A 72,089-nucleotide genomic window follows, 5' to 3' on the forward strand; every position below is an offset into this window, starting at 1 on the left:
CCCTTGTCATGGAATATGTTGGTATTAAGAAACTTGTCGGTCTACATCTGGTCTCCAGCTGAGGTGTTAGGAAATCTTTCTAAGGTTCTCCTCCTCTTCTTCTGATCTATCTTCTATCTGGAGAACATAGCTCAACACCCAGTGAGGACTGCTTAATGAGGACTGCTACCTGCTAAGTCTGCCAGATGTGGACTGGTCTCTGAGATTTCCTTTCTGAAAACTACTTGATGAGAACTGCTCGATGAGGACACTACACACCCCACCACCTTGGTCACCCAACTACATATTGTTATATCAGATATCTAAGGGCTGGTGTCAAGTAACTGTCTGACCCTTTTGACTGATGGCCATGGGATAGCTACTCAAATTACACCAACTTATAGTCCAACAGGTTTATTTGGAATTGCTTTCGGAGCTCCACTCCTTCCTCAGGTGTAGTATGATAGGGAGGTATAAGTTAATCCTCCCTATGGAAGAGTGGAGCTCCGAAAACTTGTAATTCCAAATAAACCTATTGGACTATAACCTGGTGCTGTTTGGTTGTTGACCTTGTCCACCCCAGTCCATAGCATCTCCATGTCACAGCTACATGACCTTGGACAACCGTGGTCCCCCTTGTCCACCTCCATTTAAAGGTTAGTTTTCATGATGGAGTACATTGAGAACTAAATAAATTATTGACACTTGTCAAATGTGCATGATGATTTAAAGTATGGCAAAATTCAATTAAAAATATACTATCCAAATCCTCCAGAACCCACTTTACACCTTCCTTTACACATTCCCAGTTTGTATCACTAGCAAATTTTGAAATATTACATTTAGCTGACATTCTAAGAGATTATTCAGCCACTTCAGGGACTTGTCATGCTTTCCTTGTAGTTCTTATCTTCAGAGTAAATTACATTCAACGATAAATTGTAACACCTATCTTTTAGGATGAGAAATTGACTGTGTCCAGTCTCATCCTTTACAAGTAACCCCTTCTGAATGTCACTCAAGTAGGCAGTCAGTATGTGCTATTGGCAGAGTTACCTGGATTGAACACTGAACTCAACCTTTCTGACTCAAGAACAGAAATGCTATCAATAAACCTTCAAAGTGGATATGTCATGCAAATTAATGCATTATCACGAAAGTGATAAATCGCTTTTTGATTAATTGTTAGAAAACCTCAGCACTTCTGACATTTTGCATCTTAACATTATGCTCTGTAAATTTCCATTTCTTTTTGCATTACCAGCACTATATTCTGTGAAACAGAAATCAGTCCATGTTTGCCACCTGAGGAAGGAAGAAGTGGCAGCAACCCTAAAAGTTAAACAAAATTAAGATCATGCTTAAGGGTAGAAAATGCTGAATGCGTGGGAACAGTTACAGACAATAATGCAATCTCCCTTTTCAGGTAAATAACAAACTATTCAGTCTCATGATTTATAACAGTAATGCTTGATTATCATTGCTTTTTACCAGCGAATGCATTACTGACTATTCATAACCATGAAAGAAAGTAGTGGCATCAACGAAAAAGAATTCAGTAATTTAATCTTGATAAATCATAAAGCTCTATGAAGCAATAATTTTCTATTCAGCTTCTGGCTTATAAAAAAAATTAGCTTACCTCCTAATGAATCTCAAATCAGGTAAAACAAGAAATCCACTACTTATTGATCGCTTTAGAAAAGATGTTTCAATAAAGGACATTTAATTCCAACTGGGAGCAAATGGTTTGGAATGCCTGATAACTAACTGGAAAAAGAGACACTGCTGGGACATTTTCATTTTTCCTCAGTTCAGGAAATGTGTAACCAAAACATTTCTCTCTTAACTGTAAAAGTGCTACAACTGGAATCCTCCTTTTGTTTCGCTTTCCAAAAACATACTATGGGTGGGGGTGGTCTGAGCAACATGGGCTATGACAAACATGGGGCAGAATCACGTGCAAGATCTGGTGAGGCACATCCTGATGTTCAGATGATCTCGCTCCATCCTTTAAGTTTGTCACAAGTGGCAGGGTTAGGTTGTCATCAGTCAATGGTGAATTGACAATTGATAATTGACGACAATCTTTGTTCATGTCCCGACTTGCTTTGTTAATATTCTGGTTATGATCTTACCAGAAATACCCAGCAAACCCAATGAAGTAAAAACACGATACGGAAACCATAGCTTGGCAATTTGATCTCATCACTTATTCAAAATGACCTCCTTATTGGTTACTAGACAACAGCCACACAAACTCCATATCCACAGATATTGGTATCTGGTATGTGCCAGCCTCTAAGAGCACCCTTATCACATTGCCAATCAACTTACAGCATGTTATCGTATTTCAATACTGCATGACAACTATAATTGTCATGCTACTGTGAGAGCACTATGCACTCAGGAATACACACCCAGTTCATGGACTGGACCAAGTCACACCTCTGGACTCTTCTGTCACTGTCACAACATCTACTTGCTCTGACCCTACCCGGATAGTCACAAATGCCTGCCTCGCTTTGCCTTTTTACACTTTACCCTAACAGCCAGAGATACCAGGCTACTATTGTCTAGCTGTGCATTTTGGTATATTCAGAAAGCCAGGAAGCCGGTCACATTTGTGAGCAGGCATCATCACTCCAGTTAAGGGACATAGCTTTCACTCAGGGGATCCCAGCACAGTAAGTCAAAGGCTGCTTCTGATACCGGTCCAAATCCTGTTCAGGGCAGTCAGAGTCAGGATCTTCTCCTCATAAGTGGTGAGGATATCAATCTTGTGAAGCACACCACCCGTCTTGACCTTTTCTGACCTATTGTGTGTTGTTTTAATCTTGGAATGAGAATGAGAGAGAGAGAGAGAGAGATTGCGGATGATTAAAGTGTACAGTACACCAATACTGTTGGTGCAGGTTGGGAGGTGGCCTGAGTGAATTAGACGGCAGTGCAGTAGGCATGCAGGGTTAGCAGTAGATATCACAGTTGAGTGGGGTGAGGGCAAGTGGAGAAGATGTTACAAGCAATGAGTGTGAGGGATTGGAGAGAAGATGGTGATATTTAGACTGTCAGAATGGAGAAGGTCATTACTGTCTTCTTATGATGCTGGGAATTCCTCCAAATGGCTGAGACAGCTTTAACTGGGTGATAACTTTGAATCTAACCTCTGCTATCTTGACTTCCACAACAGGTCCTGAGGAAAGATGAAGTCCCACTTGTACACCGCCCTGGACAGTGGGAATTCCAGAAGCCTGCCAGCAAAGTAAGTCACCTATTTCCCCTGTCTGCCATGTCTATGTCAAATGTGAGACACCATGCAAGACAGTTGTGGACTAACAATGAGGCACGATGTCCTTTTAAATTGAGCACTGGCATCAGGGATGTTGGTCAATCCCAGGAAAACCAGTAATTGGTGTGTTGTTCTCAGAATGACGCAGTTTAAAATGAGGCAGAGATTGAGCATGATTCAAACAATTGTGGCTTGCAGTGAGTTTGGAAAGATAGGACATTAAAAAACATTCACATGGCCTCACGGTGAGAATCCCCCCAATAATCTCGATAAGACTTGCATTTAATCAAAAACCTCAAGATTCAACCCCATAATTTAGATAGTTCCCCAATTTGGAGGAAAATAGTCTCATCCATGAAACATTTCTTTTACAGCTAAAAAAGACATTGCTAACCATCATATTGTGTATATAATTATATTTTTGAGAATTTTATTTCTGCTCACGTTATGAAAAATACATGACTAATATGTAATTTTGCAATTGCTATGATTCATGTTTTATTTCTAGTATAAAATCTACTTAATATTGCATCTTAATTTATTCAATTTCACAACCACACTGGAATGCACCAGATTTTTTCACCAGTTCATTTAGACCTAATATTTGTTCCTGCATTTTGATGCTAAATTCACATCAGGATAAACATCAAATTTATTGGTGGATCCTAATAGACCAAAGGATAATAAAACAGGGCACAAGAATTGTTTTCCACAGAAATAGAAAAGATCATTCACATAAAGCCCAGTCTGATTTCCCTGTAGTCCTCACTGTGATACTTCTGCTGTTCTACTGGAGCTTCAATTGATGAGCACAAACTGCACAAGAGACAAAAGGCATCTGCACAACAAAATTCAATTTAAGTGTAAAATATGAGCTATCTGACATTGATTGTTTCCCAGGCTGTACAATATAAATTACATACTTTTCACAAACAATGGATGTCCTTTCTTTCATCGGCAGTCCCTTGGAATTCAGGATTTTTTTTTTGTCATTCTTCTGTTCTGAATGGTGAGGTGACTAAATAGACCAATATGTGATCTATCAACTCTACCACAGGTGAGGCAGGTTGCATTTGCTAAAGCAAGTCGTTTGGATGTTCATGTTTTCACATGCTCCTTCCACTATTTGCCCTTAACCTCTGCCTTGACTTGCCTAAAATGGTTGAAATGGTTGGCACCTTCTCAGATGCATCGTTTCCAGTTTGGTAGCATTGGGCATGAGATTCCTACGAGTCACAAGATATCGCATGCATTTCTTCAAAGAAACCTTAAGGTAGTCAATGAAGTGCCTTCATAGTAAGTATTTCATGAACCAACTAAAAACTGAGAGTTTATTTTGGAAGAATTGTGTCCTGCATGGGGACAATATAGCCTGGCTAACGTCATAACAAGTGCCTCAGCGGTGGGGATGTTGTCCCGAAGAAGTATTATGTTATTGGATTTTCCATCATGCCAGTTAAATTGCAAGGTTTTGTGGAGGCATCTTGCTAACATTTTTCAATGGGTTTGAGGTGTCTGCTGCATACTGTTTGTGTCTCTAACGCACACTAAAGGAATGGTTTTTGTGTTCTGTCTTGTGGCAGGACTATGATATACCTTTAAGGAGCATACTCATAATATACTCATCATATCAGGGCTTGTGATGTAATGTCATAAAAGTTTCAGTCTCCATTTTACTTGCAACATGAAGAAAGCACATTATATTATCTCTACATTGCATGCTTTTAGGCCATATATCTACGTACCTGTGGGTGCAGTGTATATATATATATATATATATATATATGCCTGGTACCGCAATAAAATGTAATTGAGTTCTTCAGCACTACATGACTCATGTCTCATTTGCATTGTTTAGATTTTGTCATAAAATGAGATGTTCACAAGGTCATGGTGGCAGTGCAGAGTTAAGCACAGTAACTGTTCTGAGATGGGAGGTAGAACCAATTTCTTTTTACCAAAAGTTCAAGAGTATCACGCTAGAAGCACTTTATCTCTCTTACATCTTTTAAAAACATTTCAGCCTGTTTCCTGACATAAAAATTAATATTAGGCAGTTGCACAACTTCTAAAGGTTTGAAAGTAAAATCGGTAGCTAAAAGGCTTTCTACAAGCATAAAACGACCATCAAGAAAGAAAAAGACATTTTAAGCACTTTTGAAAAAAAAGATTTTTCTAACCTAAAGCATCTTACCTCTATGTTGTGGTCAGTTAATTCTGCCATTTTGTTTCCTTCAATTTGACTACAAATCTGGTGTGTTATGCCTCTATTTTTGGCAAACTTGCATTAGTGGCTGAAACTTACTACTGCAGGACTTTACTTCTTAAAGGCACATGCCACAATCACCAAAATCTCTTCAAGGTACTGCAATGTGACAAAAAGTTCATTGTTGACTATGTTGCTAGATTCTGCTAAAAAGATATGAGAATGATTTCTCTGAAGAATACTATGTGCAGAGGAATGGTAATGTGAAATAGAAACCAAAAAAGGAAAATAGAAGGACAGAACAGCGCAAAAGGTAAAGGGAAATAACATGCCTTGTACTCCAGTTCCCTTAAATAAAAACCACAGGCCTTCAACAAAGAACAGAAAGCAAACATTTGATTATAGGATGGGCAGCCAGTCACATAATGCTGTGGTTCTGTTCGCCAAGCTGGAAGTTTTTGTTGCAAACGTTTCGTCCCCTGTCTAGGTGACATCCTCAGTGCTTGGGAGCCTCCTGTGAAGCGCTTCTGTGGTGTTTCCTCCGGCATTTATAGTGGCCTGTCCCCGCCGCTTCCGGTTGTCAGTTTCAGCTGTCCGCTGTAGTGGCCAGTATATTGGGTCCAGGTCTATGTGTTTGTTGATGGAGTTTGTGGATGAGTGCCATGCTTCTAGGAATTCCCTGGCTGTTCTTTGTTTCGCTTGCCCTATAATGGTAGTGATGTTCCAGTCAAATTCATGTTGCTTGTCGTCTGCGTGTGTGGCTACTAGGGATAGCTGGTCGTTTCGTTTCGTGGCTAGTTGTGGACAGCTTCACAGGAGGCTCCCAAGCACTGAGGATGTCACCTAGACAGGGGACGAAACGTTTGCAACAAAAACTTCCAACTCGGCGAACAGAACCACAGCAACGAGCACCCGAGCTACAAATCTTCTCACAAACTTTGAACAGTCACATAATCACTGAATTACCATTGTTCAAGCAACATAATCAAGTCATAAATGATCCCAAGAGATCTCTGAATATCTTATCTACCATCAACAAATAGGGGCTATGCAGAATAAGTAAACCTAATCTTCCTGAGGGCAATCATAAAAACTGAGAGAAGGTCTGGAGAGTACTAGAGTACCAGTTCAAGGTGCAAGTCAACGTCCAGATTAACAAACTCCAGGTTATGTCATACAGGCAGAAAACACAAGAGTTTATTGTTGACTTTATTGCTAAATTCTGCCAAAAAAAAAACATGAGAATGATTTTTCAGAAGGAGAACATGTGGAGAGGATTAATAATCACCTCTACTTGGATAAAATCATTTGGAAAAAATCTCATTCACAAGATAAAGATCCACATATTTGACGCCTTGCCAAAAGATGGTGCGAGCATGAAGCCATCGTGACAGTCCAACGTCAATGACAGGTTTTAGGGACAGGAATGTGCACCAAACCAGTAAGGTCTGTCATAGATATAGTTTGTTGCAGCTACCTGGACATTGTCTAGCTTTTCTTCATATCTGCAAAGCATAGGGCACCAACGGACATAGGATATGCGTGTGAAGAAGATCTTGTTTTAAAAACCAAACCAGAATCTGATGATCTTCCATAGGGGTATGTATTTGTGAGTCTTCAGATGGCTGGGATCCATAGATTCTATTCTAATGTGGGAATTGATGGGTGGTATTGGAGGTGGATGGACCTTCCTGATGTTCTGTCTCTCCTTGCGCAACAGTTGCTTCTGTTCAGTGGCACAGTTGACATCATTTTCATGGCATTTAGTGCCCTAGAAATGATATTGTTTCAGTGATTCTGTGTTGTAGCCATGTCCTCCCAGTTGTTTATGTTGATGTGGAATTTCTTGAGGTTGGTCTGGATGTTATCTTTGAAGTGCTTCTTTTGGCACGCTGATCTTCCTTCACCTGGGATTCCATGATCTGTGTTGGGAAGCATGAGTTGGGCATTCATGAACCATGTCTGGATCATCGGAGTTGCTGTAGAATTATTGTGGTGGTGATGCTAGCTATCTTGGCCTCCTCTAAGATGCTGGTGTTATTATGTCTTCCCAAGTGATCTTCAGGACTTAGGTGGTATTATTCCAGTGCATTAGGTTGCCTACTGTAGGTGGTCCATGTTTCTGCTGCAGAGAGCAGTGGGAAGGACAATGGCTTTGTAGACCAAAAGATTAGTCTGGAATGGTCATAGTCTTCAAACACCCTTCTTCTGAGTTGGCCATAAGTTCCACTGGCACAGTTTCAGAAGGTGTTGTATTTCTGCATCGATGTTGGCCTTGAAGGAGAGAAGCTTAGTGAGATATGAGAATAGATCCACATTTTCAAGGGTGTGGTTGTTGACCCTTATTGTTGAAGGCATGGAGGGACTGTTGGGTGGTGGTTGATGGGGTACTAGTCTTTTTATGTTAAGAGTAAGACTGAGAAGGTTATATGCCTTGGCAACGCCATCCAAAATACACTGCAGACCATCTGCAGAGTGTGTTGCGATGACTTTATTGTCAGCAAATTGAAGCTCCAAGATTGTGATGGTGGAGACCTTGCCCTTGGCCTTGAACCTATTAAAGTTGAACAGTCTGCTGTCTATATTGTAAATGATTTGAATGGCCTTGGGCAAGTTTTTGGCCAGTCAGATGGAGGATGGCAGTGATGAAGATGGTGAACAGGATGGAACAATGATGCAGTCCTGCTTGACCACTGTCTCCATGGTGTAAGGCTTAGACTCCAATCCACTGATGCTAAGCACCGCTGTAGACATGTCATCATGCAGCAGCCTCAGTATCCTGATAAACCTAGCAGAGCAGCAGCATTGTGACAGTTTCAGCCAGAAACCCTGGTAGTTAATTGTGTCAAACGCTTAGTTAGGTCGATGAAAGCCATGGAAACCATGTTTCTGTTTCTGACATCTTTTTGTAATTGATGTGCTGTGAAGATCATGTCGATTGTTCCTCTGGATGGGAAGAAGCCACACAGTGACTCAAGGAGTAATTCCTTAGATAATAGCAAACGTCTATAGGCAAGGACATGTGTAAGTACTTTGCCCATGGTTGACAGGAGATGCCTCTCTAAATCCCCTAGTCAGCCTTTTTCTCTTTTGAAGAAGGTCACAATTAGAACATACCTGAGCTCAAAGAAGAGCTCTTCTTCAAGCCAAATCTTCAATTATGAACCATGTATGTGTTCATGGGACTGTGGGCTACTGTCCTTGAGGATATCTGCAGGAATCCCATCAGGACCAGCAGCCTTGTTGTTTCTTAGACTCCTATGGCATCTTGTACTTTGGTCCCACTGGGAGGTTCTCCCATGTCACCTTGCATGGATCTCTGGGGGAATTAACATTGGTATTATGGTTGAGGCGTTCTTGGAAATGCTCCTTCCAGTGGGTATTTGATGCCTCATTGTCCTTGAGTAGTTTTTGTCCATCTTTGGAGCACAGGGGATTTAGACCATGGTAGCTTGGATTGTTTACTGCCTTGGTGACATTGAAGCCGCCTTTGGTGTCACCAACTTCTGCCAGCTGCTGGATTTCCAAGGCCTTATTAGCCCACCATTTGTTTTTGAACTCCCTTATCATCTTCTGGACATCAGCCTGAGATTTGCGATATGTCCTTCTGCCTTTCAGTTGATGTCATTCTGCCAGTCACAGAAGGCTGTCCTTTTCTTGGAACTGAGCTGTTCAATTTTTGCATCATTCTCATCAAACTAATTCTGACAGTTTAGATTAGATTAGATTAGATTAGATTACAGTGTGGAAACAGGCCCTTCGGCCCAACAAGTCCACACCGACCCGCCGAAGCGAAACCCACCCATACCCCTACATTTACCCCTTACCTAACACTACGGGCAATTTAGGATGGCCAATTCACCTAACCTGCACATCTTTGGACTGTGGGAGGAAACCGGAGCACCCGGAGGAAACCCACGCAGACACGGGGAGAACGTGCAAACTCCACACAGTCAGTCGCCTGAGTCGGGAATTGAACCCGGGTCTCTGGCGCTGCGAGGCAGCAGTGCTAACCACTGTGCCACCGTGCCACCCACACGGTGTTCTGGACTTGTACCCAAGGGTATTACTGCAGATACTGAGAATTGTTGATTTAAACAGACTGCAGTGTTCTCCTATGTCCTCTGACTATTCTCGAGGTAGCAAAGTAGCCTTGAATTTGTTTTTTTTTGACAAAAGAATGTGTTTGTGATGGTGAGGTTGAACTCAGTGCATTTTGTGAGAAGGACTCCACTGGAGTTAATATTGCCAATACCTTCCCTTCCTATGGTGCATTTGCAAAGGTTGTGGTCTCAACCAACCTTGGCATTGAAGTCTCCAAGAAGAATTATTTTGTCCTTCTTGGGGATGCTTGACATTAGTGTGTTAAGGTTGACATACAGAGTCTCCTTTACTTTCTCCTCTGTGTCAAAGGTTGGGGCATAAGTACTCACAAGTGTAACCAGTCATTGACAGAACTGGATGGAGAAGTCTCTGCCATTAAATGATTTAGACATTTGAGGAAAATAGTGTCAAGTGTCTTTAGGACAAGCAAACAAAATGCAAAGCACTTTGCATCTATCCCTTCAAGACTAAATTCACAAGCAGTATTTACATTGAGAAATCAAGACATGACCCTTCGTCACACATGATGCAACAGGAACCTAGACTATAAACCAGTCGTTTTTCTTGTTGAAAACTCACACATCATAGTGACAGGTAAATCCATCACTAGGTAGTGATGTTTTGAAAAAATGTGTATGCTGACAAAATACAATTAGAAACAGAAATAGTAGGTGTAAAGTATAGGTTGAAAATTCAGATCTATTTTGGACTGAAAAAGTTATTTATGCTTAAAATTGATAAGTCACCATATTTGTACAGCTTGCACCTCAGATTCACAGTATCACTACAGTGTGGAAAAAGGCCATTTGGCCCATCAAGTCTAAACTGACCATCTGAACAGCATCCCACCCAGACCCACCCTATCTTTTTAACCCCACATTTCCCGAGGTAAATCTACTTAGCCTGCACATCATGGACAATTTTGCTTGGCCAATCCACCTCACCTGTACACCTTTCGACTCTGGGAGGAAACCGAAGGAAACCCACGCAGACACGAGGAGAACGTGCAAACTCCAAACATTTAAAAATCACACAACCCCAAGTTATAGTCCAATAGGTTTATTTGGAAGCACTGGCTTTTGGAGCGCTACTCCTTCATCACGTAACTAGTGGGGGAAGGATCATAAGACACAGAATTAATCGCACAAGATCACAGTGTCATGCAACTGATGCAATATATTGAGCAAACCTAGATTACTATTAAATCTTTTATCTTTTAGAATGAATTGCAGGTTTCGATTTATTAATATGTATCGCTCAGAACCTTTCGAGTCACATTCCTGAGTTAACTTAAGTGTTATAACAAAGCGTGACATCTCAACCTTAAATGTGTTAAGGTTAGAGTCTGTCTGTCTGTATTCCAATCTTTGATGCATTGTCTGAACTGAGATGTCACCGTTTTTTTACAAAACCTTAAGTTATCTCAGGAATGTGACTTGAAAGCAATTCTGGGAGTTACATATTAATGAATCGAAACCTGCAATCCATTCTAAAAGATGAAAGACTAAACATCAATCCAGGTTTATTCAATACATTGTATCAGTTGCATGACATTATGATCTTGTGCAATAAATTCTGTGTCTTATGACCCTGCCCCACTGTCTACCTGATGAATAGAAGTGCTCTGAAAGCTCGTACTTCCAAATAAACCTGTTGGACTATAACTTGGTGTTGTGTGATCTTTAACTTTGTCCACCCCTGTCCGACACTGGCACCTCCTCATCAAACCTTCACACAGACAGTCACCCAAGTATGGAATTAAACACAGGTCCCTGGTACTGTGAAGCAACAGTGCTAACCGCTGAGCCACCTTGCCACCACAGTTAAAGGGCAGAGGAGTGGAAATGGAGGAAAGGCTTGCCAAATTCTTACAGTCTTCTGTAGATATGAAGGAGATGTCAAAGGATTAGGAAGAAGCAATTATGACATCCTTGTTTAAGAAATGGTATCAGGACAATGTCAGCAGCTGCGGGTTGATCAGGTCAACTTTGGCGATCAACATAATTTTCAAAGTGGTAATGGGTCTTATTGTTGGGGGGGGGGGGGGGGCGGGGAGGTGGTCTTAGTCTTGGTATTTAGTTGTAAATAAGCAGTTAGAATTGTTTAAATTAATGAATGAGAACCAGCATGGATTTGTTAAAGCTACATCACTCCTGACTAAACTAATTTGAAGGGAATGTGTTGGATATTCCCAATATGGATTTTAAGAAAGCATTTGACAAAGTATTAAATATAAGATTGATTATTAAAAGTGAGGTTCATGGAATGGGAAGATTAATGTCAGTTTGGTTAACATATTGGCTTATAGAAAACATTGAAAGATGCTAAAGTATTGTTTTCAAATTAGAGGATGGTCACTGTAATGTTCCCCAATGGTCAGTGCTAAGCCCATTGTTGTTTTGGTCGATACATGTATATCAATCAACTACATATTAGAATATTATTTCAAACTGTATTGCTGAAATCAAACGTGGAGGGATGGTAACCAATAAGAAAGATGCAAAGCATCTGCAACAGGGCATGGTTACCTAAAAGATCGGGTAGTTAAGTGACAGATAGATTTGAATCCAGTGAAGTTTAAGGTGAGACATTTAACAGAATAGGTTGTTTCAGGCAAAGTAGATTCTATCACATGGATCAGGGGCACATGTGAGACAGAGAGATTTGGGGCAAATGTGCACGAATCTTCAAAGTCGGCAAAACACATTCATAGGATATTTAGCAAAGAACAGGGAAACTTGGCCTTTGTGTATACAGGTATAGAGAAAAAATGCAAGGAAGTTACACTGAACTTTATAAAGCTTTGGTTAGAACACAACTGGAGTATTATGCTCTGTTCTGGTGTGCACAGTTTAGGAAGGATCTTTAATAGATGGGAGAAGTTAACTCTAAAGTTTGGATGCTAAAGCTGGACTGTTCTCCCTGGGAAAAAAAAAATTGATGGAAGATTTGATCGATTTATGAGATTATGATTGATTATAGGGTTTTTGTTGGGACAGTGTTATTGTTGCAACATTTGAGCCAGGAGGCCTGGGCTAAAAGCAGATCAATAATTAAAAAGAAACATGAATAATCATATGATGGAAATAAAGTTGCAGGACTACATGGATAGTTTGAAGAATGGGACTGATTGGATATCTCTATAAGGGTCTGACATATACCCAATCAGTCAAATATCCTTCTGTTGCCATAGGGTTTGCTTCTCAGAAGCACAAAATTGGATATTTCTTGACTCTTGCAAAACTGACCTGGGAGAACTGGCCAAGGGGTGTTATGGTTCTCTGGGAGTCAGGTTGGTCAAGTGGAGATTGGCAGCAGCAATAAGGGCTTGTACAGTACCTGCATAAGCCCTATGGGGAAAATTAATTTAAAATAAATCAAATCAAAAACAACCTTCCAGCAAATAGGCCCCCTTCTCTTTTTTTTCATTCCACACACACACACTTCCCATCCCATGACACCCTGTGACATGCAAAGCTATTTACACATGGCTTCTACATACTTCATGCTAACCTGTGCTCAGTAACTATCTCCCATAGCTTCTCATATACTCCATGCCAGTCTATGCCCCTATACTCACCCTGTAACCCCTCAGTATGCCTATGCCAACTTATGCCCACACATCCCATTGACACCTTAACTCTGTGTAGATCCAATGTCATGTTATTTCCATCTATTTAACGCACATAACCCTTCAGACCTGCATTCTAAGTTATGAATAAGAATCATACCATACTCAAAACATCAACTCAGCTTCACTTTTCAAAGGATTCTTCCTGATCCTCTGAATTTCTCCAGCATTATCTGTGTTTGTCCCATAATCCATCAAATTCCGTACATCAGGCTCTGCCACCCATTCATTCCCTTGGATGTTTATGGATAATTTTACCCATTCATGCCAACCCATGTCCTTACCCAGCACAGCTGGTTTTTAAATATGGTGCTGACACTGGAAATCCCCAAAGATACCAGTAGTGGTAAGTACTTCCACCACTAGTCAGCGCAAAAAGTTTACATAACCTCCCAAATAGTACCGGACGACTCCCACACAAAGGACAATTGGCCTTTCCCTAATTGCAGCTGACCCCATCGTGCCCAATCACAAAGGTTATCATGGGATCATATCCAAAGGGGTAGCTTTAGTTTTTAAACAGTTATCCTGGTCTTTGGGTAAATCAATTAAGTTTAGACCAGCTCTTAATAAGTATAAAGTGCACTCTCTGGCTTCTGTGTTACAAGGATGCCAAAATCTTACTCCAAGTGGAGGCAGCCAATGACTTAAATGGCCAGTAGCTTCTTAAAATGCACAGGAACAAATGTAAACCTGTGCTGACTCCACTCTGAGCTCTTTCAAATGGGAAGTGCTCTTTTTGGGCTGGGGCTCCGGATTTCTGGCCACTTATGCATTTTCAATGGACATGTTTGATGTTGAGGTGAAATTCAGGGCCTGTGACACATTAACTCCTTGACACTTGATTATCACACGTAAAGTGGATTACATGACCTTGTTCACCCAAGAGTTGATATTAGTGAACCTTCCAGCATTATGCGAGTAATTTTATTTTGCAATAAATCTGAACTGATTACAATTAATTTGCCTATTAAACAAAATCTTGGCAAAACAAGTGAAGTCTGAGTTTAGCAGATATTTAATCTTTTATTTAAAAGATACGTATGTTAGATTATCACAGAATTTCTGTGTTACTAAGTCAGTTAATAATGAATTACTTTGTGTTACAAGCTCCCAATTGTGCTATCTCCTTTAAATATTCAATAGGATGTCTGAGTGATACTATTCCTTTCCTCGTCCCTCAACCTCTTCCTAATTTACCTTTGTGATTATAATGTGCCCTCTAAATTATCCTGCAACCGACGAGTCTTCTACTTTGTTATTTGCCCTCTGAATTTGAATTCTGAGTTTCTTCATTCTCTGCGAGCTGTATTGCTAGTTGTGTCTCCAACTAATCACATTTGTTTATGAACTTCGGAACATTTTTCTACAACAGAAGTGAAAATTACCATTTGGAGAAATAAGAAACAGATTACAGTAGAACCTCGGTGATCCGAGCGAGATGGTGGGGAGCATTTTGTTTGGATAATTGATGGTTTGAATAATCAGAACCTAATGGTAATTTATGAGTGCCGGTTATCCAAACATTTCTCGGTTATCTGGCAATACACGCCATAATGCCGTCTAACTGATAACTGATCTATCGTAAACAAGTGATACTTTGAGTGCCAGTTATCAAAAATGTCTTGGTTATCTGGCAATGCACGCTATAATGCTGTTTAACTGATAACTGAATGCTGAGTTGCCTAATGCCGTTTTTTCCGGGAACTTGAGATCTTGTTCGGATAATCTAAAATTCGGATAATTGATGTTCGGATAATTGAGGTTCAACTGTAAATGGTTCCACAGTACAAAATATTGTCAATAGTGTTACCTTCACCTTCAACAAAATAGAGCAAAAATAATTGTGAAATTTAATCATTATGACTTCTGAGAGATAATCTATTAATTTTATTCTGGCATGGTGAATGTTTGTATAGTCTGTAGCCATAAATCATATTCACATACAATTTGTCAGATATAAATCATAAGACCATAAGACTATAATACATAGGAGAAAAGAAATAAGTCATGTAGCCCATTGAGAGTGTGGTGCTGGAACAACACTGGTCAGACAACATCCAAGGAGCAGGAGAATCAACTTTACAGGCATAAGCCCTTCATTAGGAATGTCGATTCTCCTGCTCCTCAGATGCTGCCTAACCTACTGTGCTTTTCCAGCATCACACTCCCCACTCTGATCTACAGCATCTGTAGTCCTCACTTTCACTTAGCCCATTGAGTCGACCCTGCCATTTTGAGTTGGTGATCTGATAAACTTCAAGTTCACTTTCACACCTTTTCCCTATGATCTTTGATTCCCTTAACCGATTGAAAATCCATCTGTCTTAACTTTGGATATTCGTGATAACTCAGCCTCTGCAGGACTCTGCAGTAATGAATTCCACAGATTCATTATGGTTGAAGAGAAGAAATTCCTCCTCTTCTGTCTTAAGTGGTTTGATTGATTGAGTGATTGATCAATTGTTGTCATGTACTGAAATACAGTAAAAATGTCATTTTGCATGCACACAGACAGGTTGTAAAATACAAAGTACATTACAGAATGCAGAATCCAGTGTTATAGCCACAGAGAAGGTGCAGAGAGAGAGAGATCAGAAATAAATATTTCAGAGATCTGTTCAATAGCCTGATAACAACAGGGAAGAAGCTGTTTTTGAATCTATTCATATATGTATTCAAACACTTATATCTCCTGCTCAATGAAAGAGGATGGAAGGGAGTATAACTGGGCTGGGGTGAGGGGGTCTTTGTTTTTATTGGTTGCTTTCCTGAGACAGTGGAAAGTATAAATGGAGTGAATAAATAGAAGGCTGGTTGACGCGATGGACTGGGCTGTGTTCACAACTCTGTAGTTTCTTCCTTCCGGTCTCACGAAGAATAGTGGCCAAATCATGCTGTAATGCATCAAGGTAGGATCCTTTCTATGGTGCATCTATAAAAATTTGTTAAGAGCCCTTGTCAACACGCCAAATTTCCTTCTTGTCCTCAGCAAGTAGAGACATTGTTGTGCTTTCTTGACCACCAAATCAACATCGTGGACAAGGACAAAATGTTGGTGATCATCATTCTCAGGACCCTGAAATTTACATCATGTCACTAAGCACTCAATCTCTTTGTTGAGTTCCATGAAGGACCAGGAGACTAAAGCATTCCAAACAGCAGGAGCTTTTTAAAGTAGGTATTCACTCAACAAGCAGTAAGGTTAGAGAGAGCTATTTGTGCACCAAAACAGCCAATGACATCATCATTATGGCACATGATCGGATTCTCAAAGTGACAAGCTACTGTTTAGCACATATGCACAATCTCCTTATGCTGAGATTATGCCCACAAGGGGAAACAATCTCTCCTTATCAACCCCCTAAGAAACTTACATATTTCAGTAAGGTTGCCTCTTGTTTTTTTTTATGTTCCAACAAGTACAGGATCAATCCACTCAACATCTCATCTTCAGAAAGTCCCCCAATACCCAGAATCAAACATGAACCTTCTCTGGATAGCTTCCAAAGCCACAGCATCTTTCTTTAGATAAGGAGATGAAAACTGTGTTCTATCTGTGCAAGCTTCACTGTATTGAGGTTTAATGCATTGATAGCCTCAAGTGATATGAGCAACTGGGAGAATATTCCTCTCTTAAATTGGAAACTGAAATCAATTCATCTCAAAAACAGCAAAATGCTATGGTAGTTAGAAAGTATCTGCTTAAAAACAAGATTCTAGATTTAGTTATAAAGGATTAAATATCCTTTAAAGCTGTTCCTTGTTCCAGAGTCAATGCAAGCATTAACAAGAATATTAGTTATACCAATGGTACTGCTGGATAACATAAAATTAGGATGATACACGTTCATTCACTTGATGTGGGTGCCACTGGCTGGACCCAGCATTTATTGCTAATTGTTAATTGCTCTTGAGAAAGTGGGTGATGATGTTTTGATACCCATGTGTTATTAGACAGGGAGTTCAGGATTTGGACCTAGTAACATTGAGGGAACAGTGATATATTTCAGTTCAGGATGGTACATAATTTGGAAGGGAAATTACATGGGGTGGCTCTTCCACCATCATGCATGGTCGTGATGTCAGGCTTCTTGGGTGTTGTTGGATCTGCACATATACCAGCAAGTGGAAAGTTTGAAGAAGAGTCATACCAGACGCAAAACATTAAATCTGTTTCTCTCTCTCCACAGGTACTACTAAACCTACTGAGTTTTTCCAACATTCTCTGCACTTGTTTCAGATCCCCAGCATTTGTAGCATTTTAAATTTATTGAAATGGAAAGTATCATTGGTTCAGCTACATCACATGTTAGATCCCATAGTTTCCAATGAGAGTCCAAGTCGTGAGGCCAATTCAGGTAATCTTTATTGTGATTTACAGCTTTAGTTACAGCATAGCAAAAAGGTACCCAAAAAGCTTCAGAATACCTTAACTTCCACAGTTTAAACTTAGAGCACACTCCCCCCTCATCTCCTCGATTACTATTGATCAGTTGTGCTGAGGTATCCCTTTGTAATTGGCTGTCTGGTATAGCATCTTATACTGTTCAAGCTTGCCTCAGTAATTTCAGTGTATTTCTAATTAAGCTAATCATATCACTGAACAACAAAGAGATGGACAGGCTTGTGGTCCACCCCGGTCCTTCATGATGTTTCCCAAACACTTTTATCTCCCTTCTTGAGTGGCTACTGTATTGAAGTAACATTTGTCAGCAGCACTGTGTTAACTGCCAATTAATTGGATACTTACCTATCACTTCATGACCTTTTAAATTCTGTATTACAGGAAATACAAAAGAATATTAATGTTTTGATCAGTCTCAATGAAGTTATGGGGTTACACTTAATGTTGGAATTGTTTAGCTAATAAGTTGTGCCTTAATGTGTTCATTCACTCCACATTCCAATGTCTGCTAATTTCTGTACCTATAATTCATTTCTCTTTGTAATCACTTGGGGGTCTGCTTTTACTGTCTGAAACTGATTTGAATCTTTTCTTCTCATGTTTTTACTGCATATAGGTGGATCTATAACTACTTCAGAATCTATATTGATGATTATTTGAAGGATCTGAACTAAAACCTATGCTTAATATTGTAACAGGCTAATTAAATAATTCAAGAGAGACAACTAATTAATGGAAATGTTCTTATCTATGTAAGCAACTGCAGCTGCACATTTTCTCAATCTGGTAACTTTGAGTCTATAGAGCTACTATTGTTTGATTTGTGAAGACTACATTCAGCAAATATTTTCCCAAGGTCTCTAACTACTATCAGCCATATTCTGCTGCATGGGCAGCTGTTGGCCATTTTGTGCTGCTCAGTTATGAGTAGCTGTAACATCACAGGTGAGTGGTAACCCCCAGGATATTGACCACAGGGAAGTCTGTGATAGTAATACCATTGAACACCAAGGAATTATAGTTAGATTACCTCTTGTTGGTGATGATCATTGCCTAGCAGCTTGTGTGGTGCAAATGATACCTGTCAATTATCAACCCAGGCCAAGATATTCTTGCTGCATGTTGAAAGAGACTGCTTCAGGATTCACAAATGGTGCTGAACATTGCGCAAACAGCAGCAAGCATCCCCACTTCTGAACTTATGGTGTGGATAAGTCATTAATGAAGTAACAGAAGATGGTTTGGACCCTGAGACAGCCCTGAGGAACTCTGTAGTGAGGAGGAAGGGCAGAAGGAGAGAAGACAGATTTAGATGGTGGGAAAATGTGAGATGCAATCCCAGAAAGTCACTGAACACTGTCAGGAATGATAGTAAGAAAACAAAGGAGTTTTGTAGACCCTGAGGAGAAGGATAGTTTCCAGAAAGGATTGCAACATGGAATACTTTCCACTTACGCATCAGAAGTTTACATTGCTGATATTGGGGAATAGAAAGTTAATATTCGTCAATAAGAATGTGTGTCAGTAAATGTGTTTTTTTGTCAGACAATATATTTTCAGCATTGCTTTGGGCAAAAAATAGTTTGAGAATTGTCAAAAAAAAGAGAACTTTAGCTTAATTAGGTTTAAAAAAACAAGTGCAAGTTTCAGGGAATCAATGATGAAAAGCAACATTTAATGCTGAGGAGATGGAATTAAACAGTATTCCTAATGGAGAACTTGGGAAGTTTGAGATCTTGTTTATGAAGCTTCATAAAGCTCATTATTGTTATGTTAGGGATTTAAGAGGCACTACCAGAACAAGAAGGGCTTAGACTTCCCCTGTCCCTGAGAATGGTTGTAGCCTTATAGATTGTGTAATATTCTTGACAAATAATGCAACTCAGAGTTAAATGTTACTTTTAATGATAAATGGAGTTTCCAGTGCTTGCACGCAAAAACTTCTATCCTGAATATTTTAGTTCTGAGTTTTCCCAAGGATGTTGAGGCATTGTAATTTATTGTCTTGAAGTTACTATGCAATATCCTAATGATGTGAAATGTGCAATGTAAATAAAAGTTCATTTTCTTTTCTGGATGAAAAGGTAGGTCTTTCCTGATGATAGGTCTTTCCAATAGTATTCTTATTTTGGAAGACATTGATACCTTTAACTGCATTGAAACAATATTCAGTCAACCAAATGGACTATCTGATGACACATTTGGAGAAAAGAAAGTATTTGAGCATTACATAGTGGATGTATAGATTCCTTTCGTCAAAAGTAACAGATAAAAATATCATAAGATCATAAGAATATGAGTAGAAGGACTCCATTCAACTCCTTGAGACAACCCTGCCATTCATTCATCTCATGGCTGATCTATTTATAACTTGAATCCTGCTTTCTTGTCTGTCCCCATAATGCTTGACTCCCTAATTGATCAAAAATCTGTCTAACTCAGACTGGAATGTATTTAATGACCTGTACCTCCACTGGTATCTATAGTGAAAAATTTCAAAGGTCACTCACTGGATAAGAAAAGAATTTCCAACTTATCTCCATTTTAATTGAGAACCCCCATATTTTTAAACTGCATTCTCATATTTTAGATTCGCACAAGAGGAGAAGTATCATCATTTCATCATCTAGCCTTCCAAACTCATCTGGAATCTGATATGTTTAAATAATATCATCTTTCTTTCTTCAAAATTTAATGAATGTTCATGATTACCTTTTGAAATATAACCATTTATTTCTAAATAATCAACAACCCATGCAACCTTTTCCAATCAGGTTATGATATTACATTAATGTATGGTCAAGAGAGTTAGGTGGTCATGAATGCGCCATCAACCCTGTCAAGCAGCTTGAGCACAGACTGAACCAATGTCTCTGATTGAGATATAATTTGTTTAGTTGCTCTGTGAATAAATCTTCTGACAAACATCCTCAATAAGAACTCAATCTCAGAATTCATTATTCCAAATGCAACATAATAACTCAAGAGAACACAGATCTATTCAACAATGGAACTTGTTACCACGTAAAATGGTTGAGACAAATGCTATTGATATATTCTTGGCAATTTGGGTAAGTCCAGAAGGATGAAATGTATAGATGGATTGTGATCGGATGATTTAAAGTAGAAAATGAGATGAGGCTCATGCAAACTATATACACTGGCATTCAAGCTTAGACAAAATGGTCTGCTTCTTTTCTGTAAATGTTTTGCAATGTTGAAAATCTGAAATGCAGTACATTAATCATAAAACATGAAATGTGAAAAGGTTTAAATAAGCTAAATCTTTTGTCAATAGAAAGAATGATAGAAGAAAAAGCTTGCTGCGATACAATATCTTTCACAGACCAAAGCACTTTGGAATCAATGGATTTGTTTTTTGATGTATAAACATCTCTTTTCCAAACAACATACATCCTTAAATACTTACATTGCTGAAGCTAAGCTTCAATTTTAATATTATCAATGTTATTCTGTTATACCTCTAGAACTGTATTATACCCTCTACCTTATTTGTCAGAAATGTGATGCATTGTTATCATTTTTGTTTAGGAAATGATAACTGTAGGTAGTCAGAGGATTATGTTTGAAATAAATATTCATAAATAAAGTAATGTCTACTCCTGCATTAGACATCATACTTTGACAAGAATAGCGCATTTGCCAACACAGACATATGTTCTCAAACATTATAATTATCATGCTAAAGACTTGAATATGTTGAACTTAATTGCTACACCAAAATAATCAGGGACCATTGTCAGCAATATATAGCTTTAAGATTCTGAGAAGCTTAGCTCATAGAATCACTTGTAGTACGTATTATATAGACGAATGGCAATAAGTGCAAAAGTTCATAGTTCTAAGACCTCATAAAAGACTGAATCTTTCTGCAGTAGGATATCATACGATAAATACACCATTAGTTAGATTTTTCTAAAACTCTTGAGTTGAAATTATTTGGTCCTGTAACTTGCTGGAAGCATAGGTGCAGGCAACATGTACTCTGGGAGCTCATTAGAGAGCATACGCAGCAACCAATCTTCTTAATTCATTGAATTAATGTTTCACAATTGAGAAAAAAAAACTCAGAGAAGTGGCATAAGGCCAAAGAGAATTGAAGTCAAATCAGCTACAGACACAGAAATATTGGGAGGAATTTTAACCTGTACCTAGAAAGATAGAGACTATCTGCCATTTTATCCCTTGCATTAACACCAAAAATATAAGTGATAGAAACCTGAGATAATATGGATCCCATTCATTTTTTAATTTCATTGCTGTGTCATTATATGTCTGTGTAAACTCCTGTGGAACTGTCGGCTCTGGGAGTAGCACGAGTGAAAGATGAAAAGTTCACCATATATTTTTGTTAACCCTTTAGTTGCCAGTCCATTGGTTTGCCCACCTTGTCTGAAACTTACCAGGATTCACTAGATAACAGCACAATGAAGACTAATGGGGTGTGAAATTGGCAGACTGGAAAGCCTTTAGATTGTGAGTCAGGACAGCTGCTTCCTTACCAAAGTAAAAATTTTAATATGAAAATTTTCACTAGAGGTGATTTCTAACACTTGGAGGTCATTCCTGCTATCTCAGATTGGGTTTGACCTGGATTTGCAGTTTCCTCATAAAGGGCTTATGCCTGAAATGTCAATTCTCCTGCTCATCAGATGCTGCCTGACCTGCTGTTTTTCCAGCACCACATTCTTGTACCCCCACTTTCCTGCATCAGCCTTCTTGGCAGCATGAGAGTTAACTTATTCAGTTCTACTTTAAAGCTGTGATGAGTAATGAGAAGACACGCACTGGAAACACCACTCACACAGGCCTTCTCCTCAGGCTCCTGCCACTCCTGAGTATAAGGGAGATGATTACAAAGTAGAGGGTAAAGACATATAGGGCTGATTCTTACTTTTTTGGGGCTAAGTGTCAGTTGTGTTGAGTTTAGAGAGGGATTTGTTTGATTCCCAGGTGAGACACAATGAATTTTCTTGCGCTATTCTTGTCAAAGTATGATGTCTAATGCAGGAGTAGACATTGGATAAGATATCTGACCAAAAGCATCTCATTAATTACCCCTTGACATTCAATTCTAGCTCCATTTTAACACACACCATTCTGAGATCAACTCATCATTCAGCAGACATGTGACAAAAGACCAGTTTCCTTTGGGTCCACACCATCTTTAAAACATAAGTTCAATGTCCTTATCCTCATCCTCAAACAAATGTCCCCATTCCCCAGCTTCCCAGCAACTATCACATCACAACATCGCTTGCTCCAATTATGGAGAGTAAAAGTAGAACAACATGGCACATCTGTCTGATCTACACTGGTGGTCCTCTCCAGATTGCTCCAAACTGTGGAACTGGACCTTTAGCACCCCTATTAATTGCTCAACCACGTAATCTGTAGCAAATTGGTGAAGGTGCTGCACCAGCTGAGGGACCAACACATGAATGGGGGAGTAAAATGCAGGGAATGGGGTCAATCGAAATGTGGATCTGGTTTAAGGAACAGATATTGCATGTTCTTAATAGGCATGTCCCTGTCAGGCAGAGAGGAAGTGATAAGATAAGGAAGCCGTGGTTTACTACAAAAATTGTATATCTTGTTAAGTGGAAGAAGGAGGCTTATGTGACGTCGAGACAAGATCATTCAGATGAGGTGACGGAGAGTTACAGATTAGCTAGGAAGGATTTAAAGAGATAGTTAAGAAGAGCAAGGAGAGGTCATGGGCAGTCTTTAACAGGCAGAAGAAAGGAGAACCCTAAAGCTTTTTCTAGGGATGTGAGGAATAAAAGGATGATGACGGTAGGAATAGGGCCAGTCAAACACAGAAGTGGAAGTTGTGAGTGGACCCTGTGGAGATTGGAGAGGTGCTAAACAACTATTTCTCATCTGTGTTTACTCAGGAAAAGGAGAATATTGTAGAGGAGAAAACAGGGGTATGCGATATTAGACTTGAAAGGATTGAGGTCAATAAGGAGGAGGTGTTATCAATTTTCGAAGATGTGAAAGTAGATAAGTCCCCGAGACCAGATGGGATTTATCTGAGGATTCTCTAGGAAGCTAGGAAGGAGATGGCGGAGACTTTGGCCTTGATCTTTGAGTTGTCATTGTCTACAGGTTTAGTATCAGAGGAGTGGAGGATTGCAAATGTTGTGCCCTTGTTCAAGAGTGGCAGTAGAGATGACCCAAGCAATTATAGACCAATGAGCCTTATGTCCGTTGTAGGGAAAGTTTTGGAAAAGGTTATAGAGATAGAATTTATAATTATCTAGCAAGCAACAATTTGATTGGAGATAGTCAACATGGTTTCATCAAGGGCAGGTCATGTCTCACTAACCTCATTGAGTTTTTTTGAGAAAGTGATCAAGTGTGTGGATGAGGCTAGGGCAGTTGACATGGTGTACATGGACGACAGTGAAACTTTGATAAGGTTCCACATGGTAGGCTATTGGAAAAAATGCAAAAGCATGGAAATGAGAGTGATTTAGCAGTTTGGATTAGAATTTGGCTTTGTGTAAGAAGGCAACAAGTGGTGGTTGATGGAAAATATTCAGCCTGGTGGCACAAATGCTGTTTGTCATTTTTATAAATGACTTGGATGCAGGCATCAGTGGATGGGTTAGTAAGTTTGCAGATGACACCAAAATTGGAGATGTCGTGGACAGCGAAGAGGGTTAGCTCAGATTACAACAGGATCTTTACCAGATGGGCCAATGGGCTGAGAAGTGGCAGATGGAGTTTAATTCAGATATAAACAAGGCGCTGTATTTTGGGAAAGCAAATCTTAGCAAGACTTATACACTTAATGTTAAGTTCCTAGGGTGTGTTACTGAACAAAGAGACCTTGAAGTGCAGGTTCATAGCTCCTTAAAAGTGGAGTCGCAGGTTGATAGGACAATGAAGAAGGGGTTTGGTATGCTTTGTTTTATTGGTCAGAGTATTGAGTACAGGAGTTGGGAGGTCATGTTGTGGCTGTATAGGACATTGGTTAGACCACTGTTGGAATATTGCATGCAATTCTGGTCTCCTTTCTATCGGAAAGATGTTGTGAAACTTGAAAGGGTTCAGAAAAGATTTACAAGGATGTTGCCAGGGTTGGAGAATTTGAGCTATAGGGAGAGGCTGAACAGGCTGGGGCTGTTTTCGCTGGAGTGTCAGAGGCTGAGGAGTGACCTTATAGAGGCTTACAAAATTATGAGGGGCATGGATAGGAAAAATCTTCCCTGGGGTCAGGGAGACCAAAACTAGAGGGCATAGGTTTAGGGTGAGAGGGGAAAGATATAAAAGAGATGTAAGGGGCAACGTTTTCACACAGAGGGTGGTACGGGTGTGGAATGAGTTGCCAGAGGAAGTGGTGGAGGCTGGTACAATTGCAACATTTAAAAGGCATTTGGATGGGTATATGAATAGGAAGGGTTTGGAGGGACATGGGCTGGGTTCTGGCAGGTGGGACTAGATTGGGTTGGGATATCTGTTCGGCATGGATGGGTTGGATCAAAGGGTCTGTTTCCATGTTGTACATCACTGTGACTCTATGACTCTATTGTTGGAGTGGTGGACAGTGTGGAAGAATGTTACAGGTTGCAGGGGGATTTGGATAAACTGCAGAATTGGGCTGAGAAGTGTCAAATGGAATTCAATGCAGATAAATGTGTTGTGATTCACTTTGGGATGAATAACAAGAAGGCAGAACATTGGGTCAATAGAAAGATTCTTGGTCGTGTGGATGTGCAGAGGGATGTCAGTGTCCATGTACATAGATCCCTGAAAGTTACCAACCAGGTTGATAGTGCTGTTAAGAAGGCGTACGGTGTGTAGGGTTTTATTGGGAGAGGGATTGAGTTCCAGAACCGTGATATCATGCTGCAACTATACAAAACACAAGTGCGGCCTCACTTGGTAAATTGTGCACAGTTCTGGTTGCCCTATTACAGGAAAGATGTGGAAACGTTCGAAAAGATGCAGAGGAGATTTCCCAGGATGTTTCCTGGTCTGAAGTGAAGGTCTTATGAAGAAAGGCTGAGGGAATTGAGTCTGTTCTCATTGGAGAGAAGAAGGCTAAGAGGGGACTTAATAGAGACATACAAGATGATCAGAGGATTAGATAGGAAGGACAGTGAGAGTCTTTTTCTGAGGATGATGACGTTGGCTTGTAGGAGGGGGCATGGCTGCAAATTGAGGGGTGATAGATTTTAGACAGACATCCAAGGCAGGTCTTTACTCAGAGAGTGGTAAGGATATGGGATGTCCAGCCTGACAATGTGGTTAACTCAACCACATTAGGGGATTTAAACAGTCCTTGGATAAGCACATGAATGATGATGGGATAGTGTATGGGGATGGGTTTAGATTAGTTCACAGGTCGGCACAATATCGAGGGTTGAAGGGCCTGTTCTGCACTGTATTGTTCTATGTTCCATGACATTCAAAAGGGAGCGTATGCTACACTCTAATCCCTTTTTCATCCCAGTGACGTTTAAACCATTCAAATTTCCATCACGTTCATTATAATCCACCATCATACTTACAAGATTATGATGTCAAAATATTCTTCATGTTCCATAGCATCTTTGGAAGGTGGGACACTTTTGCACAGCATTCACCTCTTTTAAGTTAATGCCTCTAATGTCTACATCACTAAGTGACAATGTTGCTGTGGCCAGCTGTGACTTGGTGATAGTCTCCCTTGACCAACATTTGATACACAAACATGTTCAATTTGCATGCATTGCAAATGTATAAAGAAACTTTACAGAGAAAATTTGAAAAAAATGAAATGTAGCTGGAGATTGCAGATACATACTTGATATATTTGCTCCTTCAATGTCATAATATCCAGTATATATGGACCCTTAACAATTTCTCCTTCGAATCCTCCCACTTCCTCCAGACTAAAGGGGTAGCCATGGGCACACATATGGGCCCCAGCTTTGCCTGTCTCTTTGTTGGCTACATAGAACAGTTGATCTTCCGTAATTACACCGGCACCACTCCCCACCTCTTCCTCCGCTACATTGATGACTGCACTGGCGCCACCTTGTGCTCCCACGAGGAGGTTGAGCAATTCATCAACTTCACCAACACATTCCACCCTGACCTTAAATTTACCTGGACCATCTCTGACACCCCCCTCCCCTTCCTGGACCTCTCCATCTCCATTAATAACGACTGACTTGACACTGACATTTTTTACAAACCCACCAACTCCCATAGTTACCTGGATTACACCTCTTCCCACCCTACCTCCTGCAAAAATGCCATCCCGTATTCCCAATTCCTCCGCCTCTGCCGTATCTGCTCCCAGGAGGACCAGTTCCACCACAGAACACACCAGATGGCCTCCTTCTTTAGAGACCGCAATTTCCCTTCCCACGTGGTTAAAGATGCCCTCCAATGCATCTCGTCCACGTCCCGCACCTCCGCCCTCAGACCCCACCCCTCCAACCGTAACAAGGACAGAATGCCCCTGGTGCTCACCTTCCACCCTACCAATCTTCGCATAAACCAAATCATCCGCCGACATTTCTGCCACCTTCAAACGGACCCCACCACCTGGGATATATTTCCCTCCCCACCCTTTTCCGCCTTCCGCAAAGACCGTTCCCTCCGTAACTACCTGGTCAGGTCCATGCCCCCCTACAACCCACCCTCCCATCCTGGTACCTTCCCCTGCCACCGCAGGAATTGCGAAACCTGCGCCCACACCTCCTCCCTCACCTCCATCCAAGGCCCTAAAGGAGCCTTCCAGATCCATCAAAGTTTTACCTGCACATCCACCAATATCATTTCTTGTATCTGTTGCGCCCGATGCGGTCTCCTCTACATTGGGGAGACTGGGCGCCTCCTAGCAGAGCGCTTTAGGGAACATCTCTGGGACATCCGCACCAATCAACCACACCGCCCTGTGGCCCAACATTTCAACTCCCCCTCCCACTCCACCGAGGACATGGAGGTCCTGGGCCTCCTTCACCACCGCTCCCTCCCCACCAGACCCCTGGAGGAAGAACACCTCATCTTCCGCCTCAGAACACTTCAACCCCAGGGCATCAATGTGGACTTCAACAGTTTCCTCATTTCCTCATCCCCCACCTCACCCCAGTTCCAAACTCAGCACTGTCTCCATGACTTGTCCTATCTGCCTATCCTCTTTTCCACCTATCCACTCCACTCCCCGACCTATCACCTTCATCCCCTTCCCCCCTCACCTATTGTACTCTATGCTACTTTCTCCCCACCCCCACCCTCCTCTCACTTATCTCTCCATCCTTCAGGCTCTCTGCCTGTATTCCTGATGAAGGGCTTTTGCCCGAAACATTGATTTTACTGCTCTTCGGATGCTGCCTGACCTGCTGTGCATTTCCAGCACCACTCTAATCTCGACTTTGGTTTCCAGCATCTGCAGTCATTGTTTTTACCTATGTGGATCCTGTACATTCAGCCATCAGAGTGACACTGTCTCCACCACCTAATATGTTATACAAGCAATTTTTCTCAAGAACAGCAAGCAACTCAGCTTACGATGAATACGCCATCACTTGACTCGAACTGCCAGAGGAAGTGGTGGAGGCTGGTACAATTGCTGGTACATTTAAAAGGCATTTGGATGGTTAAATGAATAGGAAGGATTTGGAGGGATATGGGCCGGATGCTGGCAGGTGGGACTAGATTGGGTTGGGATAACTGGTCAGCATGGATGGGTTGGCATGAATGGCCTGTTTCCGTGCTGTACATCTCTATGATACTATAACTCCATCTTGTCACTCGGTGCTCACTTCACAGAGACTTCATGTTTCCTTTATCCTTATCATCTTTCCAATAGACAATTTCCACCCATCTATCAAAGTGAAAGAGTGAGTATTTGACACAAGGCCAAGAATCTCTTTCAACAATGTAACCGTATACAAAGTACCATACACCTACTACTAATCTCCTCAGTCATTTTAGCCACGGCTGCTTCATTTCAGAAGCTGTTTTTTTTTCATTCCATCTGTCACAAATCATGTTTCTCCATAGGTTTGTAAAGACCACTATTATAAAAATGTTCCATATTTGTTAACCAACCATTGCGGCATTTAGCTGGAGTAGAATTTGCCGTTATTATGCTAGTCCTCCTGAACACAAAATTGAATTCAACCATTTCAGACCAGAAAGGCTGTCCCCCATTTTCAATCTAATTTTCTACCGATCTAAATCTTATTTCTCATGTTTTTCATCTCACTTGAGGCAAATCCATATCCAGCAATCTACTTTGAAAACTCTGATCACATTTTGTCAACTGTAACAGAAGCTTAAACAATCCACATCATAATAAAGCAATCAAAATAAAACAACTCAACACAGTTATAGAATAATATATTTCCCTATCTCACAATGTTGACTAACCCTTTTAAAAATCCTTAAAACAAAATCTAGATCCAGATCTTAGGCAAAATCAAATTAGGGTTATTCCATGGATCACACCTTATCTATGTACTAAATTTAATTGATATCTGTTCATTAAATGTCAAGAATATTGTTTACAAACAGGCTAAGAAACAGATAAGAATATTACATCTGCCGACCTTTAATGGTTGAGATAAAGAACATGTTGTTAAAAGAGTATTTATGTTAACATTATGATATATATATATATATACACATAAAATATCCAGAGGAACCTCGATTATCCGAATGTCAATTATCTGAATAACTGATTATCCAAAGGGAATCTCAAGGTCCCGATAGAAATATTACAACAAAGAGCTGTTTCTGATCGCGTCTTTTGTTTACAGGTACAATGATTAAAAACAAACTAGGCTCACTGAATTACTGCCGAGATCAGTCCTAGAAAGTCCAGGCACCGTCTCCAAATGACTGATCTCCCGCCCTCTCTCTCTCCCCCCCACACACCTTCCCTGGAGTTCTGATTAGATTAGGTTAGATTCCCTACAGTGTGGAAACAGGTCTTTTGGCCCAACAAGTCCACAGGGACCCTCTAAAGAGTAACCCATCCAGACCCATTTCCCTCTGACTAATGCACCTAACACTACGGGCAATTTTAGCATGGCCAACTCATCTTTGGACTGTGGGAGGAAGCCAGAGCACCTGGAGGAAATCCATTTAGACACGGGGAGAATGTGCAAACTCCAAACAGTCACCCGAGGCTGGAATCAAAACCAGGTCCCTGGCGCTGTGAGGCAGCACTGCTAACCACTGAGCCACTGTGCCAGGTTCTACACAGGGGTGAACCCTAAACCCCCCTTCCCCAGAAAATCTCTCCAACAATGTCCTGTACAGGGCAAAGGTGGAACCTGTCAAATAGTCGCAGTAAAAAGTTTTTTTTGTGTGTGTGTGCGCGTGTGCATGTGCGCACTATTTGGAGACTTACCCCACAAAGGCAACAGCAGTCTTACTGTTTATGTACAGTCCAGCTGCCCCAGGGACAGACGGGGGTGGGGGCGGGTTGTGCGGACGGGGGGCAATCGGTTGGAAGGGGGGGCATGGATGGGGGGTAGTGGGAGTGGATGTGGGGGTGGGGTTGGGGTGCAGGTGGGGAGGCTCACGGGGTTGGTGGCAGGCAGGGGTCAGGGTTGGGGACGTGGGGTTGTGGGTGGGCAGGGATTTGGGGGCGGACAGGATTGGGAGTGGGCTGAGTGGGCGGATGGGGTTTGGGGCGGCAGGGTTAGGGGGTTGGTCAGGGGGCAGGGACTCAAACTAATAGGAAGGCTAGAGATAGGTTCTATTTGTGTGAAGCAAATTGACATAAATCAAACAGTTGTGCTTTGCAGCTCAATTTCTTTCTTTTAATCCATTGGATTGATTGGTTGGTTTATTTATCCATTAGTAACAGTGCGCATTGTTAACATACTGTTAACACAATTCAATCCAGTCATTTGTTTAACATGCTCCAATTTCAGTACCATATTTCCAGCAGCAAGTTGCAATGTAATGTATAATGTTAATGTAATGATGCACACTTTACATGGGAGGGATGCGCCCAGTTTTCTAAGACACCTCTAAGCATAATTCTCCCTCTTAACTGTAAAAACATGCAAGTTCCCAAACATGTTGCCTTTTAGGATCGTGGGTTGTGCATGACTAGGCAAACGAAAATAAAGGTACTTGCATGAATAGACTATGCTAAATAATACAATGTTAGCCATGCTGTAGATGTTCCTTGAGATAATTTTTGTGAAAGATTAAATGTTTGAGCTGTCAAGTCAGATAATGTCAAACAGCCTCGAGTTGGAGAATCAGTTGGACTCTAGCATGGTCTTCTGAAAGAGGCACATCAAAGACAGCAATGCTTCTTAACGGTGCATCGGTTTGCAGTCTGATCCTATTAGATTAAAATGCTTCCTGAATACCAGGATTCTATGTTCCAAACATATAGGAAATATGTTGTATCAGTTTGTCAAGCAGTCAGGATTATTAGATTAAGAACAAATGATTGGCCCTTGTATGTTGTTCAATGATATCATACATTTTTTTTATAAGCAAGGATTGAATATTTCTGTGTATTAAAACAACAGATAATCTCTATGACTAAACTCAATCTTGAGCTGAGGTGCATAAAAATTACAATTTTAGATTTCCTTCTCATGTTGACTTTCCACAGGGAATAATGTTTTGATGCATGTTATTTTTAGGGCACATGCAATTCCTTGATCATGTTTCTTAAAATTAAAAAATTGACAATTTAGCATGAAAGTTTTCACTTTAATCTCAGATTTAGCATAATCTTTGCATTCTTTGCATATTACACAAGGTTGCTGTTTCACATTAACTGTAGGATCATGTGAGTTCTCATCCTTATGCCAAGGATCCACATAATTAATTGCTCTCAGTTCACATTAACCTTTAGTGCAATAGTCTGTAGATTGCTGATTCAAATTTTACCAATTGCAAACCTTATATCTGTAGAGATTTACAATGTGTTAATAACTTGGATCAATGGACTGACTGCATTGTTGTCAAATTTGTGAGAAAACAAAGAGGCTGCAATAGTTGTGTGAGTGGGCAAAGATTGTACAGGTTGAGTACAATGTGGGAAGTAATATATAAGGTTTTTGCATTGTCAAGATGGATTAAAAAAAAACAGACGTATTCAAATGGAGAGGTAATACAGAGGGATCTGGGTGCCTTGTATATAAATCACAAAATGTCAAATAAAAGTACAAGTCATTCCAAAGACAAACAGAATTTTGATTCCAAGTGAATTGGAGTATGAAGGTAGAAAGTCTTGCTAAAACTGTGCAGAGTATTAATGAAGCCCCATTTAGAGTAATGTGTATAGCTTTGATCAAAGGAGGCTGAACAGAGTAGCTGCTGAGATGAAGGGAAGTGATGGCCTAGTGGTAATATCAATGGGCTATTAATCCAGTGGTAATGTTTAGGGGAAATCTAATTAAATCTAACCACAGCAGTTGGTAGAATTTGAATTCCATAAAAATATGGAATTAAGTATCTAATGATGACCATGAATCAATTATCAGGACAATCTATCTGGTCCACTAATGTCCTTTTGGGAAGAGAACTGCCATCCTTACCTGGTCTGGCCTAAATGGGAGTCCAGACCCACGGCAAGGTGGTTGACTTTTAATTGCCCTCTGGGCAATAAATGCTGCCCTAGCCAGTGATGCCCTCATCCCGTGAATGAATAAAAGAAACTTTTTTCTCTCATTGGGGAGCCTAGAACAAGGATATAATTTAAAAATAAGGGCTCCACCAGTTAAAACAGAAATAAGGAAGAATTTCAACTGTTACAGTGTCCTTAGTGTTTTGAATTCTCTATCATAGAGAGCAGTGGAAGCCATTGAAATGTTAAACATCAAGTTTGAAAAATAACAAAATAGTCAAGGATCGTTATAAAGGTAGAAAAGTAGAATTAAGGCCACAGTCAGATCAGTCATGTCATCATTCAAGGGTGGAGCAGGCTTGAGAGACAGAATTGCCTACCCTGCTTTTATTTCAAACATTTTTATTGCTATAGCCAGCACTTGCATTATAAAATCCATTAAAATTTCATCTATACTTTGATAGATCCTTCCAGCTAGTTGATTCAACTGTCAAGAATTACAAAGAGAGCAATGTCACAGGAATGCTGTCAGGTCAAATTTACCCTTCAAATAGTGTGTTATTCCAAAACCAACAAATCCCTCTGTTATCCATAGGTAAAAAATCCTCGATTACCTTATCTCGCACTGTCAGCATACAAACTGCAGCAATTAAAGTAAAAGGTCTGGTCCATCAATTGTAGCAATGAACTAACAATACGTACTGGCTCAAATTCTGATTTATCCTCATCATGGGAAAAAAAATTATGTTTTAATGTAATCCATATATTTCCTCAGAATGCATTTCCACAACAACCTGGAGCAAAATTGTAAGTTTAAAATATTTGCAGCACTTTGTTAGTAATGCTCATTGTAGTTGTTGTGGATATGTTTGCCGAGCTGGGACGTTGGTTTGCAGACATTTTGTCCCCTTTCTAGATGATGTCCTCAGGCTGTGGAGCCACCTGTGAAGCGCTGCTGTACTGTCTCTCCGGGAATTTATTTAGTTTCATTCCCTTTGCTTCCGGTTGCCGGTTCCGGTTGTTTGTTGCAGTGGTCAGTATATTGGGTCGGGGTCTATGTGTTTATTGTTGGAATCCATGGATGAGTGCCATGGATCTAGAAGTTCTTTGCCTGTCCTCTGTAAGGCTTATCCTATCATTGTTGTGTTGTCCCGGTCAAACTTTTGGTCCTTGTCATCTGTGTGTAAAGCTACTAAGGACAGTTGGTCATGGTGTTTAGTGGCAAGTTGATGTTCGTGAATGTGGATCACTAGTTGTCTGCCTATTTTCCCTATATAGTGTTTTGTGCAGTCCCTGCAATGAATCTTGTACAACTTGCAGGGACTGCACAAAACACATTATATAGGACAAACAGGCAGGCAACTAGCAATCTGTATTCATGAACATCAAATAGTCACTAAAAGCCCCAACCAGCTGTCCCTAGTAGCTATACACACAGATAACAAGGACCACAAATTTTACTGGGACAACACAACAATAATAGGATAAGCCAAACAGAAGACAGCCAGAGAATTTCTAGAAGCATGGCATTCAGCCATTGACTCCATCAATAAATACACTGACTGAGACCAAATGTACTGATTATTGCAATGACCAACCGGAACCAACAACCAGGAGCAGCGGGAACAAAACCAAATAAATTCCAACTGACACTGGACAGCAGCACTTCACGGGAGGCTCCATAGCACTAAAGATGTCACAAGGCGATGAAATGTTTGCAATTCAACCTCCCAGCTCGGCAAACATACCAACAACAACTGCAAGCAGGAGATGAGCTACCAATCTTTACACAAATCTTAATGTCCAATGTAGAGATTATATTTATAATCATCAAAATGTGATCTAACTACCAAATCACAGATGCTGAAGACAAAATATAAGATGATCCTTCCTTTATATTTATCAAGCTATAATTCATTTTCCTAAAATCAGAAGTTAATAGTAACTATCTTAATTCATTTTTCTGAAGTGCCCCCATAGTAGCATTCAGTTGTGTATTTTCATTAACATCATATTTGGTAATCAACCTCATTTATGTAAAAACATGAAGATAGGTTAATACATGTTGCTTTAATGTAGAGCCATACCACATTTTGACATTCATTCATTCAATTGTTTTCAGAGGCATCATCAAACAAAATAGATTTTTGCAATTCTAAATAATACTCAATCTTAGGATACATACTTTAAATAAAGAAAGTCCTTGATTAAGGAAATTGAACAGTTCATGAGATTAAGCTGATTAAGCAATTACATTCTTTCTGCACAAATTAGAATGAGATTCCAAATATTGGCCCGTTATTTTGACCAAGAAGATAAAAAATGATATAGCATAAGATGTGTACATTTTGTTTTGAACCTCATGGTTGGTTCAATCAAAACATAAAAATACAAATCTATCAACAAACTAATACCCTGTTAACTTGGGCTTTACAGCTACAAATCTGGGCTTGCAAGTGAGTTATCAATGTGAAAGATTTGGTATCTTGTACATTCAGAAAAAAATAATGCACTAACATGGACTAACATACTTTAGAAGTATATTTATGACATCATGCCACAGGCGCAGATTAATTCAACATCAATTTATGTTCTAATTACTTCAGTGCAATTTTCATTTGCAAGTAAACATATTGAACTGATTAAATAACACTATTGTTTCCATTGTTGGTCTGAAAATTAGCCAAGCAAAAAATGGAAGATCACTTCAAGAATTTATATTTTTCACATGTGTAAGCCTTTGTAAATGATTGCTTATTTTGATTTCATTGTGCTTTAATTAACAATTCAATAAGAACTATTTAAACAGCAAATAGCTTTGTGGATCAAAGCTGAAATATGCGCAAGGGGATTAATGAAATGAAATGCACTGTTGAATTGATCAGTTGAAGAAAATGAAAAACTGAAAAATAATACAAGTGTATATCAAAGAATTAAGTGTAACCTATGCAGATTCTAAAATCGTTGAACAAAGACATTAACCTGGAGTAAGATAAGAATAGAAAGATTACATAGAGCATAGAAGGAAAAAAGAGGTAGGGTGAAAGATTGATGAAGTGATGAAACATAGATTAAAGGTATTAACATGCAGAAAATAATTTCAATTTATATAATGCCTTTCACAATTGCAACATGCCCCAAAATGCCTTACAACTCATGAAGTACTTTTGAAGTGTTGTCAATGTTACATTAAAGGGAAATGTGATAACCGGTATATCCATAGCATAATTCCAAAGGTGAATGGTGAGTCTCTGTGGTTTACATATATCTGTATTATCCAGGAAATCAGTGAGAAATCCCAAGTCCTCTTCTACATCCTCCTTGTAATTTTCTATCCAAAACAGAGCCCCTCCAAAGTTGCAGTGCTGTTTCAGTATTACATTGGAGTGTCAGACCAAATCACGTGTCCAAGTCTCGGGAGTAAGAATTGATCCTCAACCTGCTGAATCATTGGAAAGAATGCTAGGACTGACACAAAGGACTTTAGTACAACAATTAAAAAATCTATTTGAGCTATTTAAAACCAGGAGCAGATGGAGAAAGTTGAAAAAAGAAATACACACATTTATGTAGCAATTTTCACATACTCTAGATAGCCTAAAGTGCTCACTGACATTGAATAATTTTTGAAGTTTCTCGTTGCCTTTAAGTAGAAAATGTAGCATCAAATGCACACATACACAGCAACCTCCCACAAACAGTAATGTGATGCAGGCCAGTCTTTTTTTTAGATAATAATTGAGAAATAACTGTTGGCCAGGATACTAGGACAAATACTCTGAGCAAACAGAAACATAATAGGAAATTACAATATGGGCAAACATTTAATATTATATAATGGGAGCCAAGATCCTGGGGAAAAAAGTGTGTTTCCAGAAGTTGGGTCTGATATTCAAAGTTGCACTTAACTGCAGCATGATATGCTATGACATTTGAAAATTCTAAGGTCTAATCTACATTTAACACTCAAGTTTACAAGATCAGCATGGAGGTAGCTGATATTGGTTTATCTTGCAAGTCAGAGGAGGACCAAGATGATTAGCAGCAGCTCCACTAGGAACAGATACAATAAGATCTGAGATGGTTATAGGCTGTTGCTCATAGAACTACAGTTCCTGCAAAACAGACTGTTTAGCTGAGCGCAGGAGGTCACACCCAGCATATAGCGTCAACAGACTGAGAATAAATGCCTTTACCCTGTTAGATCACCTCTGTCTTTGCAAATCCAATGTGTCAAATGGAGTCATAGCAAACCTTCAGGAACAAGACCTTTTACCAACTAGATTTTTTGTTCTTGTTTCAACATCTTCTGTCAAAGTCATCTCAATATTCATGCTCCTGGATTCTTCAGAGCTCTATCACAGTCCCACTCAGTTCCTGATTTCATGACAGCATTGGTTCAAACATTGAAAATAGAGCTGAACCCATGGAGAAGGTGAGAATGATTAACTAAGTGTGGCTTCCAAGAGTCTGAACAATTTAGATTCAATGGAAATCAAGGGGAAATCTCTTCACTGGTTGGAGTTAAATTATTCACATAGGAATATGATTGTTGGAGGTTAGTCATTTGCAACTCTCGGCCATCTCTTCAGGAGTTTCTCACAGTAGTGCCCTAGGCCGAACTATCTTCACTTGCTTCATCAGAACTTCCATCCATTGTAATAACAGAAATGGGAATGGTTATGACTGCATTTGTATCTCCTCAAAAACTGAAGCAGCCCATGTCCAAAAACAGCAAACCATAGACAATATGCAGGTTTTGAGTTGTCACGTTTTGAGATACATTTGTAAGCCATATAAGAACCAGGCAATGACCATTTCCAGCAAGAGAGAATCTAGTAATCTTCCCTTGACATTCAATGGTATCACCATCACTGAATCCCCCAACATCAACATCCTGGGGGTTACCATTAACCAGAAACAGAACTGGACTAGCCATATAAATTTAGTGACTATAAAGCAAGTCAGTAGGTAGAAATCCTGTAGCAAGTAATTCACCTCCTGCTTCTTCAAAGTCTTTTCACATTTATAAGCCATATGTTATGAGTGTAATGGAATTCTCTCCACTTGCCTGAATGAGTGCAGCTTCAAGAATATTCAAGAAACTTGAGACCATCCAGGACAAAGCATCACATTTGATTGACATCATATCCACTAACATTTACTCTCTCCATCACTGATGCACAGTCACAGAAGTATATACCAGTGACAGAACACACTACCAAAATTCACCAAGGTCCCAAACTCACAACCTGGAAAGAGAAAATTAGCACTTACATGGGAAAACAGCACCAGCGGCAAGCTCCCCTCCAAGCCATTCACTGTCTTGACTTGGGACTATATCACTGTTCCTTCATTGTTGCTGGGTTAAAGTCCTGGAATCCTTTTGCTAACAGCGTTGTGGGTCTACTTATACCAAGTGATTCAAGCGGGCAGTTCATCACCCCTTCTTAAGGCAAATAAGGGTGAGCATTAAATGCTGCTTCTGCCTTTGAGACGTCATCTGATGAATAAATAAAAAATGTCACCCACCCACAAAAGGTATAAGAGATGCCTGATGTTTTTGCTTTGCTAATGACTGCAATTTTGTCAACTTCACCTTTTATGATGTCAGTCAGTGTGAATATATGAACAACTTTTGGGTCTGATTTGGACTCATAGGTACTGATGGAAATTGAGGCATTTTGATATCAGCTAGGAATACTTATTAATTAATCAACATCAGTTTGACATGCTACCATAAGTTGTTTTTTGCAGGTGAATGCAAGATTCCTAGGTAGTTGTCATGCAGATTTAGTCCTGCAGTGGTCCAGCCTATCCAACATCTTCATACTTGGAAATAGAGTCAGTAACGTTTTGTCCAGATATAAGGGATGTCTCTGAAACCAAAATAATTCATTTCAGATGCCTTGAATGAACTGGAAGTGGTTTCAATATCCACCCAATCAGGAGATCCAGAATGATTGAGGTATGATACACTGTGGTCTACACAACATTGCAAAATAATTAAGTTTTGGACCCATGGGTGGACCAAAGCACAAGGCTACAGGGCATTCTCTGACAATTCAGAGGAGGAGCTAAGATTGAGTTGCTCTGTTTTGTATCTCCAAGGAATCTATCCATCATTACATCAAGGTAGTGGTATAGTGAAAGATCAAAATCCTGGATCACTTGTGGACTCAATTACACATTTTCTTTAAAAAGAACATACAGCCAAAATGACAATTACAGGCTTAAGTTCACTAACTTAAAAGGGAGAAAATCCACTGCAATCTGCATTGTAATTTCCTCAGACTATAAATGGGATGAGAGAAAAGGCAGCAGTCTGGGTGAGACATGATTTATGTGTTATCTTCTCAAGAATACATAAGAACTGGGGTTAAAGCCCATTTCACCTTAGTCTATGCGTTCAATTAATGAAAGCCTGAAAGTAAATTGAGATACTCGTGTAAAATCAATGGGCTGAACAAAGTTAAAAATCACACAGCACCAGATTATAGTCCAACAGGTTTAATTGGAAGTACTAGCTTTCAGAGCGCTGCTCCTTCATCAGGTAGTTGAACCATAATAACTTGGAGAATCTCTACCAATGCATCATTTGCAAGATCTAATAACGACAAAACATTCACCACAGATAAGGACAGTGAAGTCATGCATGCCAGAGCTTCAGGGTCGATGTCCCAGGATGGTAATTGATTACTTGCATATGACTATCAAATCTCCAAAAGGCCAGTCAGAACATTTATCAACCATAAAGATTTTCACTTCCACACTAGACAGCTGATTTAACATCACAAGCAGATATTGTAGGGATGTGCTCATTATCCCAAGAACAGTGTTATATGTTCAAGCATTTCCAGATTCCACTTTTTGACCAGTGTGAGCACAGACTGAAGGGACTATTTCTGTGCTGTATGACTTTATGATTCTCAACAGACACTTCTATCTAAGAGCAATAGAGTTAGAAAGTCTGCTCTTAATTCAATTAAAGATTTAAATTATACATGTAGCTCAAACTTTTTTAAAAAATTAAAGCAGATAGTTCATCAATAAATTTCCTTACAAAGGTCAACATTTCTGGAAGAATTCATTGTCAAACTCTATTAGCAATATATATTTCTCATACTCAGCCCATAGCATTAGCTAGAGATGCTAATGAGAAGTTCATTGACCGAATTTGAGAAGTTGTATATTGTGAACCATATAATCTTCAGATCCACCACTGAAAAGACCGCAAAGTCCAAAACTGCACCCAATTCAAGTTCATGCCAAAACCCGATAGATTTGTGACAAGACTTCTTTTTTTCCTGTACTCAGAGTACATTTAACCAATTAAATAACTGAAGCCCTTACAATATAGAATATAATGCTTAAGTATCTAGCTCAATACGCATATTTTAGAATGTAGATTTCAATTTTAGGAATTTAAGTTTTAATTGTAGATTAATGCAAACATCTGATTGAGTGAACCTGAAGCAAATACAATTTGTAAAAAAAATGTTAATTACAGTGTTTTAAAGAAAGGCTGGATTGGCTAAGACATTTTCACTGGAGCACAGAAGGTTAAGAGGTGACCTTATAGAAGATTGTAAAATCATGAGGGGTATATATAGAGTTAATGATAGGTGTCTTTTCCCTAGGATGGGGGATTTCAAGACTAGGGTGCATATTTTTAAGGTGAGAGGAGAGAGATTTTTAAAAACATGCACAGGACCTTTTTTGTACTGAGAATGGTTCGCTTGTGGAATGAACTTCCTGAGGAAGTGGTGGATGTGGGCACAACTACATCATTTAAAAGACATTTGGATAAGTACATGAATAGGAACGGTTTGGGGGGATATCGGCCAGGAGTAGGCAGGCAGAACTAGTTTAGTTTGGCATTGAGTCGGAGTGGACTGATTAGACTGAAGGGTCTGTTTCCGTGCTGTATGACTCTATGATTCTCAAGGGACACTTCTATCTAAGAGCAATAGAGTTAGAAAGTCTGCTCTTAATTAAATCAAACATTTAAATTATAAATGTAGCTCAAAAAAAAAATTAAACCAGATAGTTAATCAATAAATTTCCTTACAAGGGTCAACATTTCTGGGAGAAGTCATTGTAAAACTCTATTAGCAATATATATTACTTATACCGGGTACCAAATTGATGTAGCAAGGAAGATGAGATGATTTGTTTACAATTTGGTTTGAGTCAATCTAAAGAATATGCCACATTGTCAAGATGATGGGATGTGGGGGTGAAAGTTTCCTTTGGTTTAATTTCTGCGCATATATTTGTTGATAGAAATATGCAATTCAGTTCAATTCAGTTTAGTGTTATGGCTGAAAGACACTGGAGGGTTTGCTCTAGCTCGCAGCTAATGGAACATACAGTGGTCCTTAGAGCACCTTGTGATAGAAAGCAGTCCACCTCAACAAATTTAAAGACTATACAGATACTGTGGTATCAAACAGGGAAAAACATGTGCCCAAAGCCTCAACAGGGACTAAACTGTCCACAGCCACGAGGTCTCTAAGAAGGAACAGTGGCCAAAAACTACTGGAATGATCTCCTCACAATAACGATCAAAGAAATAGCTAAAATATTGAAAATAAATAAGTTATGTGCTAAAAGGTTTGGGCTTTCCTCAGAAAATATGCCTCTATCTTCAAGAGCTAGTAAGATAAACAAACCTCTACTGCTGGTGGTTAGGTGTGGGGGTATGGGAGTAGGTGGAGGGAGAGTATAAAGTGGACCTGAATTGATAGCACGGTCTCACAAGCTATAGCGTTAAGCTCATGGTACTTGCTTTGTTTCACACACTTTATACATACAATAAAAGTTGTACTTGTTTTTAAAAAAAGATGAAATCTTACAGTGTGGTTCAGTTAGTTAATGACTGAGTATTTGGACATTTTCTTTCAACATTCGTGTTCTCTAACTGGATAGCAATCATGCTTACAGAAAATATGCCCTGTGATAGAAGTGGTCAACAGGTAACAATAAAGAGATGGCATATTCTTATGACAAGCTCCCTTCTTCACAAGGATGAAAAATACGCATCTTATTTGGAATTTTGAATTACAAAGTTGGGTCTTTGAATGAAAGACTTGCAGAGCATGCATAATGTTTGATATGTGGTGGAAACAGTCGTTTTGATCCTTAATGAATAAGTTTTATTTCGTTTAGTCTTTGGAGCATTAGTGGTTGCTTAAGTAAATTCACATTCTAATCATTTATTTTCCACACTAGAAGACAATAGCATAGTGACAATGTCTCTAGACTAGTAATCAAGAGGCCCAAGTTAATGTTCTGGGGCATCGATTCAAAGCCTACCATGAATGCAATTGGAAATTAAGACTAATACAAAATTCTTAAAGATCTCAATAATAGTGTTTAGGAAACTATTATTGATTGTCAGAAAATCCATCTGATTCACCAATGTCCTTTAGGGAAGGAAATAAGCTGTACTTACTCACAGCATGGTATACCTACTACTTAGCAAGATGGTTGAATTTTAACTGCCATCTGAAATGGTCTATTTCAAGTGTAATTAGGAATTGGCAACAAATATTTGCCTTGCTAGTGATGCCCATGACCCATGAAAGAGTAAAGGGAAAAGCAGCAACTGAAAGCAATATTGTTGCACACAAAAGAGAAAAGTGAAAGACCAAAGACGGAATTGACCTTATTGAAATGCACAAGATTCTTAGAGGGCTTGACAGGTAGATGCAGACAGGTTGTTTCCCTTTGTGGGAAAGTCTACGACAAGAAGACATCATCTCAGAATATGGGATCACACGTTTAAGACACAGATGAGGAAGAACTGCTCTCAGAGAATAATGAATCTGTGAAATTCCTTACTGCAGAGTGCTGTCAAGGCTGAGTCGTTCAGTATATTCAAGGCCAAAATAAACAGATGTTTAATCACTCAGGGAATCAAGGGTTTAGGGAAAAGGCAGGAAAGTGAAGTTAATGATTATCAGATCAGCCATGATCGGATTGAATGGCAGATCAGTCTTGATGGGCTGAAGGACCTACTTCTTCTGCTATGCCTTATGGTCTTAGTCTAACCTCTCTTCATAAGACTGTCCCTCCATATTCATGACCAACCGAGTGAAACTACTCTGGCCTACATTAAATCATAAATCAATATAATACATCAATAAAAATGACAATTAAGTTACCCAGTGACATATAAAAGACATGAAAAATGCACTCAAAAAGTGTGGCACTAGAAAAGCACAGCCAGTCAGGCAGCATCCGAGGAGCAGGATAATTGATGTTTCGAGCATCTGCAGTCCTCACTTTCTCCACATAAAAGATGCAAGCAAACATTAAAAAGTGTAACATTGTTTTATGAAGCCAACACTTGAAAACCAAGTCACCAACTTTGTGCATAAAACTAATTTCTAAAAATGCATAAAAGATTAAGCAAGGTGCTCCTGATGTTGAGATTGATTTCTTGTCAGATCTGCCTCAAATGTCACAGGGTGGGAGATTAGGACAGAGAGACGCTCGCAGCTGAAGAGAACAAGGGAGTGGCTTTCAGTGACCACTCTAGTCATTACAATGTTTAGGTCAGTTACATAATTAAATTCATTTCAAGATGTTATTCAATGGTCCATCGATTAATGGGTGAGTTGCATTTCTTAACCACAATGAGAAGCCTAAGTATGTTAAATAATAAACTTATGTTTAAAGCAAGGTGATAGAACAATGTAATAATGTTTATTAAAATATGAAATTTAAAACACAGATTTAGAACTGAAGAGGCATCGACTCAAAGAATTATCACATGAAAAGGATACCATATGGCACTGATTGTTGCTGTAATAATCTCTGCAAGAACAAAAATGTCATCTGTCTTTTCCATGCAGTCTTGCAAATTTTTTCTCTTCTGAAAATGACACAAATCTATCTTTTATTTAAATATGAGTGAAGCTGCATCTACCACAGTCTCAGACACTGTATTCCAGACCCTAACCATTCACTGCATGTACACATTTTATCCCTCATGCACATTTTGCCAATCACATTAAACTGATGTTCTCAGAAGTTCTGCAGAACTTCTTCAACTCAGTCTGGATGACATAGAGCAACCACTGTCATTAACTGATACAAACAGCTATGACAACTTATTCCCAGCTTCTGGTACTATTCTCTCTCTCAGGATTCCCTACCACGTGAATAATCTGTACCGTTTCACTTGACTTTGGACTGCTACTGACATGTTCAGATGTCTCTACACACTTTCATATAGTTTCAACCATTTTTGTCTTCCTGAAATTAGCTTTTATATTTACTGAATATTCAAATGGGTAAGCTGTTTGATACAATCTGATAGAATTTGCAGCCAGAAACATCATGTTTTATTGCATCTGTTTCAATACCACAAAATAGATGACATACATACTCTGGTTCATTTCTCAGGGCAACATCTGGACCAGTTGGAGTTGATCTGCTTTGTTTAAAAATTAACCAAAGCTTAACAGTTACCTATCTATTATCAATAACTAGTGCATTCTACATGGCAAGCCTGTCAACTGATCAGCACCATTTTCCAACCAATCAGCCTCCTCTTTTCATACAGTATAAATTTTCTTTCCTCTTTGTTTCAGTATTTCTTGTAAATTTTCCGATTGAATGCAACACAAAAAGCTTTGATAATTGTGCCTTTTATCAGAAATAATCAAACTTTATGTCACCAAGCATTTTTTCCCTAAAGTTTGATTTCCAACTTTCAGTTTCAGTTCAATTTCCTTCACAATTAGGAGAAGCAATTTCTTTGTCTGTTTCCCTTTTCAGTTACAGTCTGCTGCAAAAATGAATTACAAACTGACAGGCATCAAGATGGGCTAGTTTTCTTTTGTATGCTGGAGGGAGTGCCGGGGGAAGTAAGACCTGTTTCTTTGCCACTGGAATCCATTCAACCAAAGTGTGATTTTACTTTGTTTTTTGCAGCTTAATTTGTGATATGGTTTTGTTATGCCATGAAAGTGTGTTTATTTTGTAACTAAAATATTTACAATCAAGTGGAGTTCCCTAATACTTGAGATGCTGCACCATGACATCTTTATCATGAACTATACTTATTCAAATGCTGCCACAGCATTTCATTTTTAAATAAACAAAACAAAAATATATAATTAATAACGTGGAGTTTTAGAATAATTAATTGTTAAAAATAAAAATTATTCTCCAAAAAGATATGTATATCTGGCACAGGGAGTCAGCTAGCAAGGACAAATTTTGTGGCCAATGTTTCAGGATCTGCAGTCATCAATCTGGGCTTCCCTTCTCATCTCAGGCTGGTTCTGGTCTTCGGGTTATCTCATCATGGCGGTCATCTAGGTCTAGTCAGACTGATGATACTCACCTTGAGATACAAGGAGATGCAAATGCTGCACAACTCAGCTGCCAGTCAATGGTGGTCTCTGGAGATGCTGTTGAAGAAGGTGCGGCAACAAAGCAAACTGCAGCTCCAGGTTATTCCCTTTATGCACCCTTCTCAAAGATTCTATGACCTGTGTCCAATACTTGTATCAAGTAGGGTCAGGAAGATCCAATGATTTGATTATTTTCCATATTTGGAGGTCACAGAATATGGTTTTGAATCTTCAAATGTCAAGTGCTGTCTTTGTCACACCATGCCTCTGCCTTCCTACTGAACAGAGTACCAGTAAGTCTGAGTACCAATCTTGTAACAAAACAGGTTCACTCGAGGTGCAAACAGCAGTTTGTTCTGAAAAAATATGGCTGTTAGCACCTGGCCAGGCAGTTCCAGACCTCTCTGGTTTCGACAAGAAGTTGATTGTCCAAAACCTGGCTGCGTGACTACATCTGTTCCAGCTCTGCAGTTTGCAAATTGCAGCATCTGGCTAGGTTTAAAATTGGCTTCTAGGTTTTGAGTTTTTATCCATACTCATGGAGAAATTATCATTATGTCTGTAAACATTCCTGGAGATAATGGGTCACTTGACCACAAATTAAAACCTGATTTGTTCAGTTCCTGAAGATTGAATAAAATTATGGTTGAAAGCACATTATGATTTTTTTAATTGACTGTTCTGTCTGCCTATAACCCCATATGTATAAGGATAAGAGAAAACATTTTTGATACCGAGTAATCTGCAAGGATTGAGTTTAGTTTATCAATTTAGTGCACTCAGAGTGATCCTTGTATGCAGGGAAAAATGGCTTGGTGCATGATACATTAACAGTGAAATCAGGTTTTATTGCACAATAATGTGAATAGTAAGTGATCAGCATGGCAACAAATTAATCTTCAACATCCTGTTTCTTATAAGGAATTATATGGAAGTAAGTCTACAAGATAAAGTTTGAAAATAGGCTGGAAAGCATTTCCTTTGAATACATTCTTGTTCTTATTGCCCAATAGCAATGCATCCACAGTACTGCAGATGTGTGTACCTTCATGTGTAGACACACACATACTTTCATTTGAATTATTGTAATCACATGTACCTAAGTACAGTGAAAAGATTTACTTTGCGAGTAGTACAAGTCATTCTGGTGTAACACATTTCCTTAATATGAATTGATCATAACATAATTCACAAATTAGGGACACCTTTGGATAACACAAAATTTCTACTGAATGGGTATAATGGTTTTCTATAGCGATCTTCCACAGTGCAATTTTCTATAGCAGTTTTCCACAGCATGAATTTCTGTTGTGTGAGGTTGCAGGGGAACACAATTGTCTCACTACTGCAGAATGATCTGTGCAGGCAGATCATAGCAAACAAGGATATATAGACCATAGGGTGCTTAGACCATTACAGCAATAGCATACAAGGCTATGACTGCACAGAAGGTGCACAAAAGCAAGGTCAATATTAGATTTGAAATTAGAGCCTGCTCAGCAGTCTGTTAACAGCAGGGAAGAAGCTGTATCAACGCATTCAAGCTTCTGTATCTTCTGCCTGATGGACAAGGTCGGAAGAGACCATTACCGGATGAGAAGAGCCTTTAATGAAGCTGGCAGCCTTTCTGTGGCAATGAGAAGTGTAGATGGAGTTTGTGGTTGGAAGTTTGGCTTCATGATGGTCCAGGCTGTGCACACAACTTTCTGAAATTTCTTACGGTCCTGGGTAGAGCTGTTGTCATACAAAGCCGTTATACACTCACTTATAATGCTTTCTATGGTGCATCTGAAAGGGTTGGTGAGGGTATTGATGGACATGCCAAATTTCCTCAGCCTCCGGAGGAAGAGGAAGTATTGTTGTGCTTTCTTGACCGTCACATCTACGTGGGAGCTCCAGGACAGATTGCTGGTTATTGTCACTCCTAGGGACCTGACGCTCTCAACCTTCTTTACCTCAGCTCCATTGATGTCAATGGGGGTGTGTCCTCCTCACTTCTTCCTGAAGTCAATTATCAGTTCTTTTGTTTTGAGAGAGGGATTGTGATCATTGCACCATGACACCAAACACTCTACCTCCTTCCTGTATTCTGACTCATCATTGTTTGATATCCACTGACAATGGTGGTGTCATCTGCTAGGGACTAGGCCAGACCACTCAAAATATTCTTAAGCAGGCAGCCCAGACCATAACTTTGCAATTTGTTTTGGTACGTGTAAAGCGAAAATTAGCCGGAGTAAGGTTGACTACAAGGTTTTAAAATAGACAATTTATTCACAAAATTACACACTGAAACACAAAGAACAGAATAAAGAACCCCTACAGAGCTCAGAGTATCCAAACTAGACTTAATTATGCTTTTTCAAATATACACAACAGTCCAAATAAGCAAACCCATTTTAAAAAACAGTAAAAATGGAACAAATGTTTGCAGGTTGAAGTTAGAAGAGAGAGAGAGAGAGAGAAAACCTGTTTCCACACAGCTGAACTCCTAATTAGTTCTGGGCTGAACTGCTCAGCTAGAGAGCTGACCACTCCCCTTTCATTATACAGGTCACTTCTGAAACATGACCACTTTGGCCTGAAGCCTCACCTGCTTACATATAAACAAAAGACCTCTCAAAATCCTTTTTCATCTCTGTACCAAACTAGGCACCTCAGAGCCGGGAAGGTTTTATAAACCGTCTGAGAAAAACCAAGGGCATAGTATCCTTGAGAAAAGGAACAGCGTTTCAAAAACGGGCCAGCTTTGTGACACGTCAGCAAGCTTGTAGATGGTTTTCAAATGAAATTTGGCTGCACACTTGTGGGTGCACAGGGAGTACAGTAAGGGGCTGAGTATTCATCCTTTGGGAGCTCCAGTGTTGAGGGTAATCATATTGTCTATCATCACTGATTGCGGTCTGTTGGCCAGGAAGCTGAGGATCCAGTTCCAGCGGGCGGGGCTGAAACCTCGGTCTCGGAGTTTTGAGATTAATCAAGAAGGGATTATAGTGTTGCAGGCAGAGCTGTAGTCAATAAGTAGATGTCCTTGTTATCCAGATGTTCCAGGGATATGTGTAGAACACGGGAAATGGTGTCCACTGTGGACCTTTTCCCAGTAAGCCAACTGGAGGGGATTCAGGCAGGCTAGGAGGCAAGAGTTGATGTAGGCCATGACTAACCTTGTGAAGATTAATTTAGGATATTTGGTCAGCATGGCCAAGTTGGACTGAAGGGTCTGTTTCCGTGCTGTATATCTCTATGAGTCTATGACTGATCTGATGTGTGCAACGGTGATGGAACTGATGCATCCAGGGCTGTCAGGACAAGTGACACCACGCTGCTGGCATTCTGCTCAAACCAAGCATAGAAAGCATTGAGCGCGTTGGGAAGGGATGTGTTTTTGTCCACTATTTTGTTTTGCTTAATTTTGTATTCAGTTATATTGTGCAGGCATTGCCGCGCAGGTGCCTGCATGGTTAATTTGAGCCTCTAATTTGGACCAGTACTGCCTCTTGACATCTCTAATAGCCTTGTGGAGATCATATCTGGATTTCCCATATAGGTCTAGGTCATCCGACTTGAATACCGCACACCTGGTCTTCTGAAGGCAGTGGATTTCCCGGTTCATCTAAGGTTTCCAATTGGCGAACAAATGGATTGATGTCTTTGACATGCAGCCCTCTACACACTTTCTAATGAAGTCCGTGATGGTGGTGGACTTATCTAGTTTTTCCACTGAATTCTTGAATATGGTCCAGTCCATGGATTCCAAGAGTTCTGGAGAAGCTCTTCCACTGCCTCAGGCCAGTATTGTACTTCTTTCTGTGAAAGATCCTCTCATTTCAAATTTTGCTTGTAATCTGGGAGGAGGAACACAGCGTTGTGATCTGATTTTCCAAATGGGGGCTGAGCGGCAGGCGATTTTGATGCTTATGTAGCAGCGGTGAAGGATGTTTGGTTTTCTGGTGGGCAGGAGACATGTCGGTGGTACTTTGGTAGCAACTCTTGAGTTTGACCTGGTTGAAGTCCCCAGCCATGATGAGTAGGGCCTCGGGTGTTTCAGCTCCAGAGCATTTGTATTGGTGTAAATTTCATCCAGAGTATTCTTCCCCTCTACCTGGGGTGATATGTAGACTGCTGTCAGGATGGTGGATGTGAACTCATGTGTCAGATAATAGAGACGGCATTTCACTGTTCGATATTCTAGGTCTGGGGAGCAGTAGCTCACCACGTTCGCCACATCTGAGCACCAGGAGGTGTTGAATAGGACGCAGACTCCACTGACTTTTGCCTTACTCGAGGATGCCAAGTGGTTAATGTATGAAGAAACCCTTCAGCCTGCAATGCACAGTCATGTATAGCAAGAGTGAGCCATGTTCTCCCCGTGTCTGTGTGGGTTTCCTCCGGGTGCTCCGGTTTCCTCCCACAGTCCAAAGATATGCAGGTTAGGTGAATTGCTAAATTGCCCGTAGTGTTAGGTGCATTAGTGAGGGGTGAATGTAGGGGAATGGGTCTAGGTGTGTTGCTCTTTGGAGGGTCAGTGTGGACTTGTTGGGCCAAAGGGCCTATTTCCACACTGCAGGGAATCTAATCTAATCTAAAAAAATGTCTCCATGAAACCAAGCACACAGCTGTCCTTCAATTCCTTCTGGAAGCTAACCCTAGCTCTGAGTTCATTCATTTTATTTTCAATAGCTTGGATGCATGCCAGGAGTATGCTGGGGAGGGGGGTCTTAAAAGCATGTTATTTCAGTCTCACCTGCAAGCCATCACGTCTCCCCCGTTTCCATAAGTGTCCTGCTCATGTGCTCTCCTTTTGTCTTCTTAACTCTCTCTTTAAATCCTTCCTAGCTAACTTGTAACTCTCCATTGCATCATCTGAACTGTCTTGTCTCACTATCACATAAGCTTCCTTCTTCCGCTTAATAAGAGACACAATTTCTTTCAGTAAACCACAGTTCCCTTACCTTATCACTTCCTCCCTGCCTGACAGGGACATACTTATCACGGGCATGCAATATCTGTTCCTTAAACCAGCTCCTTATTTCGATTGTCCCCATCCCCTGCATTTTGCTACCCCATTCTATGCATCCTAAGTATTGCCTAAATGCATTATAATTGCCCTTCTCCCATCTTTCACTCTTGCACTGTGACATGTACCTATCCCCTTCCATCACTAAACTAAACGTAACCAAATTATGGTCACTCTCTCCAAAGTTCTCTCCTACCACTAAATCAAACACCTGGCCTGGTTCATTACCAAGTGCCAGATCCAGTGAGGCCTCCCCTCTTGTTGGCCCTTCGACATACTGTGTCAGGAAACCCTCCTGTACACATTGGACAAAAACTGATCCATCTGACGTACTAGATTTATAGCATTTTCAGTCAATGTTGGGGGAGTTAAAGCCCCCCATAATGACCACCCTGTTCCTTTCAATCCTGCCCAGAATGTTTTGCCAATCCTCTCCTCCACATTCCTGGAACTTTGCAGAGGCCTGTAAAAAACTCCCAGCAGTTTGACCTCTCCTCTCCGGTTTCTAACCTCAGCCCATACCACCTCAATCCTCGTCAAAAGTTCTTTCACCCACTGTTATACATTCCTTGACTAACAAGGCCACACTCCCCCTCTTTTGCCACCTTCCCTGTTCTTAATGAAAGATCTAAATCCTGGAACCTGCAATATCCATTCCTGACCCTGCTATATCCATTTTCCAAGATGGCCACAACATCAATGTCCCACATACCTCTCCATGCTGCAAGCTCATCGATCTTATTTCAGATATCCCTAGCGTCGAAGTAGACACACTTCAAACCAGCTTGCTGTCTACCAGCACATTCCTGTGACTGTGAAATCCTGTCCATGCCCCCCCTACTCTCATCCTCCTGTGCACTGGAAATACACCTCAGGTTCCCATCCCCCTGCTGAGCTAGTTTAAATCTGCCCGAATAGCACCAGCGAATTTCCCACCAGGAATTTAGTACCCCTCTGGTTCAAGTGAAGACTGTCCAGTTTGTACAAGTCCCACCTTCCCCAGAATGAGCCCCAATTATCCAAGTACCTGAAACCCTCCCTCCTGCACCATCCTTGCAGCCAATTGTTCATCTGATATCTCTCCTTATTACATGCCTCTCTATCACGGTAACAAACCAAAGATAAAAACTCTGTTTGTCCTAGCTCTCTGCTTCCACCCTAATTCCCTGATATCCTGCCTTACATCCCTATCCCTCTTTCTACCTATGTCATTGGTACCTACATGGACCACGACTTGGGGCTAGTCACCCTCACCCTTCAGGACCCCATAGACACGATCCGAAACATCACGGACCCTGGCACCTGGGAGGCAACAAAACAACCATGAGTCTTGTTCGTTCCCAACAAACCTTCTATCTGACCCTCTAACTATTGAGTCGCCAATAACTAACACTTGCCCCCTTTCCCTCCTTCCCTTCTGTGTAATGGGGACAGACTCTGTGCCAGAGACCTGCACACCACTGCATGCCCCTGGTAAGTCATTCCCCATAACAGAATCCAAAATGCTATAGGTGTTTTTTAGGGGAACGACCACAGGGGATCCCCACATTGACTGTTTTTTTCCCCCTTCAAACAGTCACCCAGCTTTCTTTGTGCCTAGGAGTAACTACTTCTTTGTAACTCTTATCTATCACAGCCTCTGCCTCCCGAATGATCTGAAGTTCATCTAGCCCCCGCTCCAGTTCCCTAACATGGTCTTGGAAAAGTTAATAATAGTTCATTCCCCTACGATGTGGGACTTGTATCCATGTCTCTAGATCATTAGTGCAATGTACATGCACGACTAGTCCAGTAACATTGTTACTATCTACATATCTGCAATTTAGGCTATCAACTTTTAAGTGAAAATTTATTGAAATTAATCCAAAGTGTCATGCTCTTTTCATCTTAAATTATATTCATTGAATAAAATAAATCTCCATTTTAGATTAGATAATTAGGTCTTTTTTTTTGCTTAAGATAGTTCACGCTTGACTGCAGGTTATTTTTCTTAACACAGAAGAAATTTTATTATAGCTACATCTGTTCTATGTCTGCCCAAATAACTTATCTGTAATAATTCTATTAATTGATACCGGTTTACATGGTTGTTGATATTTCATTAGAACTTTGATTTTCTGTCGCTTTCTATCCTTCAATTCTTCTTGGTGTTTTTGATACATTGGTTGAAAATACTCAGTTTAGTGAAGAACACCATTCAGTGGTAACACTGCACACAGTACACATGATCATATGAAGTAGGAGGTAAAGTAGACACATCAGCCTCCTCCCATTCAATATGTCATGGCTAATCTATTTGTATTTTGAGTTCTACATTCCGATCTATTCTCAATAAACTTTTATTCTCTTGCCTAACAACTATCCACATCTGCCTTAAAAATATTGGATGAAACTGCCTCCATAGCCTCATGCGGCAGAACTCCAAAGTCACACACCTAAGAAAGAAAATCTCTACGTCTCTCTCCTAAAAGGGAGACGCTTAATTTCAAAACAGTGCTTCCTAACTGGGACTGACCCACATGAGGAAGCATCCTTCCAAGCCCACCAAGCCCCACTGGTGAAGGGACTCATGGTTAGCCGTTCCAGGCCCTTAGCTGAACACTGAACAAGAAAAACTGTAAAGTTGAACTTTATTTTTGTTGTTTTTTTATTTTTCTGCCTTTATATTCTATGTTTTGGTTTATTTTTATGTTTTACGATGGTGCCGGAGAGTGGTGGCACAATACAGCACTTTTCACTGCATTTTGTAACAAAATACACATGATATAGAACATAGAACAGTACAGCACAGTACTGGCCCTTCAGCCCTCGATGTTGTGCTGATCTTTTATCCTATTCTAAGATCAGACTAACCGACATACCCTTTATCTCCTGTTTTTCAAATGCTTACTTAAAACCAATTTACAAATGACACACTTTAGAACCTGTTAGCTGAAAGAGGATCTTTGCTTTTATGAAAAAGCATACGCAGCAAGAGTGGCGCCACCAAGCACCTTCCCTGGGAACTACACTCAGCATCTCAGAATCAAGCGGCCATAGCTTTGAACAGTGCATGTGAGCATCTGTGCTTTATCTTGATTTATCTTGTGCATCCGTTCGCAAGATGCATCCTAAGGTATCAGAAAAACCTAAGAGAGCTCGTAAGGCTGTTATGCTCAGAGTAAAACTGGCTGTAATTAAGTATTTTGATCATGGTCAAGAAAACAAAGACATTGTGTGTGGGTTGAACTTGCCTGCATTCTCCATTCGTACTATTTACACACATAGAGAAAGGATCTTGAAAGCTACCGAAGTTACTTTTGGTTCTGTCAGTAACAGAGTGGTCTCTTTTAGTTGGATAAAATGGAAAGTCTATTGCTTGAGTGGGTTGATGGGTGTACAAAGTGTGGTGTTCTGTTAAGTTATCTTATATTTAAGGAGAAATCAGTCAGTCGTTTTAATAAGCTGAAACAGAAAGCACTGGACGATGGTGATGAAAGTGTTGCGAAAGTGGAATTTAAAGGTAGTCATGGGTGGTTTGATCGGTTTTTGAGGTGAAGGCAGGTTCATAGCTTAAAGGTGACTGGACAGAATGCTTCGGCTGATACTGAGGATGCCAAAACGTTCTCAGAAGAACTAAAGAAAATAATTACAGAAGAAAATATTCAAGATAACTGTGAGGCAACTGGAATTTATTGGAAAAAATTGCCAAGCAAGATATTTATTTTGATAGAAGAAAAGCAGGCTGAGGAACACAAGGCATCAAAGGGCAGGTTAATCCTAATATCTGTTATTAACATCACTAGTGATGGTGTCCTTAGGCTTCTACTAGTGTACCATTCTGAAAATCTGACAGCACTGAAAGGAGTTGATAAGAAGACATTTCCAGTTGTGTTTGTTCATGTCCAAGTGTTTAGAATACCAAAGTTATTTTTACTGAATACATGAGTGGATACATTAATCTTATTATTGAAAAATACTGTAGAGAAAATAACCTCAATAATAGGTGTCTTGTGATTGCCAATAGCTGTGCTGCTCATCCACCTGGCATTGCCAAGAATGGCGGTAACATTAGTGTTGAGTTCTCACCGCCGAATACAATGTTATTGCTGTAACCATGTGACCAAGGTCGAAGAGCCACAGTTAAGGCTTACTATACACAGAATGTGATGTGTTTTATTCTAAGTTCCATTTACAGGCAGGGCAACTCCGAAGCATCTTTGTGAGAGATCTGGAAACAGTACAATTGGCAATCGCCAATCTTGGAGATGCTCTCAGTAGGCTAACAGTCTCTCAGAAATGGCATTTGGAGAAAACTATGCCCCAAAACAGTGAACGATTTAAAATCTTGGAACCAGAAACAATAAAATCAGCAACAGTGACTTTGGCTAATGAGGCTGGGTTTGTGGAAGTTGATAATGAAGAGATTTTGGCATCCCATGACAGAGAACTGACAGATAAAGAGCTGATGCAAATACAAGAGGAAAGGATACGAATCTAAAGCAAACGCAATAGCAAATGGCCTGAAAGTGAAGTCATCCAGGAACTGAACGTGAAGCTCTTGTGTGAGATTTTCTCTACGGTTGATAGTGCTGCAATGATTGCAGAAATGTATGACTTTCATTTTGAAAGGACATGTAGGTTTAGGGCAGGTTTGCAGGATGTTTTGAGTGCCTACAAGGAACTGTATGATAGAAAAATGTATGAGGCTAAGCTGTCAAGCATAATGTTATATTTCAAGTCTTCCACATCAGCCACAGCAGACGACGAACCTTGACCTTCGACATTGAGACAGGCAGACATAGAAGAATATGTAAACATTAGTGACCTGCCTGCTCTGATGTATTCAGGTGACACTGAGGTGTTAAAAGATGACCCTATTCCTTTCTCTCCTACACCCCAGTCTCCTGTACCTCCAACTACCCCAACCTCCGACGAACTTTAACACATGTTAAGTGTTAGTTTAGGTTTGTATGTTTTTTGGTATGATTTGGTAGGTTACTTCTTGTGTCTGGGAACGCTCAAAATTGTTTCCCATATAAACTAATGGTAACTGCTTCTTTGCTTTACACCACTTCGGCTTACGAACGCTATCACAGGAATAGTCTGCTTTTGGATAGCAGGGTACACCTGTATCTTCCATGTGCCTATCCAATAGAAGCTTAAATGTCCCTAATGTATCTGACTCTATTACCACTGCTGGCAGTGCATTCCACGCACCCTCCACTCTCTGTGTAATGCACCTACCTCTGACATCTAGAACATAGAACATAGAACATAGAAGAATACAGCGCAGTACAGGCCCTTCGGCCCTCGATGTTGCGCCGATCCAAGCCCACCTAACCTACACTAGCCCACTATCCTCCATATGCCTATCCAATGCCCACTTAAATGCCCATAATGAGGGAGAGACCAGCACTGCTACTGGCAGGGCATTCCATGAACTCACGACTCGCTGAGTAAAGAACCTACCCCTAACATCTGTCCTATACCTACCCCCCCCCCTTAATTTAAAGCTATGCCCCCTTGTAATAGCTGACTCCATACGTGGAAAAAGATTCTCACTGTCAACCCTATCTAAACCCCTAATCATCTTGTACACCTCTATCAAGTCACCCCTAAACCTTCTTTTCTCCAATGAAAACAACCCCAAGTGCCTCAGCCTTTCCTCATACAATCTTCCTACCATACCAGGCAACATCCTGGTAAACCTCCTCTGCACCAGTTCCAGTGCCTCCACATCCTTCCTATAGCGGAACACTGCTAGTGACGGCACTCCAAGATGAACCTTTGCCATCAACTACTACCCTCTGTCTTCTTCCAGCCAGCCAACGCCTAATCCAAACCTCCAACTCACCCTCAATGCCATACCTCCGTATTTCTTGCAGTAGTCTACCATGGGGAACCTTATCAAACGCCTTACTAAAATCCATATACACCACATCTACCGCTTTACCCTCGTCCACCTCCTTAGTCACCTTCCCAAAGAATTCAATAAGGTTTGTGAGGCACGACCTGCCCTTCACAAAACCATGCTGACTATCCTTGATCACATTATTCCTATCCAGATGTTCATAAATCCTATCCCTTACAATTCTCTCTAAGATTTTGCCCACAACAGAAGTGAGACTCACCGGCCTATAGTTACTAGGGTTATCCCTACTCCTCTTCTTGAACAAGGGAATCACATTTGCTAGCCTCCAATCTTCTGGCACTACTCCTGTAGACAACGAGGACATACAAATCAAGGCCAATGGCTCTGCAATCTCCTCCCTTGCTTCCCAGAGAATCCTAGGATAAATGCCATCAGGCCCAGGGGACTTATCTATTTTCCCCCTTTCCAGAATTTCCAACACCTCTTCTCTACATACCTCAAAGCCATCCATTCTACTTAATTGTGACTCAGTATTCACATCGGCAACAATGTCCTGTTCCTGAGTGAATACTGACGAAAAGTATTAATTCAGTGTCTCCCCAATCTCTTCAGCCTCCACACGCAACTTCCCACTACTATCCTTGACTGGACCTATTCCTACCCTAGTCATTCTTTTATCCCTGACATACCTATAGAAAGCCTTAGGGTTTTCCCTAATCCTACCAACTAAGGACCTTTCATGTCCCCTTCTTGCTGCTCTTAGCTCTCTCTTCAGGTCCTTCCTGGCTACCTTATAACTCTCAATCGCCCCTTCACGCCTCATCTTTACATAGGCCGCCCTATTCCATTTAACAAGGGATTCCAATTCCTTATTAAACCACGGCTCCCTCGCACGACCCTTTCCTCCCTGCCTGATGGGTACATACTTATCAAGGACACTCAATAGTTGCTCCTTGAACAAGCTCCACATATCAATTACGCCCTTGCCTTGAAGTTTACTTTTCCAAGCCACACATCCTAAGTCATGCCTCACCGCATCATAATTTCCCTGTCCCCAGCTATAACTCTTGCCCTGTAGTGCACACTTATCCCTCTCCATCACTAGAGTAAAAGTCACCGAATTGTGGTCACTGTCCCCAAAGTGCTCACCTACCTCTAATTCTAACACCTGGCCTGGTTCGTTACCCAGAACCAAATCCAGTATGGCCTCACCTCTTGTTGGCCTATCTACATATTGTGTCAGGAAACCCTCCTGCACACATTGGACAAACACTGACCCATCTAACAAACTTGAGCTATAGCTTTCCCAATCAATATCAGGAAAGTTAAAGTCCCCCATAACAACCACCCTATTACTTTCACTCTTCTCTTGAATCATCCTCGCAATCCTTTCTTCTACGTTTCTAGGACTATTAGGAGGCCTGTAAAAAACTCCTAACAGGGTGAGCTCACCTTTCCTATTCCTAACCTCAGCCCAAACTACCTCAGATGGCGAGTCTTCATCCATCATCCTTTCCACAGCTGTAATACTATCTTTGACAAGCAATGCCACACCTCCCCCTCTTTTATCCCCACCTCTGACCCTACTAAAACATTTAAACCCTGGGACCTGCAACAGCCAATCCTGTCCCTGTTCTACCCATATCTCCGTAATAGCCACAACATCGAAGTCCCAGGTATCAACCCACGCTGCAAGTTCACCTACCTTATTTCGTATACTTCTTGCATTGAAGTATACACACTTCAAGCCACTTTCCTGTTTACAGGCACCCTCCTTTGAAATTGATGCCATGTTCCTAACCTCCCTACACTCCAGGTCCTGCACCCTAAAGCTACAGTCTGGGTTCCCATGCCCCTGCAGAGTTAGTTTAAACACCCCCAAGAGCACTAGCAAACCTCCCACCAAGGATACCGGTGCCCCTCAGGTTCAGGTGCAGGTCCTGTTTATAGAGGTCCCACCTTCCCCAGAAAGAACCCCAGTTATCCAAATACCGGAATCCCTCCCTCCTGCACCATCCCTGTAGCCACGCATTTAACTGTTCTCTCTCCCTATTCCTCGACTCTCTATCACGTGGCATGGGTAACAAACCAGAGACAACAACTCTGTTCATTCTAACTTTGAGCTTCCAACCTAGCTCCCTGAAAGCCTGCCTAACATCCTCAGCCCTCCTCCTACCTATGTCATTGGTGCCAATGTGGACCACGACTTCGGGCTGCTCCCCCTCCCCCTTAAGGACCCGGAATACACGATCAGAGACATCACGTACCCTTGCACCTGGGAGGCAACATACCAAACCGCCAATCTGTGCTCCAAACTATAAAACTCCCTTAAACTATAAATCTCCCTTAAACATTCCTCCAATTACCTGAAAATTATGCCTCCTCATCATAGCTATTTCCATCCTGGGAAAAAGTCTCTGGCTATCCACTCTATCAATGCTTCTCATCATCATGTCCACTTCTATCAAGTCACCTCACATTCTTCTTCACTCTAATGAGAAAAGCCCTACCTCCCTCAAACGTTCTTCATAAGACATACCCTCCAGTCTAGGCAGCATCCTGGTAAATATCCTCTTCATCCTCTCTAAAGCTTCCACATCTTTTCTATAATGAGGTAACCAGAACTGAACACAATATTCCAAGTGTGGATTAAACAGGGCTCTGCAGAGCTGCTGCAGAACCTCACAGCACTTAAACTTAATCCCCCTGCTAATGAAAGCCAACATACCGTATGCCTTCTTAACAACCTGATCAACTTGAGTGGCAACTTTGAGGAATCTACGGACACAGACCCCAAGACCCCTCTGTTCCTCCACACTGCTAAGAATCCTGCCTTTAACCCTGTAATCTGCATTCAAATTCAACCTTCTAAAGTGAATCACTTCACGCTTTTCCAGGTTGAACTCTATTTGCCACCTATCAACCCAGTTCTGCATCCTGTCAATGTCCTACAACAGCCCTCCACACTATCCACAACTCCACCAACCGTTGTGTCAATGGAAAACTTATTAACCCACCCTTCTACTTCCTCATCCAGGGCATTTACAAAAATCGCAAAGAGCAGAGGTTCCAGAATCGATCCCTGTGGTACATCACTGGTCACCTAGCACCAGGCTGAATACTTTCCATCCATCACCACCCTCTGTCTTCTATGGGCCAGCCAATTCTGTACCCAGACAGCCAGATTACCATGTATCCTGTGCCTCCTTACTTTCTGAATGAGCCTACCATGGGAAACCTTATCAAACTCCTTACTAAAATCCCAGTACATCACATTCACTGGTCTACCTTCAGCAATGTGTTTTGTCAAATCCTCAAATAATTCAATAAGATTTGTGAGGCATGACCTGGCCCTCACAGAGTCATGCTGACTATCTCTAATGAAGCTATGGTTTTCCGAGTAATCATAGATCCTGTATTTCATAATAATTTTCAATAATTTGCTCATCACCGATGTAAGACGTATTGGTCCGTAATTCCCAGGATTATACCTATTTCCTTTCTTGAACAAGGGAATAACATTTGCCACACTCTAATCATCTGGTACTACTCCAGTGAACAGTGAGGACAAAATATCATTGTCATAGGCACAGCAATCTCTTCCCTTGCTTCCTATAGAAACCGAGGATATATCCTGTCTGATTCAGGGGATTTATCTACCCTTATGTTTTTCAAAATTTTCAGCACATCCTGCCTCCTAACATCAACTTGTTCGAGCATATCAGTCTGTTTTACACTGTCCTCAGAAATGTCAAGGTACGCCTCAGTAATGAATACTGAAACAAAGTAATCATTGAGGACCTCCCCTATCTCCTCTGACTCCAGGCACAAGTTCTCTCCACTATCCCTGATTGACCCTACCCTCACTCTGGCCATCTGCTTGTTCATCACATAAGCATAGAAGGGCTTAGGGTTTTCCTTAATCTACCTGCTAAAGCGTTTTCATGCCCCTTCAGTTCCTTCCTGGCTATCTCGTAACACTCTGCAGTGCTGTCTGATCCTTGCCTCCTCAACCTTAAGTTTCTTTCTTCCTCTTGACTAGATGTTCTGAAAGCTTGTACTTCCAAAGAAACCTGTTGGACTATAGCCTGGTTTTGTGTGATCCTTAAGTTTGTCCACCCCAGTCCAAAACTGGCATCTCCACATCATAACTTGCTTTTCAGCAACTTCTAGTCGCTAAATAAAATAAATCTCTGACACTCATTTTAAAATCAACAGGTAACAATTTATATATCTAATTCTAACAGTAAACAAATTAACTGAGCTATTATCAAACTGAATAACTCTCTTCTAACTATTAATTATTCCCGAACAAAATAAGATTCTAATGGTATGTTGTTCCAATAAATATGAGTCCCACTCGTATAAAACAAACATTGGTCTATCGAAATTGCAGCCAGATTACATAACTTCTGGAATGTTCTGTGCCTTCACCGTCATTTCTTCATCAAATATGCCTTCTCCAATGGTACCGTTCTCCAATGGTTGGTACAGTTGTTATATAGATGGTGCGTTCTCGAATACAAAGATGAGGCTGTGAGAGCCAGAGATTTTCTCTTGAGAGCTGAGGGCCATTAGTTCTGGCGGATGCCAGCTTGATTTGGGATCTTTGTCCAACTGCCCCCTCCTTTGATATGCTTGATGACATATCAATATTTCTTACAATAGAATTGTTATTTTATTGTCAAAACCATCAGATTTAAATTTCATAGGTTTTTGGTATCTGATGCCTACTTCAAATTGATTGGCTAAATTCAAAAGCCTGTTACCTTGGTTAAAAATCATTGTCTAAAAATTGTTGCTCGTCCTGCTAACTGCCTGGCCCTTTGATACAAACGTTTCAATTTGAGCTCTCCATATACTGACAAACATTCAAGCTGCTACTCACAGACATCCTTTTAAATCTCTCAGCAAAGAAAAAGCACAATTTTTTAAAGAGACCGCATAATGCTTTCCCCATTTTACAATTTTACAAACACTAAATTTGAACTTGCTTCCTCCCAATCTACAATTACACTACACATTATCATTGTAAAATACTGGGAGAGCTGGAAAATAAGTTGTTCAAACAACACGTTATGCAAAATAGGAGGATTATTAGAACATTCAAAGATATGTCTGTTATTCTTATAAGGGAGAACCACAAAGAGGGAGCTAGTGTGTGAGAAGTTAATGGAATTGATAATGGTTTACGGCATATGCTTTGCTTTTGTTGCACTAGTCTTTTACATGTAGGTTCACTAAAGTAAAAAATGCTCAATTTTGAAGTGCTTGGCAGATTATTCTACTTTTAGGAAAACTGGCAGCTCATGACAATGTATGTAATTAATGCAACACCAATTGTGAATGGAAGCTCAACCACACACAGCTGTGGTCCCATTCAAGCTTTAATGTGAAACCAAACATATGTGATTGCCAATCAAGAAACAAAAGATGAAATGTGTGATTGTGTGAGTTTTACAGTGTTATTTTCAATAAAAATATAGCATTCACAATCCTTCATGGACTTTTTTTCAAACAAAACATGAAGGCAATTTTTAACAGAGATATATCAAGGTGATTAAATATCAGTTTTTCATTGAAAGGACAAATATATAAGAGAAACTGGACTAAAAACGTTTTTTCAGTCCTGAGTGTAAGAGAATCATTATATGTAGTATAGCATTGTAAAAATATTGATTGTGTACATTGTACCACCAAAATTACAACTTTACAACATTCAAAAGTTCAAAAATGTCAACTATAATCAAATGATAAATATCAGGGTTGCGTTTTTATCTCACACCTGCATGTCCAAGCAATACTGAAACTAAAGAAGAAAATTTCAACTGAGTGTTAGACAACAATCTTTTGTTTTAGTTCAAATCTTATGTGAAAATATTATCAACAGCCTACATCTCATTAAATTGTTCTCAACTGCATCAATTCTGTCAAACAATTAAAAACATTATATTTCTGCGCAGGATGATGAAAAATAATAAAATATTCTGCCATGAAACGGAATAAGAATAGTCTGATAACTAACAAACTAAGATTATGCTAGAAACGTAAATCTGAGTATCATCATTAAAGAAAGGATGATCTTTCTGCATTCCCATCAAGTCATAATGATACTGCCTGAAAGTGTAAAGTAACAATTTTTTATTTGCTCAGCTGATCAAAGTTAGACAAAATTAAAACAGGGGAAAAAATAAAATGACAGAATCAAAATCAACTATTTTATATGATCAGCCAACATCATTACTATCCTCAGATGCATTGAAATTCTAAAAGCTAAAGAAGTTATGAGTCACACAATGGGGAGTAGGAATATTGGCTGGTGACCATTTGCTCCAGATTTTGAAATTCTCTCCAAGTAGTAGCTGTACTTTTTCTTTTCACTCACTCTGCACCCCTATTGCATTATGCAGGTATGTCAAAGGAATTCTAAATCTTTCCATGACATTTCCGACCATTTGATGATTAAAATAATTCAGCAGAACTCACTGATGGAAACCTTATACAAATCCTTTCAAGACCTATCAAAGACTCTAAACTATCATTCAAATAAGGCAATCAATTCTGGAGTGCAATGGTAACCTTCTAAAGCATCCTGAAATTCATCAGTTTGAACAGATGAACCACCTGTCAAGGAATTGACAGCTCATTGAAGATGCTCTAATGAGGTAAGAGGACCAATTTCAGCCTGGTGTCAATACCTTCTTCCTAATGGAATTTAATGCCCGCAAGTTTGAACTGTACCTGTTCAATGGCCTTGGCATTCCTCAAACCAATCTCTAAACTGTTGCCAAAGCAATGATTTCTCAAGATTTATTATTGCCTGTTTCCTTTAGATCTCTGTGCATTATTTCTGAAACTTACGTTTCCATAGCTTTTCTTCACAATTTTATCAACTTCATCAGGATTATTGTTTATGGAATAATGTTTATGAGCAATCAATTTAACTGAAAAAGGTGAAAAGGGAATTGTTTGACTTAGTGAAGTGTGCCTTGATTCTGAAAAGATTGGGAACCTCTGGCCTTGAACAGGTTGAATCTTTGACCCGACATTCCAATCTACATTCCAGGTAGCTGCTTCCAAGAAAATGTATTGACACTCCATTGTGGACTGAGAGCTTTGCACTGGTGGCTTAGACTTTCAATTATTATATCTTTAGGTTCATATCACTTAGAGCGAGGAAAAGCAGAGTGTCAGCAGTTGCAGCCATGTAAATGTTTACTTTTAGTTAATGACCAAAAGTCCTATTAGGATAAATAATCTCAGAGTTTACAAATAGTTCTTTTTTGCTCATGTAAAGAACTTGTTCTTCTAGGATAAGTGTGCGAAAATGCGGTTCATTGGTAATGTCTCCATGCGGATCCATTTCATGGACCTGCTATTAATGATGCTGAGAAATATCTTGTTTGCTTTTGCCTCTGGGTCTTATGCTTTTGCTGCTAGATTACTATCTGCTCTGGATTTTCCCCCACCTCTCCACTGACTTCCGTTGCTTTCATTCTGAAATAACTGCATAGAGGCTGGGATCCTGTCACCAAGTCACTTTTTATTTACTTGTGCACAGTGCACCAGATGTGGCCAACCAGCTTGCAGTCAGTCACCTGAACGTGGTTTTCTAATCTCCTGGTTATATAGGTCAAATATGGCTTTTCTGATTGGTCCGGGTTAACAACCCCAATCAAGGGTTTCATAGTCAATGATGTCAACCTGATTCCAATCACTCCACATTCTTCCTGTCAAAGTGAAGAATTTCCCATTTTCCATATCATACTCCATTTACCCGATGTTTGCCTACTCACTCAATCTTCCTATATACTTCTGCCAAACTCCACATGTCTCTTTCACATCGCATTTACCTATTTATCTTCATGCTACCTACAACATTGGCTACATGCCTTCACTTACTTTATCCAAGTCAATAATGCAGATTGTCAAAAGTTGAATTACTAGCTTAAACTCCTGCAGAACTTCAGTCATCATATCTTGCTAATCATACAGAGATGCCTTTATATATATTCTCTGCTGTATGCCAGCCAGCCAATCTTGCGTCCATGGTGATATGCTAACTCAACCTTTCCCCTAACACAGACACACACAAACATCATGAATTTTATTTTACACAATAATCTTTTTATTTGGCTCCTTATTAAGTACATTCTGGAAATTAATGTACAGTGTATCTATTGGCTATCCCTTCTCCACAGCACAAGTAGTATGATAAATTCATTAAACATGATTTCCCCTTCCTAAGGCAGATCAACATTGATATTGCTCCTTAAATTATCTACAAATTCTCAGATACTGATCTCTCTTGTTAAATTTTGGTTGTTTAAAAATTCTGTTTGCTCTGAGGTTAACATAATTGTCAATGGTTTTCAATACTTGCTCAAACATATTTGTTGCTTCCTTTATATATTGCCAAGCTATAACATCTTCAGTTATTCTCCCAATTATACATTGAAGTGAATTAACTTGTTCAATTTCTTTTGTTGCCAAATTTAGAAACAATCTTGTATCTTAAGAAATGTTTTTTCCAAAATGTCCAGCTCCATTGTACTTATCACAGCTCTGAAATTTAATGTTTCTCTCAATATCATTTCTGATGACGTGTCTCATATCTTCCTAATGTGAGTACATATTTTCCTTTCTTAAAACCATCTAACATTATAATAATAGCTGATAAAGACTAAAAGAACTGCAGATGGATGTAAATGGAAATGAAAGTGGAGGTGCTGGAAAAGCTCAGCAGTCTGGCATCCTCTGCAAAAAGTGTTATGGACTAAGCCAGACCACTCAAAATATTCTGAAGCAGGCAGCTCAGACCATAACTTTGCAATTTGTTTCAGTAAGTGTACGGTGAAAATTACCCAGATTAAGTTAATTAGGTTGACTACTAGATTTTAAAACAGACAAACATTTATTGCCAAAATAAAACACAAAGAACAGAATAAAGAACCCCGACAGAACTCAATCTATCCAACTAGACTTAATTATGCTGTTCTGAATATTCACAACAGTCCCAATAAGCAAACTCCCTTTATATAAATGGAACACATGCTTACAGGTTGAAGTTGAAGGGCAGGGAGAGAGAGAGAGAGAGAGATTCCACACAGCTCCCTGTTGAACTTCCAACCAGTTCAAGATTGAACTAAACTGCTCAGCTAGAGAGCTGACCACTCCTTTCATTGTACAGGTCACTTCTAAAACATGACCACTTTGGCCTCAAGTCTCATCTGTTTACATACAGGCAAAAGGCCTCTCAAAATCGTTTTCATCTCTGTGCCAAATCAGACTGATTGGATCCCAGCCCGGTTCATTACCCCAATGAAAAATAATCAAGGACAGATTATCCTTGAGCCAAGGAACAGCTTTTAGGGAAAAAAAGGACTAGTTTTGTGACAATAGAAGTCCAAGTTAATGTTTTAGGTCCAGTGACCCTTCCTCAGAACCCAATAATAAGAGTAGTGCCGTTATTCTGTGTTGCTTTACTGAAGGGGTTTCCTTTATTTGAGAGATAAAATGGAGACTTCTTGCCTTCTGTTAGCTAACAGAGAAGGTTGCTCCTTTCCACAATTAAAATAGATGATTTATGTTTTTATCAAGACTTCAGTGGATTAAATCCACAGTTTGTGGCGTTGACAATTTATTCCTGTCTCCTTACCAGGTTTACTGAATTAATTCTGCTGCCTCAGTAATGACTCCCTCTTCATTCACTAGTTAACAAAATGACTCCCATCAATTGTAGCTTTCAGAGATGTATTTTGCATCTTTAATGGTCTTTTCTTGGATGACTCCCCCTCCCCCAGGTTTAAATAACAATTATTCCTCTATTAATGTGCTTTTATTGAGAAATGTCTCCCTTTTCTGCAACCTTAATAAAGCTTCTTAACCTCTTTTCTTCTTTAGATCTGCTCTGGTTAGGTTTCTAATATGCCCTTTTCATCATCTTAATTCTGGTTTGCAAGATACCTGGGTCTGCACCACTTTTATTAATTGCTTCAGCTTCCCTTGACTTCCCTCACTGTGGCTATGTCTTATGGTGCCTACTTGCTATTGTGGTCTCATTGAATTGAGCTGTGTTTTTTACTTCTACCTTTCTCAGCCTGTAATTCTCAACCATTTCTTTTTAAAGTTTTCCTTTGCACACAAGAAATTTTAACTTTATTCATGGATCCTCAGATATCTAATCTGCCAAACCCCAATTAAAAATTGTTCATCCAGATCATTGGCACCTAACGCAATCTATAATTGCCTTTGATTGATTTATGCTCAAGCTCTGGGGAATTTCTGCTGAAGTGCATCTCTTACCAAAATGCTTTTTCGATTGACCATTGATTCTGCCTCATTCAATGTTCTCTTCTGAAGAGTTCATGCATGTTTAGTTCTCTCTGCTGATAACCATTTGCATGAGTATGATTCTAACTGAAGAAATCTTCAGAACTCTCCCACTGCCAGCATGAGAGGATAAATAGAACTGACACCCCTGCTGCTATGTTGAATGAATAATCTTCATTGCAAACCACCTTTTTTGCATGAATCTACCTGCATTATTGCTCACCAAGGGGAAGTTTGCTGCCAACATCCTCCTATAGGCTAGGATCCACAGGGTCTGCTTGATCTGCTGCGTTAGAGAAAAGTCACTTTTTTGTCTAAAAAGAAGAAACTCGGATTTAAAATAAGGTGCAGTTTATTGCAATTTTGCGCTATGTACGAGTGACAATTATGTGATAAACATTGTCACAGAGATTAGGAGGAAGACCTGGATGGTAATTCTTATACCTTTGAGATCCTATGCTGTTCTGCCCATGAGTCCATATGGCATTAGCATAGCATGCAATGCCTAAGGCAGTCATCCATAACAGCCCGTTCAAACCCTTACACTACTGCAGCACATGTAGCACTCTCAGTTGCAGCCAAGAAAACAAGCAATTGAGGTCAAAATGTAGATCATCCATCTGCACAAGCTCAGCTCCTGCTTCATACCCTACTGTGCTTCGGTACTATATTTTTGTTTCCTATGCTTACTATTCTGAGAGGCTTTTTGAGTGAAATTGATTAATAACAAATGGTAGAACATTTTGCCTTGAGCAGTATGAGCAACTGGGTCAAGGCTTCTGAATGTATTTCATTTAAAATACCTTTCATTCAGAAAAAAAACGTTTGTCCAATCAGTCTGACTTGGGTTCTCACCTAGGTCCTGGGCATAAATGTGCAGTGTTCTAATTCACTGGGTTCGATTTTCTTGACACTGACAGATTAAAGTGACACTACCACCAGTAGCAATCAATTTCCCCCTGTCAATAAACTATTTCACTACAGCCATATAATCATGGGGGGGGGCGGGGGGGGGGGGGGCATAGATATGGTTAATAGCAAGGGTCTCTCCCCCAGGATGGGAGAGTTCAAAACTAGGGGGCATATGTTTAAGATGAGAGGAGAAAGATTTAAAAAGGACATGAGGACATTTTTTACACAGAGGGTGATTCGTATGTGGAATAAACTGTTGTCGGAATTGGTGGATGTAGATACAGTTAGAATATTAAAAAGACATTCAGATTGTTCATGAATAGGAGAGTAAAAACAATGACTGCAGATACTGGAAACCAGATTCTGGATTAGTGGTGCTGGAAGAGCACAGCAGTTCAGGCAGCATCGGAGGAGCAGTAAAATCGATGTTTCGGACAAAATACAGGTATTCCTGATGAAGGGCTTTTGCCCAAAACATCGATTTTACTGCTCCTCGGATGCTGCCTGAACTGCTGTGCTCTTCCAGCACCACTAATCCAGGACATGCATAGGAGAGGTTGAGGGATATGGGCTAAATGCAGGCAAGTGAGACCAGTTTGGCTTGGGGACTAATCCACTGGACTGAAGGGTCTGTTTCCACGTTGTGTGACTCTGTCATTCTATAATTGTAGGTTTTACATTTTATTATGTTATCTCTAAGTGCCAGTTATATGAAGTCTGAACAAGATACTTCATACATTAAACTCTGAAGGTTTGAGCTGCCTGTGGCACTAATTAATTTGAGACATTTCATTTACACAATAAAATAAACTAATTCCAAAGTTGTTACTTGAAAGTATTTTTCTCAGCCTGTTTGGAGAAGATTGTTATTCCAGCTTTCAAAAGAAACTGCTGACTCATCTGCTTGCTGTCGGCTGAAAATTTAAAGAATTTGAAGTGAAAGTTTTCAGGTTCTTTCCAATTAAGATAAAGGGTTTTTTTAAAAAATATATACAATTGCTAGAGGAGCTTTCTTTAAAATAAAGAATAGTTATGGAAATTATTAGTTGACAAAACCCTAATGCTTTTTTTTCAACTTTGAGTACAACTTCACCAACAATAATAGTTCTGTGATATTTTTCGTAATAGGAAAAATTGACAAAAGTGAGGAAAAAAACTATGTTTACTGCTTTGTTAAAATCACTGATCAGAGGAAATCATCTGTTTTTAACAGTACGATGGGTCAGTCAATAATAAGAGTGGAAGAAGGTAAGTAGGGGTAGAAAATTAGTTGTGCACATTTTCAAAATCAAGACACAGTGCAGCAAGCTCACCAATGAATGGTGAGGTATTCCCAATCTTAAGCCTTGGGGGTCATTAACATCAAGCTGGCAAAGTGTGAACAGCCAGCCATCAAAGTGTGAATGGAGATTGGGCATTTGTTAGAGTTAAGAGTCCCTTAGATAAATGAAAATGGAGTGGGAGTAGGGAATTTGAGTCTGAGGCATGAGATCGCACAAACAGAGATAGCAAGCTTGAGATCCAAGCCAGAGAATCAGACATCAGTGGTTGAAAGGTATAAAGGAAGGGAGGGAAAGGCTGAAGGTTAAGGGACAGGGGTTATGCATCAATAGTCAAAGTCAGATGATAAGAGGGCACTGCCGATTTGAAGCTGAGAACAATCAGGTGAGAAGACAAATGGAGGGTGGAGACAAAGAAATCTTGGGTGGGATATGGAGTTAAAAGTGGAAGAATGGGCACAGATATATGATGCAAATTTGAAGCTGAGTGTTGGGCTTTATTTCAGGGACAGACATTGGAAGCCAGGAAGGAATCAAAGGCTGAGGTCAGGAGATATGAGGCCAATGACAACAACTGGAATTTAAGCCAGAAGTATGAAAACAGGAAATCAAATGGTGAAATCAGAGGCGCTGGATAGGGAGATAGGAGGTTGGCAAGGATGATCAGAAGCTGAAGCAGAATTTCAAAGCCAGGAAGCATACCAAAGCCTGGATCTGATAAAGAGATTGGAGGTTGACCCCGTCCTGGTAAGTTGTGGCTGAGCAGTCAGAATAAGTCTTCCACATCCCTAAACCCTGTCTACAGGTACAGAGTTTCCTGCAACATCATCAACTGAGTGAGCTCTAAGGAGATAGAGTGGGGGAGTGGGTCTGGGTGGAATGCTCTTCAGTGGATTGGTGCAGACTCAATGGGCTGAATGGCCTCTATCTGCACTGTAGGGATACAATGATTCAATTATTATATGATTTGCGTTATCTCTTTCTCTTGGTATCTTTTCTCCTGTAGCTTGTTCATCTCAGCAACTGAACACAATTATTTCTTGCATGAGAAAGGAATGCTTTTTTTATTATCATTCACAGCTGAGTTAATTCAGTGACTATTTGAAGATTCTTGTCAACTCTCATAAATTTACTGAGAAGCTAATGATGTTTCAATGGCATGAAGGATATTATATCAAGTTAACTGAAGTTTTCCTCTCATGGGTATCATGCTGATTCTCACCGTATATGGTGGTACTCTTATTTTAAAAATATGTTTTTTAGAGAAATTTAGGTCTAGTGTCTGAAAAGTCCTAAGTCTGGACTAGTGGTAGCCTACATATCAAACACTATTATTGACATTATGGAATCTAATAATCATGAATACATCAGGACAGGAATAGGGGCTTGTTGCTCATTTTCTGGCATTTCCTCTGACATGGCTTGAACTATTACATTTGCAGGCCTCCATCCATCACTAAATTTCCCAGACATAACCACAGAACGCAAAATTATTCCTGTCACTTTTTGAACTAAGGCAAAGAAACAGTTGAGGAAGTACATAAACAGGGTCAAAAATACAAGGAGCGAAGTCAATGATGAAGTAATACAGCTCGGGCAGTATCAATTTACAAAGACGAAAAGTGGCAAATGTTGAGAAGTAGAGAATGACACAATATTGGTATTCTATGTGTCATTTTCTTCTTTATCTATTGAATTCTTGGGAGATATCAACTTATTCCACTTGAAGCTGTAATGCCAACTCTGAATGATGAGACGTTGAGCTGCAAATATCACTGTTGCACCCATACAGTTGCTAAGTACTCCAATTACTTTTGGCTTTCCTAAGTGCAATAATTAGTTGATGGTAGAAACTGTGGGGATTAAGTTGGTCCACATCAGAAGCACAAAACTGTTTTGTGACAACTGAATTTTTACCAAATCAAGTTTTATTTTCCATTGACTGGAAATCATTGCCAATATTTTAAGTTTCAAACAAAGTAAAATTGGCAGTGAGCCTGAGAAGTGAGTCACCAACATTCATTTCAGCTCTTGATCTGTGAATTTCTGTGGAAACAATCATTGAATGGCTACAACAGAGAAGGAAGCCATTAGGCCAGTCATGACCCTACTGAGTTTCTGCAAGAGCCATAACCTACAAACATGATTTGGAGATGCCGGTGTTGGACTGGGGTGTACAAAGTTAAAAATCACACAACACCAGGTTGTAGTCCAACAGGTTTAACTAGAAGTACACCAGCTTTCGGAGCGCCGCTCCTTCATCAGGTGGTTGTGGAGGACACACTTGTAAGGCACAGAATTTACAGCAAAAGTTTACAGTGTGGTGTAACTGAAATTATACATTAAAAAATACTTTATAAAAGCAAATTACTGCAGATGCTGGAATCTGAAACCAAAAGAGAAAATGCTGGAAAATCTCAGCAGGTCTGGCAGCATCTGTAAGGAGAGAATAGAGCTGATGTTTTGAGTCTAACTGACCCTTTGTCAAAGCTCGTTACTGAGGAAGGAAATATGGCTGAGTCTTAGTAAATACCTTGTCTAACACTGAGAGAGAAAAGGAAAGCAATGAAGATGGATAGGGGGAGAGAGACAAATGAAAATCCTGTCGGAGAGAAGACCAGTACTTCTCCAGGGTAGGCACTCCTGGAAGAGTGGTGGCAGTGGGTTAAACACTGGATAAAAGCAAATTATTGTGGATGGTGGAATCTGAAACCAAAAGAGAAAATGCTGGAAAATCTCAGCAGGTCTGACAGCTTTGACAAAGGGTCAGTTAGACTCAAAATGTCAGCTCTTTTCTCTCCTTACAGATGCTGCTAGATCTGCTGAGATTTTCCAGCATTTCTCTTTGGGTTGAAAAATACTTTGATTGTCTGTTGAGTCTTTCATCTGTTTGAATACCATGATAGTTTCACTTCTTTCATGTGTAAATCACAAAACTATTTTTTAAAAGTTGCATTCTCAGGTTAACTGTAACAATTGGTGTTAGTGAGACAATATGTTGAATGTGTTAGCCCGCTGTGTTCTCTGTCTGTGCCATGATGTTTTAGATTGATTCTAATCTAAAAAGTGAGATAACAGAGTTTTACATGAATTTGTGCAGTTTTTGAGCAAAGTAACTCTGCAAGTACAAATTCTATGTGTGTCTGTCTGTCTGTCTGGGTTGGGGGGTTGTGAGTGTGAGAGAGAGTGTATATGTGTGTGTATGTGAGTGTAGAGTGTCTTAAGTCTGTGAGGGGGTGCTTGTGTGAGTGAGGGAGTGTGTGTGTGTCTGGGGTGGGGGGTTGCGAGTGTCTGTGAGAGAGAGTGTATATGTGTGTGTGTGAGTGTAGACTGGTCTAAGTCTGTGAGAGGATACATGTGTGAGTGTGAGAGTGTGTGTGTCTATAAGGGTGTGTGTGAGTGTCTGTGTGCGTGTCTGTGTATATGTGTGCCCGTGTGAATGTGTGTGTATAGGAGTGCCTGTGTGTGTGTGTATGTGTAGGAGTGTCTGTGTGTGAGTATAGTGCAATGGTGGTCACCTGTAGTGTGACATGAACCCAAGGTCCTGCTTGAGGTCCTCCCTATGGGTATAGAACTTAGTTATTGGCCTCTGCTCGGCCACTTTTCGCTGCTGCCTGTCCCAAAGTCCGCCTTGAAGGATGGTCACCCGAAGGTCTGAGGTTGAATGTCCTGGACCGTTGAAGTGTTCCCCAACTGGGAGAGAACACTCCTGTCTGTTGATTGTTGTGCGGTGCCCATTCATCCGTTGCCGTAGGCTTTGCTCGGTTTCCCCAATGTCCCATGCCTCAGGGCATCCTTGCCTGCAACATATGCGATACACAACGTTGGCTGACTCACATGAGTACCTGCCACGTACATGGTGAGAGGTGTCCCCAGGTGTCATGGTAGTATCCATGTCCACACTCTGACATGTCTTGCAACGCATACCGTGACAGGGTTGTATGGAGTTGCTCTGAAAGCCGGACAGCTTGCTACGAACAATGATCTGTTTGAGGTTTGGCGGTTGTTTAAAGGCAAGCAATAGAGGTGTGGGGAAGGTCTTGGTGAGGTGCTCATCCTCATTGACAATGTGTTGCAGGTCACGAAGAACATGGCGTAGTTTTTCAGCTCCAGGGAAGTACTGAACAACAAAGG

The sequence above is a fragment of the Chiloscyllium plagiosum genome, unplaced genomic scaffold, assembly GCF_037043375.1.
Source record: "Chiloscyllium plagiosum isolate Xiang-an unplaced genomic scaffold, Cpla_swu_hap1 HiC_scaffold_7, whole genome shotgun sequence".
Classification (NCBI taxonomy): Eukaryota; Metazoa; Chordata; class Chondrichthyes; order Orectolobiformes; family Hemiscylliidae; genus Chiloscyllium; species Chiloscyllium plagiosum.